Genomic DNA, 72089 nt, shown 5'->3' on the forward strand with positions numbered 1-72089 from the left:
TTTGTAGTCCTAGCCCTTCACCCAGCCTGTGAGTCATGAAGGAGAAACCCCAGGACGGGGATTAATGTGGAGGCATGGGGAACTGGGGCAACAGTCAAAATCATGAATGCTGAAACCATCAAGAGAGCTACAGACCTGGAAATCTAACAACATTTGTTATTTCTCTACACAGGGGTGAGTGGCCAGCAGGGGAGACGTGACCAGCAGCAAGTGAGACAAAGTCCCCAATCTCTGACAGTCTGGGGAGGAGGGACTTCAGTTCTGAACTGCACTTATGAGAACAGTGCATTTGACTACTTCCCATGGTACAGGCAGTTCCCTGGAGAAGGCCCTGCGCTCCTGATAGCCATACTTTCAGTGTCTAATAAAATGGAAGATGGAAGATTCACAGTCTTCTTGAGTAAAAGGGACAAACAGCTCTCCTTGCACATCACAGATTCTCAGCCTGGAGACTCAGCCACCTACTTCTGTGCAGCAGGAACACAGTGCTCTCCAGGCACCTGCAGCCCACACCCAAACCTGCAGCTGAGTCTCCAGCAAAACCCTGCTGTGGGGCTGAGCCTGGCAGAGGTGCAGAGCAGCTTTCATTTGCAGGAGCAGGTGACTGGTGACACAGTGAATGTAAGAATTCGACTCATTCAGCCACAGACAGACCAAGGTGAAACCACTGCCTGCTTTTCCCCAGTCTCCCTTTGCTCCTCAGGCATGGCTGGAGGTTTACATCTATTTCCTTAACTAGTTAAGTTGAATTTTTACTGACTACTTATTAAGCATTGCATGCTGTGGTGCTCAAAGATGATCCATAGTCCGTAAGGCTAAGATTTCTTTATTCAGATAAACAGCAGCCCAAATGCAAGCCAGAGCATGCCCAGAGGCCGCAAGCTAGCGAGGCCAGAGAGAAGGGGTATCCATGTGTGTGCGGTCCCTTAAGAATTGTCCCCCATCATCTTTGACCTCCCCTGACCACACCCTCATGGCCGTGGCCAGGCTCACCTGTAGGAGCTACTAGGAGGTAGGGCTACAGTTTCTCCCTACAATTCCCCTTTTAGTCTAAAAGAGGATTAAGACTTAATAGTGTAAAACATCCAAAATTAACGATCATAAAGGTGAAATACAAGAAGATACAATAATCTGCTATTGTATATCCTAACTATGTCTGTTCTGGCTAAGCCCTAAAGTCATGTGGAAAGGGTGTCTAACTTGAACACCTCCTTTCAATCTTTTTCAATAAGAAAGTTATTCTTAACTACGATTAAAATACCCTAATAAACAATAATGGGGATCGGGGGCATAGCATCTTCTAAGTTATTTCCTGCTGAAATGGGACGATGGTAGCCCTGTGGGGTCCTGTGGGGAAAAAATGTTAGTATAGGGAAAGTCTCTAATGGGTTATCTCCAGTCCATGTTAGACGGGGTTCGCTTGATTGAAGATCTAGGTTGAAATCCTCAACTTGATTGAAGTCAGTACTCGAAGCTCTGGCTGGAGTTCAGTTGAAACAGAGTAAGTTGGATCCAGCGTTCTGATATGTGTATACAAGCCTATGGGGGACCAGACATTGCAATGTAGTAGTTTAAATAAGAATGACACCAATAGACTCATATATTTGAATTCTTAGTCACCAGAAACTTATCCTGTTTGGAAGGATTAAAAACGTGACACTTGGTAGGCTTTGAAGCTTCAAAATCCCCTTTAAAGCTGGGTATTAGTGGTGCATACCTTTAATCCCAGCACTCAGGAGGCAGAGGCAGGTGGATCTCTGTGAGTTTGAGGCCAGCCTGGTCTCCAGAGCAAGTGCCAGGATAGGCTCCAATGCTACACAGAAAACCCTGTCTTGAAAAAAAAATCCCCTTTAAAGCCCATATTCTCTCTCTCTCTCTCTCTCTCTCTCTCTCTCTCTCTCTCTCTCTCTGTGTCTTTTGTCTCTTTCCTGCCTTCACATAGGATATATGTCTCAGCTATTGTCCCAGTACTTGCCTGCATACCACCATGTTCCCCATCATGAAGGTAATATGCTGACTTTTGCTGACCTATGCATATCTGTGTCTGCTAGATCTGGGATCTGAGGACAGAGAAGAAAGGGAGTGACTACAGTCTAAAGATGTAGATGACCTTACATCAGTTTGAGTGTACTTTTACACACAGATGTAACAAGGAAAGAAATGATCCAAAGAAGGCTGTTTAAGTTCAGCAAAACATGAGCAGAAAAACATGTAAATAAATGCCAGTAAGCACATACTAAATATTAATGGGGCAACAACACCCTTTCCAAGATCTTTCTCAGGATCAATTTAACACAATTGCCTGGCATGTACTATAGACTATATTTGGTGAAGCCCAAAAGCAAGGCCAGAAAGCCACATCAAGGCCATATCAAGATTCAAAGTGCACTCCTCAGATTGTGTTCTATAATTTGTTCTGACATCCAAAAAGTGAAAGCATGTCTTAGTAATTTAATATAGATGTTTAACATAGGAAGCTTGAAATCACATCGAAGAACAATCCAGGTAACAAAATACACTTCAGTTAAAAAGCCCTCTGCATTTTCCCCCCTGGGGCTTCTCTCATGGTTCCCATTGTTCATCATGTACTTTCCTTTTCACTGTGTTTCAACAATAATAGACTAAACCTCTGAAACTGTAATCAAGTCCCAAATGAAATGTTTTCTTTTAATATGAATTCACTTTGTCATGGTATATCTTCACAGCAATAGAATAGTGACAAAGATATACCCTCCTCACTATCCCTAATCTCTGTTTTCTTGAATGACTGATTCCTTTGTGTGATTCCTTAAATAGTAAGCATTAAAGAGATTTCACATTTATTAACCTTTGTGTGTGTGTGCAGGCCCATGTGAGTATACACAAACATGTGTGTATACATGGGTGCATGCACCTGTATTCATGTGAAGGCAGAAGATGGTGTCCAATCACTCAAAGCTGGAGTTGCAGGTTTTACAGGGCACTCAGTTTATTAAACAGGTCATGAACTTCCATCTTTATGATTAAAAGCAAGTCCTTTTTTTACTGCTGAGCCACTGTTTACCAACATTAAGCTATTTCTTCACTAGGAAGTATTGTTTGTCTATTGACATCTCAAGGAAAGACAAGGCAGCATTTTGAATGAACTGTCCAGCCCAGTGCTCAAACGCAATGTGCTCAAAGCCCCATCTCAGAGGCTGTGTCTGTGCTGAATGGAGAGCATCCACCTGCTCTGTGGAAAACTAGAGTGGGTTCATAGCCCTGCCAACCTGAGCTCCCCAGGCTGCTGTGGCTCCCTGGTCTCCTGCTTAGCCACAGAGACTTCGGTCCAGGGCATGTGCTGCCTGTTGGCACTCAGCAGTAAGACGGGCAGAGGAGTACACCTCAGATCCCAGAAACTCTTAGCAAGACCTGGAGCTCTTTCAGAGACCTTGTCTGCACTTTCTCTTCTGATGGCTTTTGGTTCATTTCATTCACTGGGATAATGAGAGCAAATAAAAGATTAACAGCTACAGTCTAAAGGAGGTTACAGCTGTACCTAAATATTCAACCATGAGTCTATGTGGTGTTAACATGCCCCTACGTGATTTCAGGTTATATTTATTATGTACATGTAACAGGCTGGAGTCACAGAGAGGCCTGGCAAGATTATCATGAGATCCTCTTGTACATTAAATAACAAAAACACAGAATTTAACAGGTGAGACTGAGTACTTCAGGGCAAGGATAGAGATTCTTCTATGAAATGTAATAAATAGAGTTCCTTGTATGGTGACAACAGGACATCATCTGAATAAGACTTGATGTTGGACTTTTTTTACAAGATAATCTGGTTTTGTAAAAGTCAGTTTTTAATTAGAATAACCTCTCTCTCTCTCTCTCTCTCTCTCTCTCTCTCTCTCTCTCTCTCTCTCTCTCTCTCTCTCTCTCTCTCTCTCTCTCTCTCTCCGTGTGTGTGTCTGTGTGTGTGTGTGTGTGTGTGTGTGTGTGTGTGTGTGTGTGAACTAGTAATCAACACTGTGTATCTTCCTCTATTGCTTTCCTCCTTTATTCATGTATTTATTTGGTAGAGGTTCTCACTGACACCGAAGTTCACCAATTGCACAGCACTGACTGACTGCTGTGAACCCAGGGTTCTCCTGTCTGTTTCCCAGAGCTCTGACTGCAGGGGCTTCCACATCACTGGATCTTTATGTCGCCGCTGGAGATCAGCACATAGGTCCTCATGATTCACAGCAGGCAACTGACACACTAGCATCTCCTTAGCCTCTAAGGCTATTAATTTATTCCTGTTCACAGAACATAAGCAAATGGGGATCTTCCGGCATTCTGAGGGAATGCCTGTTATTCTTTTTCGCTGCAGCTGATGGATGTAAAGAAAGGAAACTACGGATGAACGACCCACGTGTAGTTTTTTACAGGAAGAGGGGGGAGGATGGAGTTGGATTGTCAGCCAACCGAAGAGGAGACAGAGAGAGACAGAGGTGGGGGCTGGACCTTTTAAAGGGGAGACTGCGCATGCTCACTGAGGTTTCACGCATGCGCAGATCCTCACACAAGCTGTACTGCGTGGCAGGTGAGTTGGTAACGACATAGTATGTTTTCCTGTGCGTGCCCTGCCCGTCGTTAGTGGGCAGGGTCAGCCAGGTGCATATCCTTACAATGACCTTCACCATGTGAGTTAAAAATAGCTCTGTTAACTGCAGAATTTATACAGACCCCAGTACTCAGTAATGGAGAAGATTGTTTCAGGCCCCAGTGTTTCACAGGGAAATTCACAGGTTTGTCAGTCTTTTTTTAAATTAAACTTTATTAGATAATGGATATAGAGATGTAGACACATAATAATGGTCTGTATGTAAGTGCATTAAAATGAGCATATGCCTCATAATGAATCTGACTTCCGGTCCTCATTTTCCCACTAAATAACACCCATGTGTGCCAAGCAGCTTCACCCTCAAGAAGACAGGTTTCCCCCATTCTCCCTTTTAAGTGCTGTTCCTTTTTAACTACTGGAAGACAGGAAGCAAGTAAAAGTTTGTGGTGACCCCCCTTTTTCTCTCTATACAAGGAACTTGTAGATTATGATCATGTAAAACCTCATTTCCTGCTTGAGGCAATGTAGGAAACAGAGCCAGTGCACAGGCAGTGTCAGGCGCTGAGACATCACACTGGAAGGAAGAGAAGACAATACTCATAGAAAGGGACATGGGCCACATGCCTCCCTGCAGCCTGCTGTGTGCGTTGGTGGCCTTGACCTTCTCTGGTAAGGATGTCTCACATTAGCTAAGGAAACTAAACAGGAAGCATTGCCCCAGGTGCATAGCAGCTCACATGGATGTGAGAGGGAACAGAGATCAGAGAGAAGCAAGCAGAATATGTCTTCAGTTAGGTTTGTCTTGGGCCTCATGGTGCCAAATTCCAACAGTGTTTTGTTCACTTTACCACAGAATAAGCTTTTTTCTTTCTTGTGATTGTTCTACAGGATCCATTTTAGGTCAGAAAGTGACGCAGGTTCAATCTACTGCAAGCTCACAGGAGGGAGAAGAAGTCAACCTGGACTGTTCATATGAGACAAGTCAGAACTTATATCACGTTTTGTGGTACAAGCAGCTTCTTAGTGGGGAGATGGTTTTCCTTATTCGCCAAATTTCTTTTTCTACTCAGAGTGAGAGGAGCGGCCGCTACTCTATCATCTTCCAGAAATCAGCCAAGTCCGTCAGCCTTGTCATTTCAGCCTCACAGATAGAAGATTCTGTGACATATTTCTGTGCACTTTGGGAACAGACTCACAGTGCTTGAAATGATAGCAGAAGCTGAACAAAAACTAGAGCTCCTTAAGCATAGCCTCTCCCAGGGAGCCCAGCTGGGAAGCACACCTGTACACCCAAACAAGAAGGTCCCAACTGTGGCTTCTTCATGTGTGGTCTGCAGCAGAAGTGTGTTTCTAAGTAAAACCTCATTTTATATAATTTAGAAACAGTCATAGTGAGTGGCTTTCTTTTAATACTTTGTCTTGAAAGTATTTCACTAAAAATAGATCACAGAAGGCATGTATAATATTTTCTATACCTGAGAATCTTGCACCACAATGTTTTAAAGTATTAGGTTTCTCTTAAAGTTGGTAACAGCACATACCTCAGGATAGGCATCTGAAAGAAGAAAGAACATAATTTCCTTCTGAACCTGAGAGAAGCAGAGCCATCATGAGTGAAGTAGTCAGAGATACATCATGAGGAGTTCACCCCATGAAACTGCTGAACGTTCCTGGGAAGTCCCTACAAACCATTACCTTTGTATCTGGTACTGAGCCTGAGATATTGAAGGTCAGCTAGACCAGAATAGGGAAGGACAGTTGCATGAAGGCAGCACCTGGTTGTGTTGATACATTTGGAAACACAGTGAGATTCATAAGGCAATTAGAATCTAGAATAATAAACCTCCCCCCTTTTCCCAATCTCTCTCAGTGAGAGAAATTCAGAAGAAGCCATGGTTTTTCCAATATGCTACACTTAGTTTTGACCCAAGATAAAGAAAATCTCTAGAAGTGAGTAGTAGAGAATTAATGGTAAATGGAGTTGGAACCTCATTGAAATCTTATGTGCCTGGGCCTCAATCTATTGAGGAACAAAGTCAGAAGACACATCCATCAGGTGTACAAAGCACAATGAATAAACACAAAATATGTGAGACAATCATCCTCCTAAACACAAAACTCCTCAGTCACAGACACCAAAGTGACTGGGACAGCTAAAATACAAGATAAAGACTTGGTGTTCTCCTTTGAAAGAACATGAATGACCCTTTATGGGAGTCAGGTAAGCAAAAGAACAATGTAAGAGACTCAAATTAAGGACTTGATAAGGAAATTATCCAAGTGAACAAAGTAATCAGAAATTGGACAAATATTTAAAGAAAAGGAAATCTTCATCAAGAAAATTGGGACTCTGAAAATGAACCAATCATAATTGTTAGAAGAAGAGGGCTCAATCAATCAATCAAACAGAAAACATCAGGAAGGTACAAGCAGAAGGCCGAAAGAGAAGGTTGAAACAGCAATATAATCATAAACACATAGAAAAATAATGAACATATCCTGACTTTCCTACAACTGTTGGCACATCAAAGAGAACAAACCCAGGAATCTGGGAGCAGAAGAAGGAACTGAGAAAATGTATGTAAACATAAACAGTTCATTCAATCAAAGGATAGCAGAAGAGCCTTCAAACTGAGTGAAAAATGGAGATTCAAACTAAAGAGCATTTATCCTAAACAGACGTGATCAGAGAAGAACTGCTCTTTGACAAGTAAGGAAATGATTAAGAAAAGAAAGCCAGGCTGTGCATGCCTTAAAAATCAGCATTCAAGAGCAGAGGCAGGTGTATCTCTGAGTTTGAGGTCTGCATGGTTTACAGATTGACTTCTAGGACAGCCAGGACTATACAGAGAAACCCTATCTCAAAAAGCAAAACAAGCAAACAAAAACCTCAAAAAGAATTACAAGGTAAAAAGCCAATTCACATTCAAACCAGAAACATCAGTCTAAAAGCCAAAATAGCATGCCATGGTATTTTTTTTAATGCCTGAAAGTAAATATTATCTACAAGGTTTACTATACTTGGCAAGTGATCTCTTCAATTCAATAGAGAAACAAAACCATTTCAACAAAAGCAAAAACAATTTGTAACAGTGCAGCCAATATTGCAGAAAATCCTTAGAGCAACACTATAAATGGAAGAACATGGTAGTCTCATCCATAAGGACATGGAAACAATGTATTTCATGAGAGGAAGTGAGAAAAGGAGGGGAGCCAGGAAGGAATAGATCATATCCAGTACAATCAACCAACAATCCCCTAATATGAACACAGAAGGAAGGAAAGAACAGTAATGAGCCATACAAGGAAAACATCCACCAACATAATTGTGGCAGACTGCAAGCTGCTATGAATAATCAAGTTAAAATTAAATGAATTCTTTCTTACTAAATTAAGCTGTATTGACCTGGTTAATCCACTCTACATCTTTAAGATGGAGAACTACATCAAGAGCAGGTGCTAATGTAAGTAGATATATTTCCTGATTAAAGTGCGGCATGGACCCTTAATAACAAGCATTACTGTAGAGTGACTGTGTGTAGGTATGTATTATTTTGGAGGAGGGTAGAATCAAGAAGTAGACACATGCTGGGATTGTCCCACTGAAAGTGCAGAAGAACAGACACCAGTACTACTTTGACATTAATCCAAGGAACCACTAAGAGCTGTGGGACGACACCAATGCAGCATGAACACAGGTGTCTCATGAGAAACAGGGATGGCATGTTCAACTGCATAATGATCAGACAATTTCTCCGAATGACATTAATATATTAAACAAATTGTATACAATACAAAATAAAAGGTTTCAACTCAAAACTAAAAGCCAGCTAACTAGCTGTTTTTAAAAACACTACCTGCTGTCTGTGTCTCCAAATAACACCTCCCATAAATAAGAACATCAAAAACATCCTCTGACAGTCAGAGGATGAGGATCAGCAGGCCAAGCAAATGAAAGCCGGAAACATAGCAAACCAAGCCTCATATCTGAGAAAGTAACTTCAGACCAAAGCTAGTCAGAGAGATGAAGAGAGCCACTACACAGCCACAGCGGTGAGCATTGTGCATGTGAGTGCACAGAGATTTAGAGTTGCTAGTTCAGCAAAATAAACACTAAAAGACACAAAATGATGCATGAGTTCCTAATCAGTAATGATCTGAGACTTCAATGACTCACCGTGACTTTAGCAAGCCCTTCTAAACTCAAAACCAGCAAGGTAACTTCAGAACTCAGGGGTTCTGCAAGGCTACCAATCTTATTTTGGCAGGAGAATCCCAAGCAGGCAAGGTAAGGCAACAGGCCTTTAGAGAACTAACTAAATCAAACAATGAACTGTTAACATGTGCAAATTTCATATTCTCTACTCTGTGAAACAAATACTTTGAGTTCATTAGATGTGATAGAAGCCAGTAAGGAAGATAATTTTAAAGAGCACAAAGAAAAATGAATAAATAACTCTAGCATTCTATGAACTCAATATTTTCTTCAATTGTCTGCGTTAAAAGTTACCCATGTTGGACTCAATGGCACCTCCCTGCAGTTTTGAGTGACCTGTGAGCCAAGGCAGAGGATTGCGAATCCAAGAGTCCTGCAGGCAAGAGCCACAGTACCTGTCTCTGCAATGTACATGTCTGAAACAGACTCAAATACCGAGTATGTTTATGAAACAACTCAGACAAAAATCAATACAAATCGTACAGCTCAGCTATATCACAAATCACACCCAATAATGAGTATATAAAAACACCCAACAATGTTTACTTCAAAGGGGAAGGAAATTTCAGACTGGCATATGTGGGCCATCTGTGTTCTTCTGAGATCCTTGTAAGATAGCTCTCATTTCGTTCTCTTGAGTGGTCCCTAATGTGTATGGTTACTTGTGGTGAGAGCAATGTCCCAGAGCAAGGTGGCTGGGTGTCTCAATGATGGTGACATTATTGGATGTATCGGATCCTAAGAGAATGGAGAAAATGATTCCAAGCCTAAATGCACATTGCCCAAGAATCAGCAGATCTAACATCTCTAACTCACCTGGTAGCAGTGCTCAGTGTCTCAGGACTCTTCTGTACTTCTGTGCTGTGAAAGACAAGGAGCCAGAGGGAAAGTTACCCAGGAGTAAATGGGACACATTTTCCAACCACGTCCTGTGTCCTTTGCCTTTGCCTTTTCTGTCCATAGTGCTGTCCTATCAAATCCCTGCATGGTGTAGCTCTGAACTTCCTGTAAGTCTTCACTCAAGTGCCTGTGAAGATTTGTCTAATTTTTTTTCCACTTCCTTCGTTGACAATCATGTTGTAGCATATTCCACATGTCGAAAAGATAAGTGGTTGTTTTAATTTTTTATTTGTAACTTAAATACTTTTATTGGTCTGAAAATTAGTATCCAGCTGAACTATTGAAGGAGATATGTGTGGACAAGAAAGCATAAGAGGTCCCCTGAGATACAAGTGTTTAGTCTCTAGAAGATATGTGAAGAGAAGTGGCTGGAAGGCCATGGTATGGTTATCTAAACAGGACCAATAGAAGAAAAACCTGGACCCCAAAGGCTACAAAAGACAAAACTCAGAACCAGGTTAATGAACTCCGAGCCCAGGAACTCTCCCATCCCAAAGAGACAAAGTTTTACTTTCTCTTCCTCTGAGGCTCATCTTCCTCCTTTCCCTGAATCGAGTCCTTTGTCTGTCACTGGGAATGTACTTTGCTAAACCCTAGATGACCACAAGCAGTCCTATTCTAGTCCCATGGCCAATGACATTCCTTCACACATGTATGTATAAAAAGACTAACATCTAGGATGAGAGAAAACATGCAATATTTGTCTTTGTCAGACTCAAACGGGAGTAGCTTTTGATGACATGTCTGCCACCTGACAACTAACTGAAGTATTTTGCTATTAAAGCTGAGTTTCTGTCTGCCCTCTAGTGCCTATGAATTAAATTGAGAGAAAGACTAGTTGCATCAGCACTATCCTAGTGATGTGAAGTCAGGGTCTGTGATAATCATGCCAGGCAGGCTTCATGCAGATAGATGTGGGGCTTGATTTACTGCTGTTAGATGTGAATCCACTAATGTAGATTCATGTAGGAGTGGAGCTTTGGGATGGAGATTCATTCCTGATGCACAGGGGTTTGGGATGGAGATTCATTCCTGATGCACAGGAGCCTTGGGATGGAGATTCATTCCTGATGCATTTAGGCTTTGGGATAGACAGCAGAGAGTGATTTAGATACAGAGCTTAGTCTTGTTGCCCATGGTGGGATGTTTTTCTTTGCTAAGTGAAATGTGGGTCTATATTCTGCTCCTTTTTATACTCCAGAAATATTCTGAGATGTAAAAACATGTCACTGATAGAGAAGAAAGTGCTGTAGGTAACACGACATAGTGAGCTCTTGTCTTCCACTTTGCCTCTACCCTCCCAATGTAATGCACAGTTTTCACGTGGGCAGGAAGACATATGACACAACATAGATGTTTGTGAGAATCCATGATAGCTGTCATTAGGATGCACTGCCAAGTAGACCTCATAAGACTCCATGAGATTTGTCTTGTGGGCAGACACTGCAACCTCTGAGTGTGTCTGCTGGTCTTTGATGGAGGACACAGTAAGCAGATCCAGCAAGTGTCTGAGGTAGCAGAGCTACTGTACTGTGTGATTCCATATGTTTTATTGTTTATTGCTTAGGGGCCATGACAAAGTTCTTAAATCTTCCCTCTTTGAACAACCTAGCAACATTACAGAGACTAAGACTTTTGTTGAAGCTATGAACCTACCATTTATTATATCAGGGTATTATGTCAGATTGCTTCACATTTTTTTCTTGCATTCCTTATTTTTACATGTGATTGTTGGTAGGATCTACTGTAAAGTTCATTATGAGGCATAAATGAAATGATGTCTGATGAAGTTTGCTGGCCGGTGCCCAAAAGTGTACAAAGTTATTTGCCGAAAAGGAAATTGCATGTATGAGGAATGAATGCATTGTCCAATGCCACACAGTGCCTGTCATAGCATAGCTTTTCCTGTACTCCTATTTAGAGACTGTCGGCAACTCACACTAGAACTTGAATTTGTTGTCTTAATGAATGGCACCCATGTGCTTGCCTTCATTCCTTTTTAATTACCTGTTTAGTAGAATTCTCAAAGGAGAATTGAATAAAGACACTAAAATATTTTTATACTTTCAGTCAGCGTGTATAATATGTGTATGATTTTTTCATCCAAACATATCATTGTTTGCTTATATTTACCTCATCTCCATCCCTTGTTCAAGCCCCACTTCTGCCAGTCTTCCCTGTCTCCAAATATTCACAGTATTCATTCCTCTCATTTCTTGACCCCTCTCATGTATAAGCAACCTGCTGAGTCTGTTTAGTGTTGTTCATCTGTGCATGTTTTCAGGACTGACATGGTGGGATTGAAAAATCTCTGTGAGTTTTTCTCTGGAGGAAACTGATTCTACCTTTGATTTTAGGTTTGATCTTCTCCAAGACTTCATCTAGGAGTTGATCCATGTGGATTCTTCCCAATCCAAGTTTGGAACTGGTGTTAACATGATGTTATCTTTGCTCAGACAATCATACTTTTAGATTAATGGGTACATTTCTCTTGTCATTCCTAGGGGAACTTATCTATCAATAGGTATTCTACTCATCTGTCTTCTACACTCTTTCTGCCACCTCTTTTGTGATTCTCTTGTCTTAGGTGTAGGATTGCATTGGAGACGTATCAGTTGGATTTTGCACCATAAGGTCACTTATTCTTTATATTTTGATCAGTTGTGTATTTCTGGACAAATGGTGAATGACATACACAAATTTGTCTTTGACAATTGTCTTGACTGTTGATAGGTATAAGGATGTCTAGTCCTTTATGGGACTGAGCATCCATAAGCAGGTGGTCCTAAACTGTATTACAAGGCTAGACGAGTAGAGGTTTATCTGCAAGGCAGATAGTACACATATTCTTATTTGTTCCTGCTGTATCTCTTTGGCTGTAAAGTGTATTTCTTGACCAGCAGTAATGTTGTATAGAATAGGAAGCAGGCCTGATTTCAAGTTTCTGTACTGACTTCTCTCAATGATAGACTGTGATCTTGATCTATAAGCTAAAACAAAGCTTTCCCCTCCCAGGTTGATTTTTGTTAAGATATTAACCATAGCAACAGACAGGAAACTAAGATACCAAGTCCTATAAATAAGTGTTGTCAATATGTGTGTGGGTGTGGGCCATCCATTGAAAACATGGAAAACATACAGATGTCTATTAGAAAGAGTGATTTATCCTCCTCTAGCAGCTATCTGCAGATGGTAGTCTTCTGCATGGAGTGGGCCTCTAGAGCACCTCCCTTTTTATATGAGGAACTTGGCTAGCTTAATCTCCTGTAAGAATTTCTTATGTAAATAACCACACATGCTATGAATCTTTAACTATTACAGCCATGTCATGTCCAGAAAACTCTATGCCATAGCAGTCCTTCCTACCTTCTGGTTCTTAAATTCTTCCTACCTACTCTTCTTTAATATTCCCTGAGCTTTGACATGGAAGGCTGGTGTCAGATGCTTGATTGCACTGTGGCACTCCAAGACAGTTAATAAAGTTAACTTTGAATCAGGGGCAAAGTTAGGGACTAGCTGACCAGAATTAGCCGTAGAGAAGTGAGAAGATGGATAGGGAAATGGGCTGGAAGGTAAAAGAAGGGCCTTGGAATTTGCCTGCTCTCTTGGTTCTGGGAAGTAGAGAGAAGGACAGCCTATTGCTCTTCTACCTTCTTTGATCAACCAGGTTATTATCCCAATATTTGACTTCTGAGTTTTATTGATAATAGAATAATTTAGATACTCAAAGGGGGTTGAATAAATTTCCCATTTGTGGTTAAACAACTCAGTTTTATTCTCAGTTCTTTGACCAGATGAGTATTTCTGCTTTGAATGTTGCCAGCAGTGAAAAGAAGCTGCTCTGACAAGGCTGGTATCATAGAAGGCTGGTATCATAGAAGGTGCCCTAGCTTCTTTGCCTGTTGCTGTGATAAAATACTACATCAAAAACCAAATTAAGGAAAAAATTCCATCTTGCTTCCAGTCTATCACTGAGAGAATCCAAGGTAGGAATTCGAGACAGGAATCTGGAACCTGGGCCTGAAGCAGACACCCTGGGAGAATTCTGTTTACTGGCGTGATTCACTGGTCCACTCCACTTGCCTTCTTAAACAACCCAGGACAGCCTGTTCAAGGGAGGTACCACCTATAGTGGACTGGGGCTGCTCACATAAATTATTAATCAAGAAAAATGCTCCACATCTATGCCCACATGCCATTTTGATTGAAGAGATCCCTCAGTTAAGGTTTCTTCTTCCAAAACAACTGTAGTTTGTGACAAGTTGCCAAATATACACTCTACAGTTGAACACTTGTCAATTTGCCATATGGAAACATTACTATTAAACTTTAACCCTGCCTTTGTATTGATTCCTAGGATCTCAGGTTAGTATCACAATATGAAACAGAATAACTGTAAAATTCCCACAGTCCTTGAACAATTCAGACTTTAAAATTTCAAAGTCTCTTTAAAATATTCAGATTGTCTTAATGATGGATTCTTGTACACTAAAAACCAAGTAACATTCTTTTTTTACTTGAACACAGAAGAACCAGGGAACAATTACAGTCAGATTAGAGACAAACCCATATGCACAAGAGTAAGTAGTGGATTGTCTGATGTCTGGAACTCACTCATAATTTTCTGGGCTCCAACAGGCTTGGACATCTCCACTTCCATATGTTTGGCACCCACAGCACATTTAGCTTCTCTTGTAGCTTTAGATGTTTCCACTCTACACCTGCCAGTATATTCCCTCTCTCTCACATCTTCAATATGCTGGAGTCTCCACTGCTATTAGGGCTGAAATTTCATTAATGGCCTCCTCTGCTTCTCACCATGACTACTTGAATCCTGGAATCTCCACTGAGACTATATCTATGTTTATGTGATTATCATGCTGTTTTAATTATTATGGTTTTGTTTTATATTTTGATATCTGTAATGGTGATACCTCCCTCTCTATTCTTGTTATTTAAGTGTGTTTTGTCCTTCTTTGGTACTTTGTACCTTCATTTGCATTTTAGGTTGTTTTTCTTCCTAATGTCTTTGAAAAATAGTCTTGAAATTATGTTCATGAATCACATGAATTAATCTTGTAAAAAAAAAAAAAGGGCCATGCTACCAAAAAGCAGTATGTAGGTACAATGCAATCACAATAAAAATTCCTGGTATATTCTTAGTGGTTTCCCCTTCATTCTCTAACAGTATTAGTGTTTACGGATTTTCATTGCGCTATTTGATGGATATTTAATTATTTTGGTCAGGGTGACAATGATAAAGTTTTATTCTACTACATAGAGATCTCTATTTTTTCCCAGCACCATTTCACCATGGCATGTGCTGTAGCTGTATTGCTTTCTGAGTCCTCAAGTATAATTCCATTTCTGCCTTCTATCTCCTGGTATAAAAAAGAATATTAATGAATAGATATGTTATGTACCCCAAAGATTTAATGTGGAGATGAATGATTTTTTTCACATATAAAAGTTTACGTTTGTGATTCCTTTAAGATTTCATACAAGATTACCTTTCAAGGTAAGTAATAAAATAATTGGTCCTTTGTTTGTAACTGCAAAATGCAGCCTGCCAGTAAAAGACCTGACAAAAACACTTTCATTGCCCACACCATTGGGCAATAGCAAGTTGCTAGGGTATGAATATATGTGGGTTCTTGGGGTATTTTGTTTCACCTGTAATACATAAAATGTTTAATCACATGAGGGAGATGAAAAACATGTTTTCCCTATAATCATTCACTTGCGAAAAGAAATGAAACTGTTTTGACATTTGTAATGCATGGAAGATTTTGTTGGGATGTAAAAGCTGTGAAAACATGAAAGGAGAGAGAGAAATATAGAGATAGAGAATAGAGCAAGAGAGACAGAGAGAGAAAATAGAGAAAGAGAGAATAGAGAGTGAGAATAAAGAAACAAGAGAATAGAGAAGGAAATCCTCAAGAGAGTTAGTGAGTGCCTTTTCCCCTAAACCCCTGGTATATGTATTAGGCCAGACACATAACTACTTTTGTGTGGCTCTTTGTGTCTCAAGGCCATGGACATGTACACAGTTGCTCGTAGTGTTTGGAACATGGTCCTAGGCTTCAGCCCCAGCCTGGTTGTCATTATGGCCCTGGGTGGCAGTTCAGGTTACTTGGATATGTGTGGACCCAGCAGCACAATGTCCCCACATGGTTGCCTAGATTCCAAGCATCTTCACTGTCTTAGTTGGTAACAGGATCCTGAGATATCAACACAGACCCTGGCTGCAGTAGGGCCATAGATCCAGACATGGCCTTCATCAACAGTCCCAGTTCAGATGTCATCATTGTCCTAGGTGGTAGCTCAGGCTTCTAAAACACAACAGACCCCTCTAGAGGCATGTCCCTTTGACACCAACATGGTCACAGGTGATGGACTAGACTACAAGTGGCTGTTGTTCCCTCACTGGAAAAGCTGTCACAGATATCACCACAGACACCCACAGTTGTATCAGGGCGGTGCACAGGATATGGCCCTTGGCAACAGCTTAGGCTGGGACAACATCATGGACCCAAGTGGCAAGAAGACCATGGATTTCTTTCATACTCCCTTAGTAAATGTTCTCATTTCCTAAGAGATTTTAGAACAATACATGCGTGTTTCTCATTAAATTGGTGCACATGGCCATTTCATGAAATGCGTATAGGGATGCTATACTATAGGAATAGATAAATATATGATCACAAGTATACAGTATGGATACTTTTCCTATTATGCCATGGGTATCACAGAGTTGGCAAACCATCCAGATCCAAGGCCCTGGGTAGCCTTGGGTGGCTGGGAACTCACAACATAACTGAAACTGTACATACAAGAGTTCTGGGGCTACTGGAGTGAGACACCACATCTGAACAAAGAAACTGGTTCTCAAAGAGAAGAGTTGGAAATCAGTTGTTATTCATAAAAATACAGTCATATTACTAAATAGGGGTTTAAAGGGAGCAGCCAATTTAAACAGTGAATAACCCTAAAAATATATAACAATATAAGAAAGAACAAATAAATACAAAATGTCAAACAATAGTAGCAACAGAAAACCAAAGCAAACAAACCCAATCAAAGAAGCAAACAAAAAAATATTAAGCCAAGCAGAATTCTGTTGCTGCAGATTTAGCAGTACAGACCTACAGCCTTTGGCTGGCCTTGGAAACATGGTAGGCAGGCAGTTGTCAATTACAAAAAGGCTTTTCAAATCTTGTATAGCCATTCCTCCTTTGGGCTCTGTAGGTCAAGCCCTAAGAAAGACTAAGATTGAGACTTGTTCTTAGAGCACTATTTGTAGCCCTAGGGAGAGCTTTGGATAAATTATCACTCACTGCCAATCCTGTAAAGTCCTGGCCACTATTTGATTCTTTTAGCCAACATAGATTTGTGTGCTGACTAGAGACCCAACAAATCTGTGGGCAGCATCTGAATGCCCAAGGACATCAAAGACAACTCAGATGTCTTCTGTAAATCCTTTCTCAGGACCAGGCCCTGAATTCAGTCCAGGCTGTGAAACTGAGGAATCCTCTTTCATTTTACATATGGAGGGAAAAGAGGAATGAGGGTCTGCAGTCATCTTTCTAGTGCCTTCTCTTCTGTGACACTTGTGCATGACATGGACTTCAACACTGGACTAGAGAATGAAATATGATGGTTTTGGGTGTGATTGGTCTGGAACACCTTCACATCAACACAGTCCTCTCTGACAGATTTCCCATCACTAGGAAGGGCCAAAGACTTAGTGAGGTTGCCAAAGCCATCGACATTAAACTGGCAGAAAAAGTTTTCTCACCAACATGTCTACACTTCTTGTTGTTGTACCCCTCACAGTCTGTTGAATGTCTGGGTTCTCAGTAATTCTTTTCTCAGATATTCTGTATCTCAATCTCATTTTCAATGCTTTTTTCCCTTTGGGGGTACTGAGACAACAGACCCATGTGTTTGATTGGGGCTAGATCACCTGGAGATCACTGGTATTTGCCTCACTGGTGAATTCATAGTTATTACAGGGAGTCTTCTTCAGAAGAGGATGCCTTGATCCTAGAATGTATGGGATCAAGATGTCTGTGGCTTCTTTGGCCTCCTCAGTTCTCTTAAGATCTCCTTTGAGAAGGAAATGCAATTGGACCCAGAAGCAGCCTGGGTGGGCCACAGACTAAAATAATAATCAGGGCCCATCCACACTAGAAACCAAGGTCATGAGTCCCTACTTCCCCATCAATGCTATGCTTCCTGTGGATGGGAGGCAATGGTGGCTCACTTGCCTGTGAGATTTAGTGCTCCCGCTGTAGCAGCTCTGTCTGCAGGAGGCTCTTATCCTGGGCTGGGGCTGGTTCCAACTCAGATTGGAGATTTTTTGACATCCAGCAGGAAGGCAGTTAGGGAATAGATCTGTTGGGGGACCTGCTGTGTCAGCTATTTAGTCTGAACCAGCTCTGTTCATCTTGACACCCAGCATGAGATTTCAGCTGAGGGCATTCCCTGCTTTCCCCAAGGGAGAAGGGTCAGAGTGCTCCTGGGCCTGTTTTTTTGTTTTGCTTTTGTTTTTGTTTTATTTTATTTTGTTTTTTTCCCAGCTTTTAAAATTTGCAAGTAGATTATCTGAAAACCATCCTCCGCTAGCCCCGAAAATACAGCCCATTTCTCCAGTTGTCTAGATGCATTCTTTTGGAAATAAAGTAACAGAATAGTAATATGTGAGTAACAGTTCAGGACAGATATGCATGGATGAGATTGGACACCAGGTGAATGTGAGCAACCTCAGAAACTTAATGTAGACCCTCTAGAGAGTGTATAAAACAAAAGCATTGAAGTTTATAATTATTCCTACAGCACCGAAATGTACCTGGGTTCAACTCCCAACCCCTTAATGTTCTTATAACCAGAAAAATCTTTTGACAGGAAAGGATACACACTACAAAGAGTGAGCAGCATGAGATCTGCACAAAGGTAGGAACTTCTCTCTAATGGTGATGTTCTGGGAGGAAATAAAGTGTCAGGAGCACACACTGTCCTCCACAACTAACTTTCCCCTGGTAGGTTTGGGAAGATCATGGGGAGGTTTGTGGGGAGACACGGGGTACAAGGTGCTGAGAAGAGAGCAGAGAGTTCAGAAAGGAATAGGGGAGAGTATCATGTTGACTGGGCCAGCGCAATACCCTGACTGTGTTCTTTCCCTCCCTGGGGCGGAGAGCTATCCTGATGGCCAGAATCCCAAAGGGACAGAGATCCAGGTACTGGTGACCTACATGATTCTAAGGGCTCCTCCTGGCTTGGGCTCTGACCTCATCTCTAAGACAGTGAAGCTATTCTCCATCTTTTCTGCCAAGTGTCTGTGCCAGGTGTTCAGATCCGTCTGCTTCTCCAGGTTCTTTGGTCTTTCATCCAGGCTCTCTTCTTCCTGTTCATTAGATGATCATGTTCTCAGTGGAGGGTTGTTCACCCACATGCACACACATAAACTCATGAGCACACACAAATACATGTATGCACACATACAAGCACACTGTAGTGCAGTAACATGTTTAGCTTACCTGTTAATGCTGATGTAAGGAGCACTCACCAAGGATACTATTGAGAGTAAGGTAAACTTTTGTTGGAAGGTAGAACACGGTGGGCATGAGAGATAGGCAGCTCAGTCATTGAAGTGTCTATCTTGTAAACCTAATGCACAGACAGGAGGACCTCTGGGGCCCTGGCCTGTTAGGCAACCCTGCTTAAGAAGATCCCCAACCTGTGCAGTGTAGGATGGTGATGGCACAGCCCAGTGGTCTTGTTCACTGCTTCCCAGTTGCTCCCACGGTGGGCAAATTCCTCCAAAAGGAGCTCTTGTAAGCACAGGTTGCTCCACTTCATGCCCAAAAGAAATAAGCTCAGGAAACTAGAAAATCTCCACAACCAGGAGTCAAGAACAACAGTTCTTCCCTGTAAGGTGATTGGGTCAGAGATTTGTGTGAGTAAGAAAAGGCTGACTAAGTCAGAGAGAAACAATTTCATGTATCATTTCATGCTGAACAATATTCCATGGAAGGACTCAACCCCATTGTGCCTTTTCACTCATTGAATGAGGGGAATCTGGGTAGTTTCTACACTGATGCATCTCTGAGGGATGCTGTTACAACTGTAATGTTTCCTAGCTTCTCTGAGGACACCTAGTTCATATTCTGCAATCATTTGGTTACCTATATATATTCCTGTGGGCACTAGGTGTGTAGTGGTGGTGGTGTGTGTGTGTCTGATGTGTGTGTGTCTGACGTGTGTGTAGGTAGTATGTGGTGTATATCCACCAAATATGGCTGAGTCCTCAGTGAATGGATGAAGAGGGAGAGGAGAAGCAAGTGGTCTGCCACAGGGTTAGGGACAGTACTAGGGGAACTGGAATGAAGGACAGGAAGAACAGTGAAGGTGACCTATGTGTTTTCCAGTGTGTGATCACACTGGTTTCCCAGATAGACAGTATTTGTATGTGTTTACAGTTGAGAAAAACCTTAAAAATAATAAAATATCTGACATAAACTCTAATCATGAAAGTAGCGACATTACATATAAACAATTTTAAAACAGGGAAGAAAGGAACAGAAGCCATCATATAATGACAATATTTAACATGCTCATGGATTGCTTGAAATAATTTAGGCAAATCGGCCATCTTACCAAAAGTAATTGACAGTATCAATGCAATCTCTGTCAAAATACCAACATAATTATTCACAGAAATAGAAAAAAAGAAAACAATTTTCTGCTTCATATGGAAGCACACAAAAAACTCAGACTAGCTCAAACAACCGGGAATAATGAAATAACTACTTGAAATGTCCTCACCAATAATTCAAGTTATACTACATAATTATAGTCAGATACAAATCATGGTATTAGCAGCAAAAACAGACATGCTAGACAATGGAAAAGAATTGAAGCCCCAAACATAAGTCCACACACCTACAAATATGTCACAGACAAAGTATTGTCCTGAGTGCCATAGCTCTCAAGGACAAATATTGGCTTAATCATCTGTCTCTGAGAAAAGGAGGAGTTGCTTGATGAATGACCTGAGCATTCTGGGATAAGGGAGTGCATTAGTAAATACAGTTGCAGACATAAGAAATGTCTCTCTCAATCACATACACACACACATATGAATACATCGCACATACACATTTATACATGGAAACATCATGTATATACATTTGTATATGAAGTATTATACATAAACTATTGTAGATTTAAAGATAAGAAACAGCCTCTTAGTGTGTAAAAATACAATTCTTGATCTCTCAGCACTAAAATCCAGTTAATACAACACATTGGACACATTGCTGTTTTATGTGTCTGAGTCCTCACTGGTTAGCGATGCAACCACAAGGTGGCAATAGACCTCAACTGCTGGGGAGTGTGCAGAGGAGTCTCTTCCTTGTATGCTGACTGTGCAGGCTCAGGGCAGAAACACAGCCTTTTTCTCAGTGCTGAGTAGATGACTCTAGAGGTAGCATTGTTACTGAGAAAGAATAACACCCTGGTATCTGTAGCTGATCTGCTGGTCAATACGATCTACACTGGATCTTAATTGAATTAGAAGAACAATGAAGACATATGGTCCCACTTTATTCATGTTTCTATGGCTGCAGCTGGATGGTGAGTTAAGGTTTTAGGACCACAGAATAGTCCATGGGTATTTCAGAGATATCCAGGACGAACTCTATTTTATTCAGCTTTTCTCTAGTGACTGTAGTAAAAGAGAATCCTGGATAGTGATGGCCTGACAACTTTTCTCCTTTCTTCCCATCTCTCTGCATAGGGCTGAGCCAAGGTGAACAGGTGGAGCAGCTTCCTTCCACCCTGAGAGTCCAGGAGGGAGACAGCGCTGTCATCAACTGCACTTACACAGACAGTACCTCATACTACTTCCTTTGGTATAAGCAAGGACCTGGAGAGCATCCTAAGCTCATTATTGACATTCGTTCAAATGAGGAAAGAAAGCAGGACCAAAGACTGATAGTTTTACTGGATAAGAAAGCCAAACACTTCTCCCTGCACATCACAGACACCCAGCCTGGGGACTCTGCCATGTACTTCTGTGCTGCAAGTGCACACTGCTCCCCAGACACCTGCAGCCTGTCCTCAAACCTGCCACAGGGCCTGGAGCCCCATCCACATCCTGTGTCACAGGCCTTCCAGTGCAGAATTTGTCAGTTGGTAGTTGAGAAGTGCCAACTATAGCGTAGACATTAAAAACACAAAATAAGAAAGTTAGCTTCGAGTGACTCAAAACAATTTTGAACAGTTTTCTCTTGCCTTAGTTTTTAAAAATTATTCTAAAAGTTGAAAAAATTTTCATTCCATTTCCCTGGTTGCAGCACATGGTGATTGTCATAGAGAACCAGAATACACTGTGCTGCAGAGATGAAGAGAAAGCAGAACATTCAGCCCTGGTTGGACAACTCCTCCACAGGTCAGAGGTCACTGAGGAAGCAGTCGTGGAAAGGATGTAGGAGCCATAGGTGTGGAATGGCTACAAGGAGACAGTGTTTTCTGGACACAGTGGAGAAGCTGCTCACACGAACTCACAGACATCAACAGCACGCATCAGACTTGCAAAGGATCAGGCCAGAACCAACTCCAGCAAGCAGGGGGAAGGTGGACATTCCCACCATTAGCTGAGGAGCTGTGCACAGTTGGTAGCTGCTGGGAAAGAGATTTAGATTTCTTCAATGGTGCAGTCCTGGGTACATATACCACCCTCGGCTGAAGGCTTCACACCCAGGATATATGGCTGCTACAAACTGTAATGCAATCTTTAAGTGTTTATTTTAAAGTTTGAGGGACCGGTTTGTAGGGAAGAGTGGATGGATCTGGCAGGTGTATAGGATGCTGATGATATAATCAAAATTCATTGCATAACTTTCCTTAAGAAAATGAGATTAAGTAGATACATTTTTATCAGAAGTGTGTGTGCATTCATGCAATTAAAATATAATATTAAGATAATATATATTATTTTGTGAATATTTTTCAGATAAAATATGATAGGATACATACAGTTCAGTAGCATTTATGATTGCAAACATCCACTGTGGACATGAGACCTGCCTCTTTTGGTGAAGCTTCAAGTTTATTCAGTGTGTTGAGCAGACATCTGTGGTGTTGTTTGAAGGGAAATCAGCAGAGGGCGCTGCCTCTTCAGATGTGGTTAAAGTCTCATCAGGTAGTGGCTTCACATGACAGACTGTCACTGTGCAGAAGGAGGTCCTTGTTCATGAGTGAGGAGTTTCAGGAAAGTCCTGAGGAGACTTGTCCTGTGAGTTTGGTGAACTCAAGAACCAAGTGTCATTGTCTTCTGTGAACATGCTTCCTGACACCTGCCCAGTTCTGCTGCTCCTCTTGATGCTTGGTGAGTTACATTTACCTAAGTGTTGATGACATCATCTTCTCACAGCCATGGGAGCCTTTACCTTCTTCCTCACATAGCAACGTGATTTCTCCTTATTTATTTATTTTATTTTATTTTTTTATTTTCAGGGAGGAGCAAGGCAGACTCAGTGACCCAGACAGAAGGCCAGGTTACTATCACAGAGGGGTCACCTATGATGCTGAGCTGCACCTATCAGGCTACTTACTCAGGTTCATTCCTTTTCTGGTACGTGCAATATCTCAACAAAGCCCCTCAGATGCTCCTGAGGAGCTCCACAGACAAGAAGACAGAGCACCAAGGATTCCACGCCTCTCTCCATAAGAGCAACAGCTCCTTCCACCTGGAGAAATCCTCAGTGCAGCTGTCAGACTCTGCCCTGTACTACTGTGCTCTGAGTGACACAGTGAGGGAGATGCAGGGGAAGCTGCACACAAACCAAGGTGCAGGAGGGCTGAGGGGAGCGGCCCTGTGAGGGAGGCCTGTGGGCCTTCTCTCAGTGGGGTTTACACAGCATTCTGAAAAACAACACCAAATCTCAGTGCACATTCTTAGAAACCTAGGAAATTGTGCATATTTTGGTAGGACAGGATGGAAGTCATTGCAAGAGACCACCAAGGCCTTGATCCCCAGAACTACTGTTCTCTCCCTAAGCGTAGGACCTCTCACAGAAAACACCTCCAGGAAAACCCTAACATGGTATTTATCTCTGCCAAGATGTCCTACAGAAATTAATGGTTTAAATTCTCCATCAATCTTCTGTCATTAGCTCACCAATTTAAGACCAAGTGAGGAACATAGACTCTAGTTTTTAAAAATATGCTTTGGCATCCAGAATTTATTTAGATTCTTTCTCTCCTTGGTCCATGCTATGGAGAATTCAGCATAACTTCCAGTCTCAGTTTCTGTTCTATTGCTGTGAAGAGACACCATGACTAAGACAACTTAAAGAAGAAAGCATTTAATTGGGGGTTGATTACAGTTTTAGTGGGTGAGCCACAATAATCATGGTGACAAGCATAGTAGCAGGCAGTCAGCCATGTCACTGGAGCAGTAGCTAAAAGCTTACCTCTGATCACCAACAAGAGGCAAAGAGAATGAGAGGCTGGGCCAGCCTGACCTGTGCTTTGAGATTCCAAAGCCCACCACCAGTGACACACCCCCACTGACAAGGCCTTACCTTCTGAGAGACAGAGTGACAAATACAGACACACACATACACACACACACACACACACACACACACACACACACTGAGAGAGGAGGAGAAGATCTGGTAATGGAATTGGAAAGCAACACTCTTAGCTCCTGTCCCCTGTTGTTTACGTATGGTACAGTCTTTTCCTGTGGCAATCACCTAGAATGCCACAGGTGAAAATTCTGAATTCTGTTGTGTTTTATAAGAATGACAAAGGGACTGCACAGTAACTAAGACTCTCATTAGTTTGATATATGTTTGACCCTGAGTTCATCAAAGTGAAGACTGTCCCTCAGGATCCTTTCCAACCTGGGCTTCAGAGCCTCCTGAATCTCACAGCAGGATGCCAGCCTGTCTCAGGCATGGAGGGCTTTCAGACTGTGTGTGGGAAGGATGAGATCACCTTCCAACTGAGGATCTGCTGACAGCTGGACTGAGGGAGCTGGGTGCTCCTCTGCCCCTAGTTGCAAGTCCAGAGCTGGACACCAGCCATCTGAGACTGGAGTAAGAGACCAGGCATGTTCAGTGAAGAGAACCCTGCAGAGAAAGTGGAATCCCAGAAAGTGCTTCACTTATTTGTTTTCAGTTTTACAAAGAAAAGGTCTGATTTATCCTTCAGTAGAATTTTGACCCTGAGGGACAGGAGATGAGTAGCTTCTCCTCAGCTCCAGAGCACTGCTGCAGATGCACAGGCTGGGCACCACCTGGGTTCTTCATGCTCCTGCAGCATCAGTGCTGTGTGGGGGAGCTCACCCCAAGGGAGGGTCTCTGTTCCCAGTGAAACAGCACAGCGTTCTGGGGCAGCATTTTTTTAAACCTCATTCAAGATTTCACCAAAAATATACTACAGGGTTGTAGGACATTACTTGCTGGTGTTTAGAAAGTGGCGGGTGGAGATGTTGTAAGGTAGACTGTGAGTAGACTGTTTATTTTCCGTTACTAGTTTCATTTCTCAAGCAGCCAACTTCACAGTAAAACCTTTAAAATGCATTCCACTGCTGTTAGGACGCACAGCTCCTTGTTCCCTGCAGGCACCATGTGCAGTAGCACACCATCACTGCTGCCCTGTCACTCAGAAGTGCAGAACTCCGTTAGCTTTCCCTGATCCACTTCCTTCTTATGAGGTCATGTTTTTAAACAACATTCAGAACAATCCTTGATTGATACAGGAGAATCCCAGCTTTAATATGCATTCCAAAACAATAAAGCCATTGCATTTATATTTACTATATCATTATGTTTCTGTGTCTTCTTCTCATACAGTGATGCAGTGATTTCCCTTAAATTACTTCACAGGTTAACATTGTCTTTTCTTTTCTTTTCTTTTCTTTTCTTTTCTTTTCTTTTCTTTTCTTTTTTATTAAGTGTATGACAGTTGATGCAAATGTCTGACAATTTGGTACAGGTTCTGAGGAGGACAGAAGAGAGATTCAGGTCCCCAGGAGCTGGAGGTACAGGCAGCTGTGAGTCACTTGGTGTGGATGCTGGGGAGGGAGCTAAGGCCTCTTGAAAAGACAAGGACCATTATCTGCTGAGCCATCCATCAGGCCCCAGTAAGGTTTAGTCACAACAATCTCCTGATTCTTGAGTTAAAACTTTAGCTGTTGCTTCCCTGAGTAAGACAGGCTCTGTGTGGGACAGAAGCCTGTTCTCATTGGGAGGGGCTGCTTCCCACCCTGCTTTCAGAATCCATAACTGCATACAACCCCAGAGTAATCTCAAAATGCCCCCACCACACTGTGATCTACCTAGACTCTCAGCCTGGTCTGGTTGGGAGGAGCTTCAGGCTCAGAAATCTGGGAGGGAACTCTGCACTTTCTGGCCTGGCAGGGGTCCTGGGTGGAGCTGCCTAGTGCAAGAGGAGGGACATTCAACAACCATCCTGACACCACAGCCCAGGGCATGGTTACTTGTTTCTGTCTCCAACATCCAGACAAGCACCATGAAGAGGCTGCTGTGCTCTCTGCTGGGGTTGCTGTGCTCCCAGGTTTGCTGTGAGTCTGGCTGTCCACACTCAGGCACAGAGAGGATTTTTCTCAGGGCATGGAGGGTGGTTATAACGATAACGAAGATGATCCATAGTGCATATGGTCAAGATATTTTTATTCAGATAAACACCAGCCAAACACAAGCCAGAGCGTGTGAGGAGCAGCAAGGCAGGGAGGCCAGAGCGAAGGGGCCTACTATGTGCTCACCACTGCTTAAGAACCTAGCCCACATCATCCTGACCTCACCTAGACAACACCTTGACAGGCATGGTCAGGCACACCTGTAGCCAGCCCTTAGGAGGCATGGTTACGGTTTCTCCCTACAATTCCCCTTTTAGTCTAAAAGAGGATTAAAACTTAACAGTGTAAAGTATCCAAAATTAACAATCATAAAGGTGAAATATAAGAAGATAGAACAATCTGCTTATGTTACATCCTAACTATGTCCATTTGAACTAAACCCTAAAGCCATCTGAAATAGGTGTCCAAACCTGAACACCTCCTTCCAATCCCAACCCTAAACAATAGGAAAGTCATTCATAACTAGGCTTACAGTACCCTAATAGACAATAATGTGGGATGGGGCATAGCATCCTCCAAGTTACTTCCTGCTGAAATGGGATGATGGTAGCCTTGTGGGGTCCTGTGGGAAGAAAATGTTAGTATAGTGAAAGTTTCTAACGGATTGTATCCAGTCCTTGTTAGATGGGATTTGCTTGATTGAAGATCTAAGTTGAAATCCTCAACTTGATTGAAGTCAGCACTTGAAGCTCTGATCGGAGTGTCAGTTGAAATGGAGTAAGTTGGATCCAGTGCAGTCTAGGAGCTATAGCCCAATATCTTCTCTCCAGAGCATTCAGGGATTGCCGTCAGGTGGGCCTTCATTGGCTGCATGGGACTCAAACACAAGCGTTAGTGGAGAATTGTTTGCTTGTATATGTATGCATATGGGAAAGACAATCATGGAAAAATAATGATTGTGAGATGGTGTACACCTTGAAGGAAAGAGCCAAGAAAGACAAAGACAGTCTCCAAATTCCTCTCTCGTTCTGTATTACATCAATTGGCTTCTTGATACAATACAGAAACTCTAAAGTTTAGTTAAACAACATGCTTAGATTTTAGGGGAGGAAAGCCAAATCCAACTCTATATCCAGCATTGATTTACTTGAATAGGGACTAGGAAATAAAGAGAAATAGAGTTCTTTGAGAGACAGCTGTAAAGTTCACAGTATTGCATGTTCCTTTTGTTTGGTGGTTATAGCAATCTTCTCTTCTTAAGCATCTACCCATGTAGTGTTCTTGGGCTTCTGGAGATGAATTTTCCTGTGAAGATAGAAGCAAAACACTTCCCTTTCCTTTGGGAGGTTTCTATTTAGTTTATGGGATATACCTCAGTAAATACCTGTCACTTGTCCTTGTCTAGAGGTTTGTCTTTTTCAACTCAAATCTTTATCAACTTTGATGGCACCCAAAGTGTTTCTTCTCCTGTGGAAACAAATGCAAAACCCCTACCCCAATGTAACACATGTCCAGGCTTCCATACCAAGGTTAGTATATCTTTGAAGTATACTGGTTGATTCAGTTCAGCAGTTTTTTTCCATAGTCCAGTGTCTTTCTGCAGCTATTTGTCCTTTTTCATTGGCATAAAGAAAGTTTAGTGTCAATAAAGCATTATGCAACCTATATTTGGGGGGTTTTGACTTACAAGCCTGACTATGGAGCATCTTCTTAAGTGTTCTTTTAGATCTCTCAACCACTGCTTGTCCTGTAGGATTGTGTGGTATACCGGCGACATGCTTTATGTTAGAATATTTGAAGAACTGTTCAATTTTTGTGGAGACATATGCTGGAGCATTGTCAGTTTTTATTTGTGCAGGTATACTCATAACTGCCATCATCTCTAGCAGGTGTGTAATAACAGAATCAGCTTTTTCAGAGTTGAGAGCAGTATCCCATTGGAAATCTGAGAATGTATCTATAGTATGATGCACATATTTCAAATTTCCAAATTTTGTAAAGTGAAAGACATCCATCTGCCATAGTTCATTCCTCTGAATGCCTTTAGGATTACAGCCTGCTGGCAGTGGAGTTTGGTTATAAAGGGAACAAGTAGGACAGTTTCTCACTATCTCCTTGGCTTGTTGCCAAGTGATGGAGAAGTCCTTTTTTAAACCTTTGCTATTCACATGATGTTTTTATGAAATTCTGAGGCTTCTAGCACACTACCATTTAATAAATGATCTCATGATTGCCTTGTGCTAGTGGGCCTGGCAGACGTGTATGGGATCTGATATGCGTAATGTATAGAGGATTGCTTCTGTTTCTGATTGTTTCCTATAACTGTAAAAACAAGGTTAATTCCGTAATGTCAGGAATGAATTCTGCAGTCTCAATGTGTAAGATGACTCTCTCTGCATATTGGGAATCAGTAACTATGTGAAGAGGTTCTGTAAAATCCATAAGCCTTCTTTACAGATATATTTGGACTTTGAACTACTTTACTTACCTCACCTGCTTTATAACCAGCCTTACCTGATTTGTTGGCATCCGTGTAGAAGGTAAGAACTCCAGAAATGGGAGTTTGTCTTACAATACGTGGAAGAATCCAGACTGTCTTTTTTATGAATTTAATTCTGTCAGTTTTGGGATAGTTGTTGCTAATTGTTCCCAAAAAGTCAGTAAGAGCTATTTGCCAATATTCTTTATCCTTCCATAAGGAGGAAATTTCATCATTAGTTAAAGGTACTATAATTTCTGCTGGATCTTTTCCAGTCAATTGAGGAGGTCTTAATTTGTCCTTTAAAATCAAATCAGAAATCTTTTCTATATATGTCTTTAACCTTTTATTCTATTTATGTGGCAGAAATATCCACTCCAATTGAGTGTCTTCCCTCTGCATCAGAGTTCCAGAAGGATATTCTCTGGATGGCAAGATGACCAGAATACAGTCTAAATCAAGGTTTTTCTGATCTACGTGTGCATACAATATTCTGTTTTCTACCCATTGTATTTCTTTTTCTGCCTCAGCAGATAATATTCGTGGACGGTTTAGGTCCTTGTCACCTTTAAGAGCCATTTTTAAATGTTTTAAGTCATGACTGTCTACCCCAATAATCGACTGTAATTGAGAATTTCTCCTAGCAGCTTCTGAAGACTATAAAAAGTTTGATAACGATCACTACCCAGGTTCAAACTTCTGCCTCTCTGATGCATCAGGAAAATTAGTGTAGGAACTAGGACACCCTGAACTCAGGAAATCTTGGCTTGATACTATGGAGTCAAAAGGGTCATCAGAGAACTGGGGGGTAATGATTACCTTTTGTTCAAATTTTTCTTGGTGTAACTGGCCAGCATTGCACTCACCTCAATTCTCTCAAAATGTTTTCTCTGTAGCTTAATGGAGAGTTCCTCCAACTTCTCCATCTGCTGGTTCTGCTCATTGAATGTATAGAGTTGGGATGGTGCCTTCCCAGTAGTTCCTGCAGGTAGATAAAGACAAGTGAACTGGAATTCTTGAATGGCATAGGGCCATGGGAGTCTATGCTGAGTACCAAGAAGAAGCCCAAGGAAGAGGAAATGCTAGGGACCCAGTGACTGCCCCAGAGAAAAGGGCAGCTATGGTCACACTGGTGTCCATGAAATATGTCTCTGACTTCAAATACCATGGCTAGTCATGTGCCTCATTCTCCAATTCAGTCCCCAGTACCTGGAGGGAAAAAAACACTAGCCCAGCCATGTAGATTAGATGGAAAATGTTACCTCATTTCTGATGTTGTTCAGGTATGTCCTATTGTTCCTAGAGCTCAGTAGTACCAAGTCCTGATCACATGTGTCCAGAACCGAAGCATCTGAATGACTCAGTGTTTGGGGCATAGCCACGGTAGTTTCCCTCCCTTCTCATTAGTATCAGATTCCCATAGAAACTGAAGGAATCCATTAAGATGATGTGCAGCAACACCACAACCTGAGAGGACACCTCCTTGGTCACTCCTTTGCTCCTGTTGCCCTTTCAAGCCACTCAGAATAAGATTAAGAATCTCCCAGATAAGCAGCTGCAGGTTTCACAATCTTGAAAAACCAGAAAAAAAGAGCCTGGGGTAGGTCTCCAGTTGCTTATAAATGTTCTTTCAAATGTGGACAGAAAAAAGAAGAACATGGACTCATTGTCCTGCTGAGTAAGAAGGACAAACATAGCTCCCTGAACATCACAGCTGCCCATCCTGGGGACTCAGCCATACACTTCTGTGCAGCAAGTGCACAGTGCTCCCCAGGCCACTGCTGCATGCACACTAACCTGTGACCATGGCTGGCAACAAATATATTTTCCACTATTGGGAACATGAATTTCCTGTATTTTGTTACAGAGGTGGATAGTCTACAACATCTTGAAATTCTGATTCTAAAGCATTCAAATGCTAGAGCATTTTTCGTGATCTCGTGATGAGAATCACGGATTATATATCAGGACCTAGTTGACTGTCAGATGCCATTTAGATGCCCCCACTCCAAAGATATCTCTGTGTCACTGGCAGAGAATACTCATGATGCAAAGGCTCTTACCCTTTAATAATAATAGTACTTAATATATTTATTACAAAACTGTTATTTCATAGTGTAAAAAGCCATTATAATATAAACAACAATGTTCCTTAATGTATTACTGAAATCAGATAGTGATAGAGTCCCACTACCTGGTCAGCTCTCTGTGGAGTGTTGAGTGAACCATGAGGAGCATCCATGTGTCTGTAAAGCTCTGCTGGAGTCAAGTCTGTGGGTGGTGGAGGGTCATTTGCATAGCAATAAGGGAAGACAAGTGCTCCTGTATCCCCTCAAGCAGGCACTGGGGTCCTCCTGCCTCTGCCTTCTAATGATGAGATCAAAGGTATGCACCATCATGTCCCATGCAAATACCTGTTCTTAACTTCTAAGCTCTCTCTCCAAGCTCTGAAGGGACACCAGCCCACTCAAGCATGTGGCTTTGTCAAGCCTTACCCTTTACCCCATTTCTTTTGCCTTGCTAAAAACCTTTAGATTACTTTTCAACCTCTATTCCCTTATTTGGCCAGTTCCACTTCCTGAGGCTGACTACCAAACTCCAGCAATCAAAAGCCTTCTTGGCTTACCTAATTGACATGCCAATTAAAATGAAACACCTCCTCCTAGTACAGGTTTCCCCCCTGTACCTTTATAAACCACCCTTTGCCTGTGTTCCATGTCTGTGGAAAGCCTGGACATTGCAAGTGGTATGCACAGGGTAAAGTTAAGTGAACTGATGAGACTTGGCTTTCAGGATGTACAATCAGGGCCCACCTTTACTTCCTGAGTCATGGTCTCTCAGTGACTGGATCTCATTGACTAAGCTAGACTGACTGCACAGCAAGGCCAGGAACCACTTGTCCCTATCTACCCAGTACTGTAACTACAAGTGTATATTGTAATCTATAATTTTAGGGTTTTTTGTGGGTTCTAATCTGAAGACTGAACTCAGCTCCTCATGATTGCACAAGCACTTTGTGCACTGAGATCCCTCTCCAGCCCCCAATAAAGAATTATTACAAGTGAGTTTTTCTTTGACATTAAATTAATTTTATAATTATTGCTTATTATATACAAGGTTAAATTAAAATGATTACTTATTACTATTTTTAAAACAGTTTATCATTTCAATATATTTCTTATAGAAAAACCACTCTTAGTATCATAGTAAACAAATAGATAGCAAACATACCAAAGGAGTTCATACAGGCACTGTTCATGATGTCCTATGTGAAAGTATGACAATGCCTCTTTTTTATGCAACACATAAAACATAAATCCAGATGGATCCTAGATTAGAAATGTAATAAAATAACTAAGCTATAAAACATGTGCCTAAAATATGGGGGTGTAGATCCTTTTGAAATGGATTGGGAAAATCCTTCTGAGATGTTATACCAGGAAGGGAAGGAAATGGAAGAGAGATGAAATGATCTTTATGATTCAATATAGATCATCAACAACATGAAAATGAGCCCCACAATGGGAAAATGTATTGGCAAATCTCTTACTCAATAACATGCTTCTAACCACAATGCACTAGCAGCTCCGTACTTATGAGAAAAAGACAAAAACACGGTTAAAAGTGAAAAACATGTGGATAGACAGCCCTCCAAGAATGATATAGAAATGATATAGAAATATAGAAAAGGGCAAACTCCAACAGGACACCTCACAACTCCCACTAAAACAGGCAACATGATAGAGATAATAGATCAAGTTTTGTCTACAGTGTTGGAAAAGTAGAATCCCTATGCAGTGTTCATGGAAAGGAAAACATTGTAGCTCCTTTGGCAAACAGCAACTCATTTCCTAATAATATCTAAAGAGAAGAGAAAGTATGTATCACATAAGTAGTATCCAAGTGCTCGTATCTGCATATTTATGACAGTCCAGGGCCTGTCAACTGATGAATGGAAATATGTATCCTACACATGGAATGCAATGGAGAGGAATGATACTGATTCATGCTACAACATGTACTTCAAACTATACAAAATCAATTGAGAGATGTCACCTGCAAAGACCACATCGAACAGATGTCTATTTCTATGAAATAGCTGTTATATATATATTTAAAAAAACTCTGTCTGTGATGGGATTGGAGTGACAGAGATGGGGAACTACTCTAGGTGTGGAGTTTATTTTTGTGCTGGGGAACTTTATTAAAATCTGTTTGATGATGCTGAGAAAGTTCTGTGAGTAAAACCATAATCACTGAATACACTTTAAATGGGTGAATTGCACAGTGTCTGAGTGGTATTTCAATAGAACATTCACAATACAAACTCTAACAAATTGAGAAACTTCACTTCTGATGGTAGATATTCATGAAGTAAAAATAAAAATCTACCTTCCAAGCCTATTAAGACTTTGCCCATTTTGTTTCTGCCATTTTGGTTGAAACACCCAATGTTTCCTCCCTGGAGCTTTCATAGTCTATTGGCTAGACTTTCAGCTTCTGTCCTTCTTGGAAAACTGATTTTAGAGAGCTGTTTTTCTTTTATAAACATTCCTAGTTTACTTCCTACTGCTGAAATAAAATCTGACCAAAACCACATGAAGAGTAAAGGATTCATCTGGCTTGCAGGTTACAGTCTATCATCAAGGGAACAGTCCATCCTCAAGGGAACAGTCCATCATCAAGAAAAGCCAGGGCAGGAACTCAAGGCTGGAGTCAGAAACTGAAATAGAACCACAGAGGAATGCTATTTATTGGCTTGATTCTCATGTCTCACTCAGTATGTTGTTTTTATGTAACACAGAACTAGACTGGGAGTCCCACTGCCCACAGTGGATTTTACACTCTCATTAACCAAGAAAATACTCAACAGATTTGCCTGCATGCCAATGTGATCTGCATTTTTTTCAGATAAGGTTCCCTCTGTCCAAAGTATGCTTGCTTGTTTCAAATTGACAAAAATGAGTACAAATTTATTAACTTTCTTCTTGAAATACAAAGCATCACTACTAATTCTGATACTACAATATAAAGCATAGTATAAATGTATAAGCTCAAAGTTAATTTCAAATATACAATGTTCCTTTAAAAGTTCAGTCTTCCAAGTGTGGTTTCATATATATATATATATATATATATATATATATAATATATATATTCTTTGGGCACTATGTCTGTTTTGGTGGTGGTCATGTTGGTGGTGGTGGTGTGTGTGTGTGTGTGTGTGTGTGTGTGTGTACAATGTGGTGTATATGATGTATATGTGAATATGTGTGCGAACATGTGATTTTTATGTGTCAATAGTGTGTGTGATGATTGTGTGTTCATCTATTTGAATGATGTGTGTGTAAGTCTGTATAATGTGTCTGCGGGCATGTATTTGTATTCAGTTGTGTGAGTGAAACAATTCCTATGGCCTGGTGCATGTATGGTGTGAGATGTGGGTTCTTACACTCTACTTTGTTTGAGACAGGGTCTCTTCTTCAGCACTCTAGGTTAGCAGTCTCCAGGAGCTTCCTGGTATTGGGTTCTGTCTTTACTTCCAGTCTTGCTCTAGAACAGTGGTTCTCAACCTTCCTAATGTTGTTCCCCTTTAATATAGTTACTTATGTTGTGGTGATACCAACCACAAGATTGTTTTTATTGCTACTTCATAATTGTAATATTCATAATTTTATTATTCATAATGTAAATATCTGATATTTCTGATAGTCTTAGGAGACCCCTGTGAAAGGGTCATTTGAACCCCAAAGGGGACACAACCAGTAGGATTCTCTAGAAGAAATAGGATTGTGGAATATGCTGCCATGTCCAGCCTTACAGGAACTCTGGAAATCTGAACTCAGGACTTCCTGTTGTGTGCCAAGGGCTTTTAGACACGGGGTCATCTTCTAACTGATTGATCAATATGCTTTACTATGAATATAATATTTGTAATTCAAGAGCATTTCTGATGCTCTGCAACTAAGAGAACTGGATTCTATCACCACCAAGGATGGAGAATGCTGCTGCATTCCACCAGTGACAAGAAAGCTGCATTGCTCCAAGCAATGCGGTGCCCTTGGGTTTCACACACGCTGGCCTCTGCGAATCACATAGAAGCTGAAGCCAGCAGGAATTGCCTGTCTGTGTTTTGTATGGGCTTCCTCCAGACCCGACTTCAATAAGACTCTAATGCCTTCCATCTTCTGGAAGCACTTGTACATCTGACACTTCTTAGATGATCTTCATTCTTCTAACACTTGTGAACTTGGGTTTATTCTACTTTATACGGTTCTTCTTTAAGTTATGGAGAAATCTGAAAGAAATGGGAGCATGCACCCTCATGCACACACTCTCCACAGCCTCATTTGTAGACTAAACATTCACATATTAAAGGCATGGGAAAACTATCTCCAGGAAAGACCATCCCTAAAGGAAGGAATAGATGAGAGGAAGCCAAAGGGAAGAACTTCTTCTTGTTCCTGAAATCAAAGAAAATACATATTATGACTTAGTCAATGCATAAGATGGTTCCAGGAAAAGCTACAAAATTTTCATCTCAAGTTACTTTCCTGAAAGACAGTAATTTCACCATCCTTGAAGGTCTCGGGGTTGTAGTTCCTGATTCTAGATGTAAAACCTTCCCCTCCAGAGTCACATCTCCTCGTGGGTAGCAGAGGCATCTTACTTCATGTGTTTTCTGTTGCCTCTGTGCTGCAGAGCATCCACCAAGGGCGATATATGTACCATCATGCATCACTGCCATAGCTGTAGTGGCCACTCAAACTCAGCCTGAGAAAATCGCATCTCAAGTCTGGGGTGCATTTCACAAACTGGTTTCAAAATGATATTCCTAATACTTATATCAGAGGATAGAATTAATACCTCATCATAGATTAGGAAAAGAAGCAATATACTTTGTGAAAGTTTTGCTTTGTCTGTGAAATAGGGAGAGCATGTGACAGGCCCTGGACCCTCAGGACATTTTTTCATTATTTGGCCTCCAGAGGGCGCTGCTGCACTCACCAGCGTTCTATCTTCCATTGAAGATCTTCACCACCTGCTCACATCTTTCTTGCAGCTGGCTGAGTTTTTGCAAGGGTAAGTGGCAAGAATCAGATATACAAAACCTTCCAGGCTCATTTTGGCAGCGTTGCTGTTTTTCTCCAGCAGACCCTTCCTCACGTCTATTTTCAAGTTCTTGCTTTCTTCAGCCACTCTCCCGCCTGTCCTGTTCCAGAGATTTCTCCCACAACAGAGCTGCAGCCTTCCAGGTGTTCAGTCATGCTCCTGATGCTCCTCCCAGTTCTGGGGGTACACTTTCTCCTGAGTGAGTATATAGTGTCATTATGGTCTCCGTATCCCGGGATTAGGACTTTTCTCGGGAAATCTGCATGCACTACAGTTACTGACAGTTTTCTTTGCAGGAGACTCCAGAGCACAGTCAGTGACTCAGCCTCAAGCTCGCATCACTGTCACTGAAGAAGCCTCTCTGCAGCTGAGATGCAACTATTCCTCCAGTATGACGCCTCACCTGTTCTGGTATGTCCAGTACCCACAGCAGGGGCTCCAGCTGCTCCTCAAGTATTACTCCGGAGAACCCGTGGTTCCTGGCTTGAGAGGCTTTGAGGCTGAGTTTAGCAAGAGTGACTCTTCCTTCCACCTGAAGAAAGCCTCTGTGCACCTGAGCGATTCAGCTGTGTATTTCTGTGCTCTGAGTGCACAGTGTCTGTGGCTGCAGGGGGAGCTGAACATAAACACCCATGGCAGTAGAGCTCAACTAAAGGTCTCTCCTTGGGTCTTTGAGGGATCTCTTTCAGTTGCCTTTGCACAACTCTGTTCCTGCAACAAGATCCACTTTTATTATTTTTGTCTCAGAAGCTCTTGTTTTATTTACAAAATAATCTGATGCTCAATCATAATTCAGTAGAGTGGAGGTGACTGTTATTATCAGTGAGAATCATCACTAAGTGATTGTTTGCAGGTAAACACCAGAAGCTGTCTTCCACTTGTCATTTTATGTCTTGTCTACACAGAAAGTGAAAATTACTCTTTAGGCTTTGGTTTTCACTTTGACTTCACTACTGAGTCCTTCATACTGATTTTTCTATAAATTCTTCTTTTGGTGCTAAAAGTACTGGTCAGTTTGTCATAAAATTTTAATATTTATATTTAGGAATAATTTGGAGCATTGTTATACATTAAAGGAATTCCCCAGAACCCTGGAAGCCTAAGAGAAGGATTTGGAGATCATTGATTTTTTTTCAAAGAATCCTTCGCAATTATAAAATACTATCTTATTTTTGGCCATCTCAGCTTCTTCAAATCTACTTGAGAGTTTGTGGTATGATTCCTTCAGCATGTTTCATTACTAAAGGTTGCTTTCACATTGGTTTATATGATTTTACTACTGGAACATAAAAGATAAATTCTTTTATTCTAACATAGCAGTGCCCTGATAAAAACACAGCTGAATGTCACAAGTGGGTGTTAGGGCTAACTGCCTCCAGTATGGAATTTTAGTTCCTTCTCCCTGTACTTGGGAGAATTGTAGAAGATGTTATGCTTCTGGGTATACAAGCTAGGAGAATGACAATACTCATGATAAAAAGGAAAAAAACAGAGAATTTTCTAGCTGATACTTGGTGAAACAAAGGAAATGGGTAGGTACCATGGAGCTATGAGCATCTGAGTGTGATTTCTAGCACGCACACACACACACACACACACACACACACACACACACACACACACAGAGAGAGAGAGAGAGAGAGAGAGAGAGAGAGAGAGAGAGAGAGAGAGAGAGAAAGCTAGGCATGGTGGCTGTGTGGCGGTGTGAAGACAGACAGATCCCTAGAGCCCACTAATTAGCCACCCTAGCTTAACCATGAGCTCCAGGTATCAGAGAGAGAGAGAGAGAGAGAGAGAGAGAGAGAGAGAGAGAGAGAAAGAGAGAGAGCTTGTCTTCAATAAATAAGGTGGACAGCTCCCTAATAATGACATCTAAGGTTGACCTCTGGCTTCCACATTCATGCTCACAACTGTGTATTCAAAACACATATGCACATACACACAAGCTTGCTGGTCATAACCTGAGGAACAACATCCAAGGTTTTCATCTGGTCTCTGCATGTACACATTAACATACATGTAAATATATACACATGTACTTGTCCATGCTCCCATACACATGGACTCGTACAGACATGAGCATATTCACATACACAAGCACACATGAATATTTTGATATAGAACACAAACAGAATTTATGATGGGGGATGTCCTTCTGTGAATATATGTTTCTCTTATTGGTTGGTGAGTAAAGCTGTTTTGACCAATGGACAGGCTGGATATAGCCATAGGTAGGGTAGCAGAAGAAGTCTGGGAAGAGGAACTCAGAGAGAGAGTCAATGGAGAGATGCCATGTAGCCTCTGAAGGAGTATCAAGATGGAGCATTACAGGTAAACCACAGCTTCTTGGCAATACATAGTTTAATAGAAATTGATTAGTAATTAAGAGAGAGCAAGCCAATAAGAAGTCTGAGCCAGTGGCCAAACAGTTTATAATTAATATAAGCCTCAGCGTTTTTATTTGAGACTGAAGGTTGGTGAGACTATGCAGAGCAGAAACTCCATCTTCAAATTTATATGATGATTCTAATACCAAGTAATTTCTCTTACATATTTCTATGTTAATCTCTTCCTTTTGATTTTCTTCATAATGAAATGAGAAGGCAGTGGTATTTTATCTAAAGTCACAATACCTATGTCACCCCAGGATTTTTCAAGTGTACCTTTCAAATCAACTAATCTCCCACAGGCAATAGGTTTTCCCATTTTTGTCACTGCACAACTGGTCTGGTTGAGAACTTCAGGTCTGTAGAGTTACATGTAGAGTTTGGTGGCCTGTATGGCACTGCTTTGGCTTCTTGTTAACATGAAACATGGTGAGACTTTATGTATAGATCATGTTGTTGGCAATACAATTTCGGTCTCCTTTGTCATGGTCTCCATCTAAAATTGCAGCTAGAAACCGTGGATGAGTGTATTCTTGGTAGGCATCGCTGACTCTTTCAATGATTCTTTCAAAGTAGCCAGTAGCACACACACACACAATACTTGAGCTGCAATGATTTAACATTAACTTGTCATGTACATAATTGTATCTGTTCATGGTTTTTAGCAGTTGAGATGAGCACATGCCACAAAAATGGTTTAGAAATTGCTCCTGTAACTCAGAAGGTCCTTGACATAGGATTTACTCCTTCTCTGTAGATATCCCAATCAAACTAAGATGTGGTAGCACTATGTTACCAGCCCTAAATCTGAAAATATCTAAAGCCTTCCTATGAAACTACAGGGGAATTTGATTCATTTGCCATTGCCATTGGGTGTCTTGTATCACTTTTTGCTTCTTTTTTAAAGAAATTGTTTTTTGAAATTAAATTATAATTACTTAATTTCCCCTTTCCCTTTTTTCAAGTCAACCTCTCCTACAAAGGCACCCCCACCCCAGCAGAATACTTCTGCCATGCTGGAGGCCAAACCAGTAGTAGGAACCCCAGGTAAAGCACCACCTATTGCCCCCTAATATAATCAGCCCTGCAGTCCCCAACAGCAGCCCTCCCTAGGCTCCACATATGAGCTCAAAACTCTATCAGAAGACACCTGCACTACTAGAAAACATGCCAGTACTGTCAATCCCAGAGACCAAGCTGGTACCCAGAGCCCCAGAGGTCATACAGGCCACCAAATCCCCCACAGAAATACCCTACAGGACCTCAAGACTCACTATTCAACAGAACCACAGGCCAGCAGTGCCAGAAAACCAGAGAAAAAAGTAGCCAAAGGGAAATAACACCAAAAAGAATCCATCCATCCAAGATAAACCCATAAATTGACATGTAAGCATATAATAATCCTAATTCTGGTGACTATATGACACCACCAAAGCCCAGTTAACCTTACTATGGTAAGCCCTGGATATTCCAACACAGGTGAAACACAAGAAAATGACCTTTAACCCAATTTTATGGAGATGATAGAGGCTCTAAAAGAGGAAATGAATAAATCCCTTAAAGAAATCCAGGAAAACACAGGTGAAGGAAATGAATAAAACCATTGAAGACCTGAAAATGGAACTAGAAGCAAGAAAGAAGGCACAAGTCAAGGAAATGCTGGAAACGGAAAATTTAAGTGTTTGTTTGAAAAAAAACGACCCCCAAAGGGAGTGGTCAATATTAGGAGATGTGGCTTTGCTGGTATGGTATGTTTGTCGGTGTGTTCTTGTTGGAGGAAGTGTGTTAGTGTAGAGGAGGGTTTTGAGGGTAGTATATGCTCAAGCCATGCTCAGTGAAACAGTCTACTTGCTGTTGCCTTCTGTTTAATAGCCAGCACCATGTCTGCCTGCATGCCACTAGACTCCCTGTCATAATAATGGACTGGATCTCTGAAACTGTAAGTGAGCCACCCCAATTAAATGTTTTTTCTTTATAAGTGTTACCATGGACATAGTGTCCCTTCACAGATATAGAAACCTTAGCTAAGACATTAGGTGAGGGAACAGGAACTACAGAAGTAAGCATCACCCACAGAATACAAGAGATGGGAGAGAGACTCTAAGGCATAAAAGATACAATAGAAGAAATTGATACATCAGTCAAAGAGAATGTTAGATCCAAAAGTTCCTCGAAATCTGGGACATTATGAAAAGACCAAACCTGAGAATAATAGAAATAGAAGGAGAGAATTCCCAGCTCAAAGTCCCAGAGAATATTTTCAACAAAATCATAAAAATTCTCCCTAACCTAAAGAAGATGCTTATAAAGGTACAAGAAGCTTACCGAACACCAAAAAGATTGAAACAGAAAAGAAAGTCCTCCTGACACATAATAATCAATATACTAAACATACAGAACAAAAGAAAAAACATATTAAACTCTGCAAGGGAAAATGGCTGAGTAACATATCAAGGCAGAGCTATTAGAATTAAACACAACTTCTCAATGGAGACTGTAAAGCCAGAAGCTCCCAGACAGATGTTCTACAAGCTCTAAGAGGCCACAGATGCCAGCCCAGACTACTATACCTAGCAAAAACTTTCAATAACCATAGCTGGGGAAAAGCTATTTCACCACAAAGTCAAATGTAACTATTTCTAATCAACAAATCCACCCCATGCAGAAGGTTCTAGAAGAAAATTGCCCCCAAATGAAGGTTAACTATACCCAACAAAATACAGTAAGTAATTTCATGCTAGCACACACACACACACACACACACACACACACACACACACACACACACACAACCAAGACCACCACCACCACTAAAATAACAATAATTAACAATCATTGGTAATTAATATCTCTCAATATCAATGGACTCAATTCCTTACTAAAAACACAGGCTAACAGAATGGATGTAAAAACAGGATTCATCCTTCTGCTGCATACAAGAAACGCACCTCAACATCAAAGACAGACATTAACTCAGATTAAAGGGTTTAAAAAGATTTTCAAATCAAATCAACCCACAAAGCAAGATAGTGTGGCAATTCTAATATTTAACAAAATAGACTTCCAACCAAAATTAATCAAAAGAGATGGGGAAGGACACTTCATCATCATCAAAGGAAAAATGCGAGATGACAGCTGAATTCTGAACCTCTATGCCCCAAATTATGCTTCCCTTGCTATTCCCTTCTCTAGTGCTTCTCCCCAACCACATGCTCCCTTTTGGATCTTTCTCACTTCTGTGGTTACTCCTAGTTACATATTTATATCTGAAGATATAGAGTTAGGAGCCTCTACAATCTCCACTAGAGTTAGGAGTTCAGTGGCAGAACAAGTGGCATTTGTCTTTGTGTGTCTCTGTCAACTCATTTTAAGTAATCATTTCTAGTTCTACCCATATACCTGCAAAAGTTATGATGTCATTTCTCTTTACATTGAAGAACATACAATAATGTTTAGGTGTCACATTTTTATTATCTTTTCATCAGTTGAAGAGAATTGTTTAATTAATTTTTTATTTAAAGTAAAAACAATCTTATTTTACACACCAATCCCAGTTCCCTCTCCCTCCTATCCTTCCATTCCCCCTACCATCTCCCCATCCATTCCTCAGAGAGGCTGAGGCCTCCCATGGGGGATCATCAATATCTGTCACAGCATTTGGGGCAGGACTGATGCCCTCTCCTGTGTATCTAGGCTGAGAGAGTATCCCTCCACATAGAACTGGCTCCCAAAGTCCGTTTATGCACTAAGGATAAATACTGGTTCCACTGCCAGAGGCCCCATAGATTGCCCAAGCCCCCCAACTGACACCCATGTTCAGTCTGATACAGATTTCTCCAGCTATCAGTCTGGAGTCCCTGAGCTCCCACTTGCTCAGGTCAGCTGTTTCTGTTGGTTTCCCCAGCATGGTCTTGACCCCTTTTTTCATCACCCTCCCATTCTCTATAACATGGCTCCAATAGTTTGGCTCTGTGCTTAGCTGTGAATCTCTGCTTCTGCTTCCATCAGCTACTGGATGAAGGCTCTATGATGGCGTTTAAGGCAGTCATCAATCCCATTATAGGGGAAGGGCATTTAAGGTAGCCTCTTCACTATTTCTTAGATTCTTAGTTGGGGCTATCTTTGTGCATTCCTGGGAATTTCCCTACTGCCAGGTTTCTGGTTAAGCTCATAATGGTTCCCTCTATCAAGGTATATCTTTCCTTGCTCTCCTCAGTTGAAGGATATTTAAGTTGTTTTCATTTCCTAGTTACTGTGAATAATTCAGCAATGAATATAGCTAAGCAACTATCTGTGGAATAGGATGTAGAGTTCTTTTGCTATATACCAAAAAAATGGCATAACTGAGTTGTGTGGTAAATTAGGGTTTGTTTGTTTGTTTGGTTGGTTGGTTTAAGATTCTCCACACTGATTTCCAGAGTCCCTGCATCAATTTTCACTTTTCATTTTTCCCAACAGTGAATGAAGGTTCCTTTCCTCCCACAACCTACTCTAACCTTTGTTGTCAGATGTTTTGTTGACTTTAGTTACTCTAGCTGGGATGAAGTGAAATCTCAAAGTTGTTTCAATTTGCATTTCCCTATTTGCTAAAGATGGTGAACAATTTTTAGATATTTCCTGGCTATTATTCTTTGTCAGAGAACTCCATCTAGATGGTCTTGTTCTCTGACCATCTGCATTTCCTTTACCGGGAAACGAGGGAGTGAAACTGTGGAAATGAATGGCTACAAGTCAGTTTTGTTGGTGGTGTCAGTCCACTAGGGGGCACTGCAGGAGTCCTAGAAATTGCTTTTCTTAAGTTGCCTAGAGGTTTGAGGATCAGAGGAGAGACATAAGGACACAGGGAAATCCACTCACAAAGCTAGGAGTAGGGTGATGGTGTGGAGACCACCCGGATACTTAGCTCTCAATCATTCTGTAGAAAACACAGATATCTAGAGCCTGTTTCCTGGATCCCATGTGTCTTTCAATCTACCATTTTTTGAAGGGGGGGAGGGGTAAGAAATCCACATAGCCTTATGGTCTTTTTTTTCCTTTTTTTATTTATATTATAAACAACCTTGTTTTACATGTCAATCCCAGTTCCCTCTCCCTCCCATGCTCCCCTGCCTCTCACCAACTCCCTATCCCATCTCCTTTCCGCTCCCCAGGGAGGGTGAGGGCTTCCATGGGGGAATCTTCAAAGTCTGTTACATCATTTGTAGACTCTCCCCCACGTGTCTGAACAAAATACAATCTCATTGGGCATTATGAGGATGGACACTCAAGAGAAAACATCTCCACTGTTATCTCTTTTTTAGTATTATGTTTATAGTTTCCTAAATTCAAAGAAATAGAAATTATTCTAATATTTTATATCATATATAATATGTACGTGAAATAAACACACCCACACACATATATTCTAAACTAGAAAGAAAAGGAAAAACTACTCGAGAAGAAAAAAACTGGGAGCTACAATATATGAAAGAATAGGAGGGCAGGGGGCTCACTGAACTGGAGCAGGAATTCTCAGCCTGGTTTGAACCAGCTGTGTTTTCCTGCACAGCACAGTGGGAGAGAGGTGAACAGAAGCCAAAAGATGGAAAATAAACCAGGATGGAAACAGGGGCAGGGCATGTCTTGTTTTATTGTTTTGGGTGTTTTGTTTTGTTTTGTTTTGTTTTGCAACCAACAACTGAGTTTGGAACATTGTCTATGTACTGGTCTTAATTCCAAGAGTTTCTTTTCATTCTGTACAGTGCATTGCAACTGATTTGTCAAATATTATAATTTAAGAGTCCTGCCAGGTATTTCTTGTTGAAGTGTGGGCACTTGCACAGCAGTAGATACCCAACACAGAATGAATCCAGTGGTGTTATTGTATCATACTGCTTAGAGGTTTTTTTTTTTTTTTTTTTTTTTTTTTTTCTTACTGGTCTTTTGTCACTGTTTATATGTATTTTGTGTTTTCATGAGTTTCTTTGTGTGAGAGTATATTCTTTGTTATTTTAAAAAATTCTGTTCATTTGGGCTTTGTTTGTTTGCTCTTTTTTTACTTAAAGAGAGAGAAAATAGAAATACAGTGTCCCCGGGGGTCTCCATCATTGTCCTCCACAGTTGTGGAGTGATTGCCAGGCAGAGTCATGAGGTGCAAGTGGGTGGGGTTTCTTCTTCAGATGAATGAGGAAGTTGGGTGATTCAGACAGAAGCTGTTGTGTGTGAGCACAAGTGTGTCTGGGCACAAGAATTGACACCCTCACAGCTGGATAGAGACATCCCAGCAACTGGACAGGGCCATGCAGAGGAAGCTGGGAGCTGTGCTGGGGATTCTGTGGGTGCAGATTTGCTGTGAGTTGTGTTCTCCTACATTGCTTAGGGATTCTCCAGAGAGGTCAGTGTTAGAGGGGGAAGATGCCAACCCAGAGCTCCTGTGCAGTCATCCTCATGGTGTCTCCTGGGATATTTGACAGGTGTGGGTGGAAACCCCTCACTGATTCTGGTTTGCTTTTCTGTTTCCAAGCAGGGGTGAGAGGAGTTGAGGTGGAGCAGAGTCCTTCAGCCCTGAGTCTCCACGAGGGAACCAATTCTACATTGACATGCAAGTTTTCTACAACCATGAACACTGTGCAGTGGTTCCAGCAGAATCCCAGGGGCAGCCTCATAAATCTTTTTTACATGGCTCCAGGAACAAAGGAGAATGGGAGGTTAACTGCAACATTCAATTCTAAGGAGCGCTACAGCACCCTGCACATCAGGGACGCCCAGCTGGAGGACTCAGGCACCTACCTCTGTGCTGCTGAAGCACAGTGCTCCCAGCAAGCCTGAAGCCTGGCCCCAAACTGCAGCTGGGTGTGCAGCTACAGCCCTGCCACAGGGAGACTCTGCAGGAGGCTTTTGTGCAGCTGTGGCCTTATCAGATCTCCGCCAGTCACAAGGAAGGTGTGAGGAAACAGAAAATTCCACAGCAGAAGTTCACACTTCAATTCAGACTGATGTGACACTGACTTGTAGAAGGGAAAATGTTCAGAAACATCAGCCACTTGACTAAAATCTACACTTTATTTTATCAAATGCTTGTGCTAATGTCACAAAACATAAACCTCTCTTACACACTCCAGAATCATTTTGGTCTTTTCCCTAAATTGGAAACTGAGAGCAAGTGTTTTCATCTTGTGTTTATAGAACACAGGACTCACAACAAATCAGCTCAACATGAATTCAATGAAAGAATTTAACTTTGGAGATCTAATAAATTAAGTTATATAAAGGCAAGACTAACAATTGTTAAATCAAAATACAACTTCAACAATGTCTTGATATTTATAAAATATAATACATTTGATTATGCAAAATAAATATTACACATCAGAAAATAAGAACTAAAAGACAAATGACAAACTAGAGAGATACATTTGTTATTTAAATTACAGTAAATCTTGCAATTGATTCTATCAAAATATGTACATGTCTGCAATGTGATAAACATGCAAAGCTTCTCATTAAAAGACTGCTTAAAAAAAAAAAAAACTGGGGAGAGATGGCTCAGTGATTAAGTGCTGGGGCTGCTCTTCCAGAGATCCTGAGTTCAATTTCCAGCAACCACATGGTGGCTCACAGCCATCTATAATGGGATCTGACCTCTTCCAGCATGTAGGTATACATGAAGGCAGAGCACTCACATAAAAAAATAAAACAAATATTTTTTTAAAAAAACCTGGAAATCTCCTAAATGTCTCCAATTTTGGGATAATTCATTATACAATAATTAACTATGATCCAAACAACTGCTGTTTACTAAGGGTTAGCAGAATATTTTCCACAGTTGAAAATCACTGACATGCCACTTGTCTGTGTAAGGAACTGGAAAGCAGCCATGCTTGTTCATTCATAAATTGTCTTCCCAATGCATTTTCACTTTGAAACAGCAGCAGAGTGGTTACTGCTGCTGGATTGGCTAAAACATTTACTCTAGAGTTTCACAAATTAACTCATGCATTGTAATTCATTCAGCTTCATTCCCTTTAGTACTACATTTTTTCATATATAGATTATCTGAGCTTTCCAGATAATTAACAATTCTGAATTGTCATTAAAATCTATGTGAGCATGGCTAGAAGTGGTGACATTTCAGTGACAGCTTCTATAATAAGAATTACTAATTCAGTCTTCTCAGAGGGTTCACAAATGGCAACCAACATAATCCTAGCTTCTTGATAGTATGTGGTGAGGAATTAGGTGAGATTGGCATATGGTAATTAGACACAGAAAGAGGGTACTCCAAAAAGTCTTTCAAACTCATCATGATAGATCTTTTTCCTAGTCACTTCCTGATTAATCTGGACTTGAAAGTGCTTGTTTAATAAAAAAAAAAAAATGAGCTTGAGGACTATGGGTTGCAGTTTTTGAAGTTTCCTAGACAAGACATACCATAAACCTTAAAGAAAACCAATATAAATGTTATTTTCTTTTGTAAATCCTGAAAATAAAAATAAAAATCTAGGATAAATCAAAATATAAAACATGCGTTTTCTCAGTTGAGAAGTACACCTTCCATTCTTCTGTGTTTGCACTGACAGCCATCATGATTGGATCATCCTCTTCATACCAGGCTTTCAGAAGGTCTGAAAGCTCTCAAACTTGAATTGCCAATGACGATTCTCATTTAAAATCTTGTCCACAGTGGTATCTGTCTGAAGCACAATTGTTTTCATCCTGTTACAGTCATCAGTAATCTTCCCCATTTCCTGTACTGACTCTTCTAGATTTTTTTTCTCATTTCTTGGTTCTGACCTCTTATTTTCTCATTAGCTTCCATCAAAGCCTGAATTTTATCAAGATGTTGGCCACGTTCACAGTATTTATTTATTTATTTATAGGCAACTGCGATAGGTTGTCCCTGTCTTCTCCTATCCCTTAACAACATGATTCTTTTTGTGAATACACTTGTTTCTGATCATCAGTCATGCCATGACAAAGCTGTTCATTCTCTCTTCTTAATTTTTTGTTTCCATTTTCCGACTCTTCATTTCAAAGAGCCAATTGTCCATTAAATTTCTTTGTTTCAAATTATTTTTTCACATTCTTTAACTGTCTTTTTTCAAGTTGGTGAACTTCATCACATAAAAACTGAGTATCACATCCACTTGCAGACTGCAGAGCCATCTCCAGTTCCTTTGTCAATCTCATTCCTTTTATCTTTAGTTGATTTTCAAAATTTGCTTGTCCTTCTCCAGGCTGTTCAAGTTCTCCAAAGCCAGCTCTGCTTCTTGAGCTGTCACCTCCATCAGTGACTGAATAATTCTGAATAGATGTGTCATGTTTTCTTCATCTTTGTCTTTTTGCTCCTTTATTTCCATCTTCGATAAGGTGATCAATGAATTATCTGACAACTCTTGTGCAGTGATCAGTCATCTGGATCAACTTTGACTAATTCTTTCTAGTTTACATTAGGTGAACTCTTGAATTCTTTGACTGTCTTTCTCTCCTAGACCAGGCCTTGCAACAGTCATATTCCATCCCCTACAGCAGCCACCACTCCTGGTTCAGCCATGGCCAACCTCTTCCTAGAGCCATCCTCATACACTCAGGCTCCCACCACTCTTCTTGAAAAAACCATAGCACAGTGGCTGCTAGGTGACACAAGGTCTGATATTTTCATATAAATTAGAACATCTACTTTTCAACTATGTTGTGTTTTATAATAAACTAGGCAACTTTTTCTACATCTGGAGAAAGAAAACAGTTTTCTGTTTTACATCAGGTCCCACATCTCCTTCCAGATTCCATACCCACTGGCTTGTATAATCTTTCTGCTTCCTCTTCTGCCCAATTCTCTAAACGCTGAGGGCAGAGGTTTGATGGTGGCATTCCATCTAGAATTGGGTACTCAGATGAATACTCAGTAACTGGAGGAGGAGGGAGAGGACAGGCCCCTGCAAGTCGTCTATTATAGGAGATTGTACCAGGGGAACTATAATGGATGACAAGAAGGACAGTGAAGATGACCTACCTACTTTCCAAATCTATATGTACACCGAGTTACCCGTTAGACAGTGTTTGTAGCTTTTCACTGTTGAGACAAAGGAAAGGAAATGGACTAGAAAAGGGGTGGTGGGGTGCTGGGAGGGTCCACAAGGAGGAGGAAAGTTGGGTTTGTTGCAAGGTTTGGCAGATTCTCCAGGGAATTCACCACTCTCTTCTATCAGTAATTCAGTCAAGATGCCATGGGAGTGAGTGAAATGGATGGTGCCATCAAGATCAAATGACTTCTGAGAACTTTCCTAAGAGTAGTTCCGATGTGTACTTGTGATTCCAGGTCATCTTCTCTAGAAAGTAAGATGTGTGTATATAAACATCATATCTGTATTGTCAACAAGATCTCAGTGCAATGGAAAGAACATTGTCATTTTGCAACTAAAAGCCCATGAGAGACAGAAAAAAGCCTTTACTTGGGTGACATAGTTCTCAAGAACAAATGATGACCAAAATAGCTGTCTCCATGAAAAGGAGGAGTTGCTTGATGATCTGAGAAGTCTGTGATAAGGAGTGTATCAGTAAATGCAGTTCTAGACATAAGAAAACTCTCTTTTTCTCTTTCTCTCTCACACATCACATATAGACTTGTATATGAAATAATCTTTTACATATGTTAACATATAATGTATCATACATAATCTATGGTAGATTTAAAGATAGAAAACAGAATCACTACTGTGTATGAATACCATTATTGAGATCTCAGCACTAAAACACACTTGACATGACACATTGCTGATTGGTGTTTTGAGTCCCTCACAGGTCAAAGAACACTTAAGCAGAGACCTCACTGGTTAAGGAAGTAACCACAAGGTGGTAGTAGACTTCAGCTGCTGGGGAGTATGCAGAGAATTGTTTTCCTTATATGGTGGTTGTGCAGGTTTAGGACAAAGCACAGCCTTTTTCTCAGTTGCTGAGTGGATGACTCAAGAGCTATCATTGCTACTGACAAAGAACAACACCCTGGTATCTGTAGCTGACCTACTAGTCATTACAATCTATACTGGATCTTAATTTAATTGTGAAACAACAATGAAGACATATCTTCCTACTTTATTTATGTTTCTGTGGATGCAGCTGGATGGTAAGTTAAGAATTTTGGAACGCAGAATATTCAGGACATTTCTGAGACATCTAGGATGAAGTCCATTATATTCAGGTTTTCTCTAGTTTCTGTATAAAAAGGAATCCTGGATAGTGATGACCTGACAACCATTCTTGAGTTTCTCCATCTCTCTGCATAGGGCTGAGCCGAGGAGAGCAGGTGGAGCAGCTTCCTTCCACCCTGAGAGTCCAGGAGGGAGACAGTGCTGTCATCAACTGCACTTACACAGACAGTGCATCAAACTACTTCCCTTGGTACAAGCAAGGACCTGGAGAGCATCCTAAGCTTATTATTGACATTCGATCAACCATGGAAAGGAAGCAGGACCAAAGACTGACAGTTTTACAGGATAAGAAAGCCAAACACTTCTCCCTGCACATCACAGACACCCATCCTGGGGACTCTGCCATGTACTTCTGTGCTGCAAGTGCACACTGCTCCCCAGACACCTGCAGCCTGTCCTCAAACCTGCCACAGGGCCTGGAGCCCCATCCACATCCTGTGTCACAGGCCTTCCAGTGCAGCCTTTGTCAGTAGTTAGTCTGCAGTTGTCAACTATAGTGTAGACATTAAAACATACACAATAAGAAAGCTAGCTTTAATTCACTCAAAATAATTTAAGAGACTTTTATCCTTCCTTTGTTTTTACAAATTATTGCAGAACTTGATAAACAATTTTGTCATTCCCTGTCCATGGTGAAGCACTGTGCTTCAGAGAGGAAGCAGCTGTAGCACACTCAGCCCCAAGTAGTATATCTTCAAAACAACCTTTCTCCCAAGGGCAGAGACCACTGAAGAAAAGGAGCAGAAAGGATGTCAGAACCATAGGTAGGAGATGAGAACAAGGAGACAGTGTTTTCTGGACATAGCAGGGCAGCTGCACACATGAACTCCCAGAGGTCTACAGCATACATAAGACTTGCAAAGGATCAGACCAAACATAATTCCAGCAAGCAGAGAGAAGGTGGACATTCCCCCCTTAGTCAAGGAGCTATGGGCAGTTGGTAGCTGCTAGGATTATCATGATTCTTTATTGGTGCATTCCTTGGTGCATAGACTACCCTCCACTGAAGGCCACACATCCAAGAATCTATGGGCTGTGCAATCCTCGATGTGTTTATTCTAAAGAGGGGAGGGAACTAGATTGGTAGGGAAGAGTGGATGGATCTGGCAGGAGTGAAGGGGGCAGGTGTATATAATCAAAATTCATTGCATAACATTCCCTAAGAACTAATAAAATGAAAAGACGTATTAAAATTGTATGAGGTATGTAAGTATATATACAAAATTTTATGTGTGTTCATTACACTAAATACCATGCTGTCTTACTGGTTAAGGAACAAAATGGAATGTCAAATTGCATTTCTGAACTCCAAAAATTACTTCTAATGGCACAGCACAAAATAGAACCTTTGAGATGAGTGCTTGTCAAATTTAGAATGAATGCCATATATAATGAAAACCCCAGTGACAGGCATGGGAAACCTCCCTTCAAGTTGTTGGTCAGGGGCTTCAAGAGTCTTTCCAAATGAAATAGGCTATTGCTATTGCCCTTAATTGCCTCATATATATTGGAGGTAAGACCATTTTGCTAATGGCACCACATAATTCAGATACAGGTCTTGAGGAATGTAGCTAGAGCTGACCTGAAGACTGCTTCCTGAGGAGAAGTTCTCATAGTATATAAAGTATTCCAAATGAGTAAAGCAAAAATAATTCTACCAACTCTCTAAAGACTATGAAAGAACAATGACCACCATGGCAAGAACACCTACAAGGTTGCAATAGTAAACTTTTATCTTAGTAAAAACTAACACATGTCTTATTGTGTTTAAGATCTGTAGTAAGGAAATCAGGTCCAAAAATGTAAACCTAGTTAACTACCCATGTCTGGAGAGGCCATAGACCCTAGAGGATAATCAATGGCGCTTCTATCTTCTAAATTTTTATAACTACACCCCTCATCTCAGTGTATAGAAATGTATAATGGTAGAATTATGAGGAGGAGATTTCTGATACTCAATGACTGTATTTTCATCAATACTAAATTTGAGCAAAATGAGGAGGTGCTTCCCATGAAAGAAATAGCTTTAAAAAAAGTGTTTATGTGGGGTGGAGCCTGTTGAAAGAATTAGATATGCCTAGAGGCCAGTATAATTATGAAGATTACTCAGTTGAGTTTCTTCTTCACAAGTGAATTTACTCATGCCAAGTTGGACAACAGCCAGTTTGACATATAACCACATCACTATTAAACTATAACCTTTGTTGATTCCTAGGAACCGACATTAATATAACAATATAAAACATTGGAATACTTTAAAATTTCCACTATTTAAAGAATTCAGACTTGTCCTGCTCTGCTGACCTGACCCATAATGAGGTGAGTGACCCTCTGCTCTTTCCCAACTCCTGTCCTAAGCCCCATTCACCCTGATCTCTCTGGGCCTGCACCTGCTTGGAGTAGACCTGCCCAGCCAGGGACGAGCTCTCTGAGTCTGGAAACACCTCACTTCTTCCTTCCCGCTCCTCTGACCCATACTGAGGCCTAACCCCTTTGGAGTGAGGAGACTACCAGGAAAGCCAAGATCATCGAGAGCTGCAGAAATTGAAGTCCTGGCCCACACACACCACTGGGTCACAAGAAGAGATAGGGAGACCCCACCTGCACCCACTGGAAGAAGATATGGGAAGAAGACAGAATAAGAACTCACTCAGCAACAGAAAGACCAATATGACACCACCAGAATCTAGGGACTCCACACCAGCAAGATTTGAAAAGCTCCACACAAAAGATGAAGAACATATGGACCTCAAAAATTATCTCGGCAAGATGATAGAGACCTTTAAAGAGGGAACAAGAAAATCCCTTAAAGAAATAGAAGAAAAAGCAAGCAAAAAATTACATGAAATGGAGGAAAAGACAAACCAAAATGTTCAAGATATAAACAAATTTCTTAAAGAATCTAAAGAAACCCAAGAAAAAACAACCAAACAAGTGAAGGAAGCACTATAAAGGTTCAAGGCACAAAAGCTGAAATAGACACAATAAAGAAAACACAGAATGAGGCAATGCTGGAAATGGAAAGCCTGGATAAATGATCAGGAGCTAAAGATGTGAGTATAATAGAATTCAAGAGATGGAAGAAAGAATCTCAGTTATTGAAGACTCGCTAGAGGATATACATTCATCAACCAAAGAAAATATCAAGTCCAACAAATCCCTAACACAAAATATCCAGGAAATATGGGACACCGTGGAAAGACCAAATCTAAGAATAATAGGTATAGAAGAAGGTGAAAAAACACTGCTCAAAAGTACAGAAAACATATTCAACAAAATCATAGAAGAAAACTTCCCCAACCTACAGAAGGATATGCCTATGAAAGTACAAGAAGCTTACAGAACACCAAACAGACTGGACCACAAAAGAAGTCCTCCCCGCTCCCCACACATAATAATCAAAACTCCAAATCTACAGAATAAAGAAAAAATATTAAGAGCTGCAAAGGAAAAAGGCCAAGTAACATATAAAGGCAGACCTATCAGAAGCACACCTATCTTCTCAATAGAAACTCTGAAAGCCAGAAGGTCTTGGATAGATATCCTATAAGCACTAAGGGAGCATGGATGTCAACCCAGACTACTGTACCCAGCAAAACTTTCAATCACTATAGATGGAGAAAACAAGATATTCCATGACAAAAACAGATTTAAACAATACATATCCACAAATCCAGCACTACAGAAGTTTCTGGAAGAAAAACTCCTAGCCAACGAACATAACTACACTCACTCACAAAAACATAGGCAGTAGATAATCCAATTTTACCAAACACGAAAAGAAAGAGGAGGGTGAAATCCACACACAATGACACCACCAACAATAAATCCAAAACAAACAAGAACCAACCATCAATGGACATTAATATCCCTAAGTGTCAATGGTCTTAACTTACCCATAAAAAGATATAGGCTAACAGAATGGATATGAAGACAGAATCTATCCTTCTGCTGTTTACAAGAAACACACCTCAACTTCAAAGACAGGTGTTACCTCAGAGTAAAAGGTTGGGAAAAGATTTTCCAATCAAATGGGCCCAAGAAACAAGCTGGTGTAGCAATCCTAATATCTAACAGATTAGACTTCAAACTAAAATCAATCAAAAGAGATGAAGAAGGGCATTTCATACACATAACAGGAAAAGTCCATCAAGATGAAGTCTCAATCCTGAACTTCTATGCCCAAATACAAAGGCAGCCACATTTGTAAAAGAAACATTGCTAAAGCACAAACCACACATAAAACCACACACACTTATAGTAGGAGACTTCAACACCCCCCCTTTCACCACTAGACAGGAACACCAGACAGAAACTTAACAAAGAAACAAAGGATCTGACAGAAGTTATGACCCAACTGGGCTTAACAGATATCTATAGAACATTCCATCAAACACAAAAGAATATAGCTTCTTCTCAGCACCACATGGAACCTTCTCTAAAATTGACCACATAGTTGGCAGCAAAGCAAACCTCCACAGTTACAAAGAATTGAAATAACCCCCTGTATCTTATCAGATCACCATGCTTTAAAGCTAGAATTCAACAGCAATACAAATTGCAGAAAACCTACATATTCATGGAAATTGAATAACACCCAATTGCACCATTCCTGGGTTGAGGAAGAAATAAAAAAGACAAATTTAAGACTTCCTAGAATTTAATGAGAATGCAGACACAACATACCCAAATTTATGGGACACTCTGAAAGCAGTGCCAAGAGGAAAGTTCATAGCACTAAGTGCCCACATGAAGAAACTGGAGAAAAGTCACACTAGAGAATTGACACAACTACTGAAAGCTTTAGAGAAAAAAGAAGCAAACTCACGAAGGAGGAGTAGGCGCCAGGAAATAATCAAACTCAGGGCTGAAATCAATAAAGTAGAAACTAGGAAAACATTACAAAGAATCAATGAAACAAAGAGTTGGTTCTTTGAGAAGATCAACAAGATAGACAAACCTGTATCCAAACTAACCAAAAGACAGAGAGAGAGCATGCTAATTAATAAAATCAGAAATGAAAAGGGGGATATAACAACGAACACTGAGGAAATCCAGAGAATCTTTAGGTCATACTTTGAAAACCCGTATTCCACAAAATTTGAAAATCTAAAGGAAATGGACAGTTTTCCGGATAGATATCACTTACCAAAATTAAAACAAGAACAGATAAGCAGTTCAAATTGACCTATAGCCCCTAATGAATTCGAAGCAGTCATCAAAAGCCCGCCAACAAGAAAAAAAGCCCAAGGCCAGATGGCTTCACTGCAGAATTCTATCAGAAATTCAAACAAGAGTTTATACCAGTACTCCTCAAACTGTTCTGCACAATAGAAGCAGAAGGGACATTGCCAAACTCTTTTTATGAGGCAACAATAACTTTGATACCCAAGCCACACAATGATACAACTAAGAAAGAGAACTACAGACTAATATCCCTCATAAAGATGATCAAGTAGGCTTCATCCCAGGGATGCAAGGATGGTTCAACATACAAAAATCCATCAATGTAATCCACCATATAAACAAACTGAAAAAGAAAAACCACATGATTGTTATGATAAATCTTTCCACCAAAAGCCGCCTGAGCCCCACGCCCATGTGTGCACTTAACGTCAGCCACCCGCCTGAGTTAGGACCCAAATGAATACACAGAAACTTGTATTAGGTTCAAATGCTGCTTGGCCAATGACTAGGATTCTCATCTGTTACCTCAGTCTCAATTATCGTAAATCTATATATTTAACAAGACTTATCTGATGCCTTATTGGTGTCCCTCCTTGCCGGTGGATCACATTGTGCCTCTGGAGGAAGAACAGAGGGGAAAAGGGGACACTTCCTGTTTCTCCTTTCTTAAATATGAGTCTCCTTGCTATGTCACTTCCTGCCTTGAACATCATTACTCTACTACATTTCTCAGAATCCTCTTTGACTCCTAGTCCTGTCTAAGTTGTTATTTCATTGGCAAAACAGAGTTTTATTCAACAACCAATAAGATAAACATACACAGAAGTACTTCCCCCATCACATGATCATCTCACTAGATGCTGAAAAGGCCTTTCACAAAATCCAACATCGCTTCATGATAAAGATCTTGGAGAGAACAGGAATAACAGGAACATATCTAAATATGATAAATGTAATATAAACCAAACCAATAGCCAACATCAAACTAAATGTAGAGAAACTCAAACTGATTCCTCTAAAATCAGGAACAAGACAAGGCTGTCCACTGTCTCCATGTCTCTGCAATAATGTACTTGAAGTTCTAGATAGAGCAATAAGACACGAAAAGGGGATCAAAGGGATACAAATTGGAAAGAAAGAAGTCAAGCTTTCACTATTTGCAGATGATATGATAATCTACATTAGTGACGTGAAAACTCTACCAGGGAACTCTAACAGCTGATAAACACCTTCAGCAAGGTAGCAGGGTACAAAATTAACTCAAAAAATCAGTAGCCCTACGATATACACATGATAAATCCAATGAGAAAGAAATCAGGGAAACATCACCTTTCACAATATCCACAAGCAACATAAAATATATTGGAGTAACACTAACCAAAAAAGTGAAAGACCTGTACAGTAAGAACTTTGAGACTTTAAAGAAAGAAATTAAAGAAGATACCAGAAAATGAAAAGATCTCCCATACACTTGGATAGGTAGAATCAACATAGTAAAAATAGCAATCTTGCCAAAAGTAATCTACAGAGTCAACACAATCCCCATCAAAATCCCAACACACTTCTTCACAGGCATTTAAAGAACAATATTCAACTTTATATAGAAAAATAAAAAACCCAAGATAGCCAAAACAACTCTGTACAATAAAGGATTTTCTGGAGGCACCACCATCCCTGACTACAAGTTCTATTATAGAGCCATAGTTCTGAAAACAGCTTAGTATTGGCACAAAAATAGACAGATAGATCAATGGAATTGAATTGAAAACCCTGATATTAACCCAAACACCTACAAACACCTTATTTTTGACAAAGATGCTAAATTTATTCAACAGAAAAAAGACAGCATCTTCAACAAATGATGCTGGCACAACTGGATTCGGACATGCAGTAGATTGCAGCTAGATCCATACCTGTCACCATGCACAAAACTTAAGTGCAAATGGATCTAAGATCTCACCATAAATCCAGCCACACTAAATCTTCTAGAAGAGAAAGTTGGAATTACTTTTGAACAAATTGGCACAGGGGACGACTTCCTGAACATTATGCCAGTAGCACAGTCTGCAATAAATAAATGGGACCTCCTGAAACTGAGAAGCTTCTGCAAGGGAAAGGACACAGTCAGTAAGACAAAAAGACCACCCACAGAATGGGAAAAGATCTTCACTGGCCCCACATCTGACAGAGAGCTGATTTCCAAAATATACAAGGATCTCAAGAAGCTAGCCACCAAAACACCAAACAATGAAATTAAAAAGTGGGTTGCAGAACTAAACAGAGATTTTTCAACAGAGGAATCTGAAATGGCTGAAAGACACTTAAGAAAGTGCTCAAAATCCTTGGCCATCAGAGAAATGCAACTCAAAACAACTCTGAGATACCACCTCACACCTGTCAGAATGGCTAAAATCAAAAATACCAATGACAATCTATGCTGGAGAGGATGTGGAGAAAAAGGAACACTCCTCCATTGCTGGTGGGAGTGTGAACTTGTAAGACCACTCTGGAAATCAGTATGGCGGTTGCTCAGAAAAATGGGAATCAGTCTACCTCAAGATCCAGCCATTCTTCTCTTGGGTATATACCCAAATAATGCACGTTCATACAACAAGGACATATGTTCAACCATGTTCATAGTAGCATTGTTTGTAATAGCCAGAACCTGGAGGCAACTTAGATGCCCCTCAACTGAATAATGGATAGAGAAAATGTGGTACATTTATACATTGGAGTACTACTCAGCAGTAAAAAGCAATGGAATCTTGAAATTCGCAGGCAAATGGATGGAACTAGAAGAAACCATATTGAGTAAGGTAACCCAGTCACAAAAGACAAACATGGTATGTACTCACTCATATATGAATTTTAGACATAGAGCAAATGGATGGAAATAGAAGAAACCATATTGAGTAAGGTAACCCAATCACAAAAAGACAAACATGGTATGTACTCACTCATATATGAATTTTAGTCATAGAGCAAAGGATTACCTGCCTATGATCTTTTTCACCAAAGAAACTAGGAAACATGAAGGACTCTGAGGGATAAATGAATAGACCCCAGGAATGGGAAGGGTCAGGAACTTCTGAGCTAATTAGGAGCATGAGGGTAGGAGAGAGGGAGCTGCCAGAATGAGAACAGAAGATAAATGGAGGAGAGGAAATGGAGGAGCAGAAATATGGAGTTGGGGAAGAATTAGAGGAGAGAGAGCAGGATGAGAGATACCATATCAGAGGGAGCCATTATAGGTCTGAGGAGAGATCTCGTACTAGTGAAATTTCCAGAGACCTACAAGGATGACACGAACTGACAATCCAGGCAATGGTGGAGAGGATAACCTAAATGCCCTTCCCATAAAATGAAGTTGATGACTACTTTTTATGTCATCCTAGAGCCCTCATCCAGTGGCTGATGGAAGCAGAGACAGATATCCACAGATATACACTGAACTGAAATCTGGAATTTAGTTGAAGAGAAGGAGGAATGAAGATCAAAGGGGTTGGTACCAGGTTGGAGAAACCCACAGGAACAGTTGGCCTGAACAAGGGGGAGCACATGGACCCCAGACTGCTGTCTGGGAGGCAAGTACAGGACTGATCCAGACCCCTGAACATGGATGTCAATAAGGAGGCCTCTGCACTCCAGGGGCCCCTGGTTGTGGATTAGTATTTTTTCCCTGGTGTAAGAAGGGACTTTGAGAGCCCATCCCACATGAAGGGATGCACTCTTGCCCTGGACACACGGGGTAGGGCCCAAGCCCTGTCCAGGATGATGTGGTGGACTTTGCAGAGCCCCCGTTGAGGGCCGTACCCTGCCTGGGGAGTGGAGGGTGAATGGGGTGGGGCGTAGGGGGTGGGGGAGGAGGGGTGTGGGTAAGGGGAGGGAGAGAGAGAAGGGATTGACATGTGAAACAAGCTTGTTCCTAATTTGAACTAATAAACAATTCAGACTTTAAAAGTTCCAGGCAGGTGACTTAAAGCATCAAAATTCTCCTAATGATGGATGGATTCTCATACAATTAAAACAAGTTAAAAAAAAACTTTTCTTTTACATGAAAAGGGAAGGAGCATGAAACAGTTACAATCAGATCAATGCTAGAGTAAGTAGTTCATTGTTTGATGTTTGGAACTTACTCTTGATTTTCTGAGCTCCACAGGGCTTGGACATCCCTACTTCTATAGGTTTGCCATCAATAGCACATATAGCTTCTCTTGTAGGCTTAAGCTGATTCCTCTATCCATGGTGGTTGTCCCACATTCACGCATTTCAATATGTTAGAGTATCCAATGCTATTGGCGATGAATGTTCATTAATGTCCTCTCCTGCTTTTCTCTATAACTCCCCTATTTCTGGAATCTCCACTGACACCACATCTACTTTTAAATCATTATCATGCTGTTTTAGTCACTAGGGTTTTGTTGAATATTTTGAAATCCATAATAGTGATACCTCCCCTCAATATTCTTTTTATTTAGGTGTGATTTGGTCCACTTTGGTCCTTTGTTCCTCAATATACATTTTTAGATTATTTTTCTTTCTATGCCTGTGAAAATAGTCTTAAAATTTTTTTCATGGATCATATTAAATAATTTTGTAAAAAATGAATATTCTACCAAAAAGCAGTATGTGGATACAATGCAATCACAATAGAAATTCCTGGTATATTATTAAAGTGGTTTCATTTCCTTCTCTAACATTATTAGTGTTTAATGTCTTGCATTGAGCAATTTAATTAATTTTCAATTATTTTGGTCAGGGTGACAAAGGAATAATTTTATTCTACTACATAGACATCTCTATTTTTTTTCCAGCACCATTTACTGAAGGTGTCTTTTCACTATTGCATGTGCTGTAGCTGTATTGGTTTCTGAGTCCTTTCCTATAGTTCCATTGGTCTATGTGTCTCTCTCATTAGAGGAAAATGCTGTTTGTCTCCCATGATGTTGTCCTGTAATTAGATATCAAAATTTGTGACATCTCCTGCCTTACCGTTTCTACTTAGAGTTAGCTTCCACTAGTTTGGGTATTTTGTGATTTCCATGTTATTTATGCTTTTATATACCTGTGAAGAATAGTATTGGTATTTTGACAGTGATAGTATTGACTTTAGATTGCTTTTGGTAGAATAACAATGTCACACAAGTAAAAACAAACAAACAAAGAAACAAACAAAATCTTTGTGAGGAGGCTGCAGTGTGGCCCAGTGAGTCATACATATCCATTTCAGTCTATATCTTTTCTGGAAAGTCTTCCATGCCTCTGGATTCTCTATACTGTAGATAATGGGCCTTCACTTTGACTCTTTTTGGATATCCTATTGATTCTCTGTGCCATGGAGATCCTGCAGCATTGAATATGCAGATCAGGGCTCCTCACATGGTCCTCCAGTTCATAGATGAAGAGGATGTTAGGGTAGGATAACTCATAGCACTGGTTCTGGGCCTGGGTGGTGGCTGTGGTTAGCCCACAACCTTTCCTCATCTAACCACTCAGGAAAGCTCTCCAAGTTCACCCTATGCTGTACGGGACAGTGTAAGCCACACCTGCTAGAAGCTGGCTACAGGTGTGCCTGACCATGCCTGTCAGGGCGTGGTCAAGGTGAGGTCAGGATGATGCGTGATAAGGTTTTAAGGGGCTACAAGGCACATGGGAGCCTTCTCTCTGGCCTACCTGCCTTGCTTCCCCTGACATGCTCTGGCTTGTGTTTGTCTGGTGTTTTTCTAATAAAGGTTATCTTTATCCCAAGCACCTTTTATTTCTTAATAAAATGCAGCAGGCAGAATGGAGAGAGGCCAATTATTCTGCTCTCATGCCCTGGCATATGACTTACACACACTTGGACCACAAGGGACAGCTCTACTAACGTCCCCAGGAAAAGTGAATGGCCCACTGTCCCCATTGCTGCAGTTGATAAGAGCTTGACATAGATCTTCTGTTCTTATGCCCCAGAGGCCAACTCTCCCACCAGCTGAAGGTGACATATGCTCCCATGGGGCAGGCATCTTTTCCTCAACCTTGCCAACACAAGGTAGAAGAAGGTGGATGGACTCAATTCTTCTGCTCTCACACCTTCAGACCAGCTCACCTTCACTTCTGCTAACAAGTTCAGCTCTACTGTGCTTTTCAGTCCGGGAGCAGGACTCACTCTCCCAAAGGCTACAGCTGGGTCTCACTAGTATTGTAGACTGTGAATGGTAGGGTTAATTCTGTTAACCTATCCTGTTTCAGTGGTAACAGGAATCACTGAAATCAATGTAACCAAGGCTGTGGCAGGGCCACAGGTCCAGACATGGCATTTGACAGTAGCTTAGGCATTCAGGACACCAGGATTCCTGGTGGCATCACTGGCCACTCAGATCTGTATGGCCTCAGCAGAAGCACAGCCCTTGGACTTGAGCATAGTCCTAGGTGATGGCCCAGATCCATACCTACTTCTGTGTGGCCCTTAGTGGATACAGAGACCCTGGACATCAGAAAAGATCCTGGCTGTCTTTGCAACATGAATACAGACATGGTCCTAGGCTGCAGCCCAGGCCTGGATGTGTCATGGCCATTGTTGGAAGTGCAGGTCACTCAGATAGCTGTGGACCCAACAGCACCATGTTCCCAGGTGGTGGCCCAGATTCCAGTCATCTGCAATGTCTTTCTTTGAAGGCAATGGAGCCTGAGAAATCAACTTGGACCTTGCTGCAGCAGGGCCATGGATCCTCATTTGGTCCCCAGCAACAGTCTCTGCCCTGATGCCATCATGGTCCAAGGTGGTAGTACATGCTCCTAAGACACATGTGCTCCATGTGGAGGCATGTAAAATAACATCAACACAGTTACAGGTGTGATGCTAACTGCAGGTGGCTGCAAGGCCCTCACTCATAAAAGGAGTCGTCATGGCTATCAATACAGACACACCCACAGCTGTGTCAGGACCATGGACAAGACGTGGACCTTGGCAGAAGCACAGGCAGGAACATCACCATGGTCCCAGGTGGCAAGCAAGCCAAGGATTTCTTTTATAGTCCCTTAGTAAATGTTCTCATTTCCTGAGAGGCTTTAGAGCAGTATTCGCGTGTTTCTCATTAATTTGGTGCACATGCTCATTTCAAGAAATGTGTATACAGAGTGCTATATTATAGGAATAGCTAAATAATGACTACAAGGACACACCTGGATACTTTTTCCATCATGCAATGGATATCCAGAGAGTTGGCAACACCATCCGTATGCAAAGACTTGTAACCCAAGCTGGGTACACAAGAGATCTGGGATTACAGAAGATTCTGGGGCTACTAGACAGAGAGAGACAACATTTGACCAAATAATTGGTTCTAAGAGTGAAGATTTGGAAATCAATTCATATTCATAAAAATACATTCAGTTTACTAAATATGGAAGTAAAGGGAACAGTCAATATAAAGAGTGAGTCGACTTAGCAAAATACAAAAACAACAATAACAACAAAATAAAGAGCAAATAAACAGAAAAATTTGAACCACAGCAAAGAAAACTAATAAAACCAAAGTAAACAAAACCCAAACAAAATTAATTAAGCCAAGCAGCAGTCTCTTGCTACAGATTTAGCAGCACAGACCTACAGCCTTTGACTGGCCTTGAAATCATGGTAGGAAGGCAGTCATAGGATGGAAAAAGCCTTTTGAAAGCTAGTATAGCCATGTCTACCCTCCAGGTTGTTGTACCCCTCACAGTCTGTTGAATGTCAGGGTTCTCAGTAATTCTTGTCTCAGGTCTTCTGCATTTCAATCTCCTTTTTGATGCTTTCTTTTCCTTGCAAGTACTGAGTCAACAGACCAATGGGTCTCTTTGGGCCTGGATCACCTGGAGGTCAGCTGGTATTTGGCTCACTGGTGAGTTTACAGCTGTAAGAGGGTATCTTCTTCTGAGGAAGACTTGATCTGAGGATGTAGATTGTCATGGATTCAATGTGTCTATGGCTTCTTTGGCATCCTCAGTTCTCTAAAGACCTGCTGTTGAGAAGGAAAGGCAATCAGACTCACAAGCAAACTAGCTGGTCCACAGGCTAGAAAGAATCAGAGCCTATGCACACTGGAAGCCAAGATTAAGTACCGTAGTCTCCCTGCCAATGCTATGTTTGCTGTGGATGGTAGGCAATGGTGGCTCACTTGCCTGTGAGATTTAGTGCTCCTGCTCCTGCTGCAACAACTCTGTCTGCAGGAGGCTCTCTGTCTGCAGGCTGGGGCTGGTTCCAACTCAGACTGGAGATTTCCGGACCTGGAGGGTGATGGTAGTTAGGTAACAGGACTGGTGGGGACCTGCTGTATCAGCTATTCAGTGTGAACCAGCTCTGTTCAGCTGGACACCCAGCGTGAGATTTCAGCTGAGGGCATTCCTGCATTCCCCAAGGGAGAAGGGTCAGAGTGCTCCTGGGCCTGGATGTTTTTTTTCAGCTTTTAAAATATGCTGGAATTATATTAAACACCAGGTGAATGTGAGGAAACTTAATGTAGACCCTCTAGGAAGCCTATAAATTTAAAGCATTGAAGTTTATAATTATTTCTACAACACAGAAATGTGCCTGGGTTCAACTCCCAACCCCTAAATGTTCTATAACCAGAAAAATCTTTTCACGGGAAAGGGATGCACACTGCAGAGAGCCTGTAATCAGCAGGAGTGAGCTGCATGCAGATCTGCACAAAGGAAGGAACTTCTCTCTAAGGTGATGTTCTGGGAGGGAAATAAAGTGGCTGCAGCACACACTGTCCTCCACAACTAACATTCCTCCTGTTAGGTTTAGGATGAGAAAGGAGAGATTTTGGGGAATGCACAGGAGACAAGGTGCTGAAAAGATAGCACAGAGCTCAGAAGAGCATAGGGGGTAACCTATCCCCAGAAACACTAAAGACCAAACATTGTGTTTCCTGGAGAAGTTCCTGTTACTGGGCCAGCAAAATACCCTGAGGTGTTCTTTCCTTCCCTGGGGATGACAGTCATCAAGATGGAGAGACTCCCAAAGAGGACAGAGATCCAGGTACTGATGACCTACATGGCTCTAAAGGCTCCTCCTGGATTGGTCTCCAACCTCCTCTCTAAGGCAGTGAAGCGATGCTCCATCTTTTCCACCAACTCCCTGTGCTGGGGGCTCTGCTTCTTCTGCTTCAGCAGATTCTTTGGTCTTTTATCCAGGCTTTCTTCTTCCTGTTCATTAGATGATCATGCTCTCAGTGGAGGGTTGTTCACCTGAATGCACACACATGAACTCATGAGCACACACAAGTCCATGCATGCACACATACAAGCACACTGTAAGGCAGTAACATGCTTAGTTTACCGGTTATTGCTGATGTAAGGAGCACTCACCAGGGATACTATTGAGAATAAGGTAAACTTTTGTTGGAAGGTAGAACACAGTGGGCGTGAGAGATAGGAAGCTCAGTCATTGAAATGTCTATCTTGTAAACCTAATGCACAGACAGGTAGACATCCAGGGTCCTGGCCTGTTAGTCAATCATGCTTAGGATGTGCAGTGTAGGACTATTCCCCCTCACAAGAGCACTGAATGGTGATGGCCCAGGTGATTGGTCTTGTTCACTGCTTCCCACTTGCCCTAAGGTCAACAACTTCCTCCAAGAGGGACAGCTTTTAGCACTGACTGCTTCACTTCAGGACCAAAGAAATGAGCTCAGGAAACTAGAAAATCTCCACAACCAGGAGTACAAAACAACATTCTTCCCTGTAAGGTGATTGTGTCAAGGATTTGTGTGGATAACAAAAGGCTGACTAAATCAGAGAGAAATGACTGCATGTCACCTGAAGTACTTTTCAGGAATGCAGGACTCTGCACAGCATGAGAGAAATCTGTTCTAAGACACAGTCATCCCCATGACATATTCAGCAACACAATGTGAGCAAGGAGCTGCTCTGTGGGATTCTGTGTTGTGAAGCCAATGAGACAAACCAGATACTTCTGTGCTGTTAGATCTGTGCAGTGAATGGAAAAAAGTCTAATTAACTTATTTTTAATTGTTGTATTGTTTGATTTTTGTTAACTCTTACAAAACACATTAATCAGAAAACAATAAATATGAGTAAAATAAAGACACAGGTACTACATCTTTCCTCTGTCCTATTGAATCATGGAATAGTTGCAAGAGACAAAACAAGAGAGATGATACACCTTGTAGGGCACAAGAGATCCAAAGAGTGCTGTCCTGCCAGATTAACCAAAACAGCAAATTTAAGGATTCCTGAGACCTGGGCTCAAGGCAATAAGGAAAAGAGTAACTGAGCACACCACGTAGGTCATTATCTGGCCTGGGAAAATACACACATTGCACACATCTACACATGCATGCATAAAACACACAAAGACCATATAAATAATAAATGAGCAGAAAGAAATGAGGAGACCATCATGCTGAATGAAAAGTTGAATTTATCCTATGTACATCAGGTGTTTCAATGAGACCCACAGCACTGCTATCCATCCTTAGGGGACTAGAAATTCCTAGAAAAGCACACAGCTTAGTCAGACTATGTTGAAGTGATTGGACAAGATGTTCTCTTGAAGACTCAATTCTGTCATCCTATCCCTCAGCCTGTCAAAGTTCTTCCACCTCTATGGACATACAATCAGCTCCAGACTGGAAGCTCCAGGATGGAAGAAATACCCAGCAACGCCCACAGAAAACAGGGCTGACAAGACGATACTCAGGCCTCAGTCAGTGTGAACCAAGGTTGAGCAAATGGAAGAGAACACATTGGGATGCAGGAATAAAAGAGAAGACCACACCCCTATAGTTGAAGTGAGAACCACTCACTTGGCATTGGCACTGGGATCAAGTCCTTGCGAACTGTTCCTTACCCATGATCTTATGTGACCACTGCAAAGCAAATGAGCCACAGGCCCTGACCTCATCCATGAAAGCTCTGTGCTACCCCCTAAGTAGCTCCTTGCATAGCAGTCCTCCTGATATAATGACATGTAGATATGTGATGTGTGATTGCCCCATCTCTCTGAATGTACTGCAGGTTCTAGCAGAGCAGGAGGATTTGCTTGCCAATAAATTTCTTGCAAGAGAATAACTCTCCAGAGAGACTTGTGAGTGATCACAGAAATAAACAATTGAATGGTATTTAGGTGGGTGTCATATTGGGTGGGTGTATGGTTACATGAGTGTCTCTATTTTATGGTGTGACAGGTGGGCTGTGTGCCCCCACTGCTTCAAACTACCTGATTCTCAGGTAGTCACAGGGGTCACAGATCTCCTGGACCTCCTTAAGGAGCTTTTTCACCTCCTCACAGGTCTCTTGCAGTGCAATCTGCTCCTCCAACAGCTTTTCTTTCTCCATTCTCAACACATGGACATTGTTTTTCAACTGAGTCAAATCTGGTATGCCAATTCTGTGGAGGTAACTAAACCAACATCCAAAAGTGATAAATCCTAGCTAGCCTCTATTTGCCATCACAATGTCCAAGTACCACCACCCCTTAAAAGTTCCAGGTTTCCAGACATCCCAAGATTGGAACTCACAGTAGTCAAGCCATCATCACTTGGGGGCATGCCAAATCAGGAGAAGAAGCAAATTCTAAAAAATTTCAAACTACTTCTAAAAACCCTGCCATCAAAAGCTTTACTGTGCCCCTGAGAACAGGATGAAGACCACACCTGTGCTTGCCTGTTCATGGTACTGGGAAAGCATCAGCAGGTCAAGGTGAAACACTCTCTGGGGGGGGGGGGAGGACAAAAGTCCCAACAGAATTAATTATGTCTACAAGTCCTGTAGTACTAACACTGTGAATCCCCTGCCAGAGCCTGATAGTTTCTGGTTGCGTGACTCCCCCTTAATGTTGCAAAACATTTTTTTTTATGTAGAAGCTGCTATCTAAGACATTGCTGGGAGGGACTCAGTGTCTTTTCACACTTATCAAAAACAGTACAAGAGACACAAGTCCAAGGGCCACAAGGTGGCTAATGCTACCAGGCAGAAAGGCTAGAACCAGAGCCCCCACTTTAAGTCAAAGACAAAGAGAGAAGAATCAGCCTCATACAAGCTTAATCTGGCACTTACCTGTAGGATTCATTGTTCTCCTCCATCAGCTGCTTGCACCTGTTCACCGCATTACTGATCTCCAAGGGAAATTTATGAAGGTCCGAATCACCTGCTTATGCTGCCTTTTCATCATCTCAAAAGAATTCAGCCTGTGGTAGGGCAAGGCCCCAGAAGACAAGAACCCCATGAACACAGGTCTCATGGATCATATGAAATCAGGCTGTCCTGGACTACCCCAGACCAGTGGATGCCACAGCCTGGTCCCTATTCACTGATACTTCTTATCCTGTCCCCAGGCCAGAAGAGGCAGGGGTTATCCAGGGCTGCATGAGCACCATCAGTGGTCTTGGAGCTGCAGATTAGTTCTCTAAGAAGTTCCTAGGAGTCTGTACCACATATCTGTGCACAACAGAAACATCTTATGATATTTCTCCTGTCTTCAGAACAGTAATTCTCATTCCTGAGTGCCTGCTGCTACACAGAGGACCAGAGCACACAATCAGTATTTCCAGGGAATACTGAACTTCAGGGTAACTATATAAACTCTACAGGGGATTCCAATGTTTCACCAAGGTGAGCACAGTGGCCAAGAGTTATGCTGATCAAAGTGGCCTCAACACAGGCATTCCCTGGAAACTGTGAGAATGGCAAATCCTCAGGTCCATAGTCTCCATGCTACCAAGAGAACACACACTTGCGCGCGCACACACACACACACACACACACACACACACACACACACCTTCTACCGTGCCCCCACAGGATGCCCACTAAATGCAGGGTGATGTCATTTTCTCAGAGTATAAGGAAGAAACCAAAGTGGAGCAGTGATGAGCTTCAGGCCTTCCAGCCACAAACTGACCAGGCCCCTCCAGATGCTGCCAGGAACTTTGAGCACACAACCATCTGCTGGTCAAGCACAAAGACTCACCACAATCTCCCAGGACCTAGTATATCCCTCAAGCCAGCTCCTGTCAAGGACTCTTTTAAAGAATGTTGAGCTCACACACAATACTGTCCTGATCTCCAGACAAGATTCAAGACACAGGCTCTGCTTTTCATTTGGAGAAAGAAGAATAGCCTGTGCCCACATCTCACACCTACCCAGGTTCCAAGTTCTGCCTCTCTGATGCGCTCAGGAAAATTAGTATAGGCACCAGGACACCCTGAAAATTTAGCCTCCTGAACTCAGAACAGCTTGTCTTGACACCATGGGGTCAAGAAGGTCGACAGAGAACTGAGAGTAATAACTACCTGTTGTACAAATCCAACTTGGTATAACTTTCCAGGATTGTACTCAGTTCAATTTGCTCAAATTTTATACTCTGTTGCTTAATGGTAAGTTCCTCCAACTTCTCCATCTGCTGGTCCTGCTTAGTGAAGGCGGAGACTTGGGATGGTGCTTCACCAGTAGTCCCTGCAGGTAGATAAAGACAAGTGAACTGCAATATTTGAATGACATAGGGCCAGGAGAGTCTATGCTGAATACCAAGACAAAGCCCAAAGAAGAGGAAATGCTAGGGACCCAGTGAACTCCCCAGAGAACAGGGCAGCTATGTTCACACTGATGTCCATGAGCTATGTCTCTGACTTCAAACACCATGGCTAGTCATGTGCCTCATTCCCCAAATCAGTCCCCTGTCCCTGGAAGACATAAGACATATGTGTCACCTCATATCTGATATGAATCAGGTAAATCTTGTTGTCCCCAGAGCTTAGCAGCACCAAGTCTTGATCACATGTGTCCAGAAGTAAGGCACCTGAATATCTGAGGCCTTGGTGCATGGCCAGGGGAGTTTCCCTCCCTTCTTTTAGCATCAGATTCCCATGGAAACTGAAGGAATCCACTAAGATGAAGTGTAGCAACATCCCTCCCTGAGAGGGGCACCTCATTAGTCACTCCTTTGCTCCTGCTGCCCTTCTTCTCACTCAGAATGAGATTAAGGATCTCCCAGAAAAGCAGCTGCAGGTTTGACAATGCATGGCTCTACTCTAACCATCACAGATATTTACTCTGGGCCTGATCTGAGGAAAACCAGAGAATCAAAATAAGCCCATTCCTTCCCAGATGCTGAACCCCCCAACTGGAAGGCCTGGCTCAAGTGCCACCTTCTCCAGGAAGCTCCCTGTCCCCTGAACAGGACTCACTGTGCCTTCCCCAGAAGCAGTTACTTGTCCATGTTTTATACTGTGACCGAAAGTCAGCTTCCTTCTGCCTCTCTCTGGGCTCCCCATATTCTCAATTCTCTCTCCCAAGCAGCTTTCTCAGGCTTGCAAACATGTCTATGGACACTTTAAGCATACCCCACAGTCACTGGGTGTTCCTTCAATACTGATGACATCAAAGGGAATAGCAATACGACTGTCCAGAGATCTGACTATTATGGTCACCAGCAGCCCTCCCCCTCCTACTAACTAGATTTTCTGCAATTCACTGGAAGCCATACTGCCCTTCCCAGGAACTTCCCCAGATAGATAATGGAAGACCTTCTTCACCTCATCATTACAAAGCCAGAGATTCTCTCTGCTTCAATAGAGTATATTAACTATTTCATGTATGGAAGTTGAAAACTCATTTCCAAAAACATCCCAGGAAATGGCTCATCCCCTTCTTGGGATGTCTAATCAATAACAGGAGAAATAAAGGTTTCTAGGTAAATAATTCAGGAATATGGTGAGGAAAGTTCAGTCCTTTGAAGGCAACGGCACATAGCAGAGGATTCACATGGTTGGTACAATGTATTGATGTTGTGGAGGTTGTAGTTGTCCTGTAAGAACAAGGTAAGTCCCATAATTGATGAAAATTATCCAAAAACTTCAGCAGAGCACATTCTGGCCTTCTTAAGTTATCATATGTGTGAAAAACTAGGGACGGCTCAGGCTAGAGACACTAATGACTGGGGCTCCCAGGTGAGCCTTCAACATGAGAGCTAACTCTCCCATGAAGAGTGATGTCCATTCCTGCACTCATGTTTGAGGAAAGATAATTGGCTATTGAGAGGTCACACAGAGATATGCAAAGGCATTTTCAGAAAATAGAATTTGTTAGGAGAATATGTAGGTAATGACTGAAATGGTGCATTACTTGGAGCTTCACAAAAGACCAATTCCTTGATCAGGAGTCACCTGTTACAATGTTCATGTCCTTAGGAAAAGGGACACAGTCAGCTTAAATTACAATATTCATTGGTGCACAAGAAGGACAGGAAATGGCACAAAAGGAGATAGGAATAGCCACATCAATTACTTGATGCTTCAGAATCTCATGTTAATGGAGAAGCCACACAGGTGCAGAACATAGTCCCAAGATCACAAACCCACAGCTGGGAGGGAGAGGCAGTCTCCTCCCATGTCCACTGGCTTGGATAGGCTTGGATAGGTCTTAGGCTGACAGCTGGGAAGTCAGAAACTTTAAAGGTCACTGGAAGACTGCACTATTTGGTGCCTCAGCTCTGCTAGTGGTTGTGATATAAAGCATAACAACCTCATTCTTTTCCCTAGAATTACTGTCAAACAACATATAGGACTCCAGTAAGGGCAAAGTACACTGACGGTATTAAAATTTCATTAATTCCCCTGTGCCTCCTCCCCTCACAGTGAAAGCAGAAGTCCCCAGCACAAATGCTACAATCTCATCAATTTCTGACTCTGTCAAAACCACCATCATTCATCCTTTATGTGGGTCAATCCTTTAGGAAACCCGAGAAGCAGGATGGGTCTGTTGCTTTCCAGCAGCTAACAGTTTCCTGAGCCTTAGCCCTGGAAGACTCAAGGCTGTCACATATAAGAACTCTCTAGTCCCTTCCTTGAGCTCACTGTGTCTTCCCCAGGACCATCTAATCCTCCAGTGAGACCTAGGGCCAGCTTCATTCATCCTCACTTTGGTCTCTTCACATTGTCCATTCCTCCGTCCTAATATACTTCAAAGTCTTGAAAACATGTCTGTATATAAATGAACCTTATAGGCAGTGAACAACTTTCCTAAGGGCCGCTAGTGTTGCTGCAACAAGCGACATCATGGGATTCCAAGAGATCTCTAGGATACAACAGATTTTCCAGATAGGACTGCTTTCCAGATATCATGAGGCACAGCCTTTGCCTCCTTGCTAAATTGTTCTCCCTGAACTGACTAGAAGCTGGGGTATCCTTTCCAGGAGTGTCTCCTATGACACAGGGGAAGCCGTTCAGCACCTCCTCTTTCCAAAGTTAGAGATTTCTCTCTGCTGCATTAGAATCTTTTCACTCCTTTAGCCATGGAGAGTTGCTGGTTTGCAAGCACTGTCCAAGAATAGCCCTTCCCCTCCTTAATACCCATACACAAAAATATGAGAATAAAACCATTGCAAGAAATCAGGTCAGGATGATATGGAGGAGGAGGGTTGAGTCCTTTCAAGTCAACAAGCAACTGAAGAAGTCTAAGGTTATGGAAAGATGGCCATTGGCCATTTGTAAGTGAGCTGAGTATTATGAGACCCATGCTACACCAGACTGCTCCTCTACATGCCTGGTACGTTAGTCATGTATGTCTAGGGTAACAGAAATTATAAAATGAATTTCTCTTTAGGAAGGGGATTTGTTTGCAGGACTCACACTGTGTGATCTTGCAAATCTAACAATCTCTGGCTATGAATGGAACACTTAAGCAGAGGCCTAGCGCTTAAGGAAGCGACCACAAGGTGGCAGTAGACCTCAGCTGCCGGGGAGTGTGCAGAGGAGTCTCTTCCTTGTCTGCTGACTGTGCAGGCTCAGGGCAGAAACACAGCCTTTGTCTCAGTGCTGAGTGGACGACTCTAGAGGTAGTATTGTTACTGAGAAAGAGCAACACCCTGGAAGCTGCAGCAGACCTGCTGGCCATCACGATCTACACTGGATCTTAATTGAATTGGAAGAACAATGAAGACATATGGTCCCACTTTATTCATGTTTCTGTGGCTGCAGCTGGATGGTGAGTTAAGATTTTAGAACCACAGAATATTCCACAGGCATTTCTGAGGCATCTAGGAAAAACTCTATTTAATTCAGGTTTTCTCTAGTAACTGTAGAAAAAGAGAACCCTGAGTAGTGATGGCCTGACTACTTTTCTCCTTTCCATCTCTCTGCATAGGGCTGAGCCAAGGAGAGCAGGTGGAGCAACTTCCTTCCACCCTGAGAGTCCAGGAGGGAGACAGCGCTGTCATCAACTGCACTTACACAGACAGTGCATCAAACTACTTCCTTTGGTACAAGCAAGAACCTGGAGAGCATCCTACGCTTATTATTGACCTTCGTTCAAATGTGGAAAGAAAGCAGGACCAAAGACTGATAGTTTTACAGAATAAGAAAGCCAAACACTTCTCCCTGCACATCACAGACACCCAGCCTGGGGACTCTGCCATGTACTTCTGTGCTGCAAGTGCACAC

At 41.5% G+C, this 72089-nt stretch overlaps 1 protein-coding gene, 1 pseudogene and 5 gene segments (V, D, J or C); all 7 read left to right on the plus strand.

Moving 5' to 3' along the window:
- Positions 1-5781, plus strand: part of LOC113832189 — a 5805-nt gene extending 24 nt beyond the window's left edge. The window contains exons 1-3 of the mRNA XM_035453095.1: positions 1-28; positions 173-658; positions 5465-5781. The exon at positions 1-28 is cut by the window's left edge and continues 24 nt beyond it. Coding sequence (XP_035308986.1) covers positions 1-28; positions 173-658; positions 5465-5781 — 831 coding nt within the window. The remainder of the gene's footprint in view (positions 29-172; positions 659-5464) is intronic.
- A 15496-nt stretch (positions 5782-21277) lies between these two features.
- LOC118239704 lies at positions 21278-22186 on the plus strand. The segment is given in 3 exon segments: positions 21278-21329; positions 21493-21890; positions 22052-22186. Coding segments are annotated over 3 exon segments (585 nt in total).
- An 853-nt stretch (positions 22187-23039) lies between these two features.
- On the plus strand, positions 23040-23625 carry LOC118239705 (annotated as a pseudogene).
- Positions 23626-36055: 12430 nt separating this feature from the next.
- On the plus strand, positions 36056-39340 carry LOC100766251. The segment is given in 3 exon segments: positions 36056-36101; positions 36199-36540; positions 39255-39340. Coding segments are annotated over 3 exon segments (474 nt in total).
- Positions 39341-44567: 5227 nt separating this feature from the next.
- On the plus strand, positions 44568-45096 carry LOC103159611. The segment is given in 2 exon segments: positions 44568-44619; positions 44795-45096. Coding segments are annotated over 2 exon segments (354 nt in total).
- A 4242-nt stretch (positions 45097-49338) lies between these two features.
- Positions 49339-49948, plus strand: LOC103159612. The segment is given in 2 exon segments: positions 49339-49390; positions 49551-49948. Coding segments are annotated over 2 exon segments (450 nt in total).
- A 21634-nt stretch (positions 49949-71582) lies between these two features.
- Positions 71583-72089, plus strand: part of LOC103159613 — a 609-nt gene continuing 102 nt past the window's right edge. The window contains 2 exon segments of the V gene segment in view: positions 71583-71634; positions 71794-72089. The exon segment at positions 71794-72089 is cut by the window's right edge and continues 102 nt beyond it. Coding sequence covers positions 71583-71634; positions 71794-72089 — 348 coding nt within the window.

The sequence above is a fragment of the Cricetulus griseus genome (assembly GCF_003668045.3).
Source record: "Cricetulus griseus strain 17A/GY chromosome 1 unlocalized genomic scaffold, alternate assembly CriGri-PICRH-1.0 chr1_1, whole genome shotgun sequence".
NCBI lineage: Eukaryota > Metazoa > Chordata > Mammalia > Rodentia > Cricetidae > Cricetulus > Cricetulus griseus.